The sequence below is a fragment of the Camellia sinensis genome, chromosome 5, assembly GCF_055761805.1.
Source record: "Camellia sinensis isolate YWXY chromosome 5, ASM5576180v1, whole genome shotgun sequence".
NCBI lineage: Eukaryota > Viridiplantae > Streptophyta > Magnoliopsida > Ericales > Theaceae > Camellia > Camellia sinensis.
The window spans coordinates 172,111,478-172,183,566 of record NC_138965.1 but is presented as its reverse complement, the minus strand read 5'-3'; the positions used below and the strand labels follow the sequence as shown (position 1 = coordinate 172,183,566).

General features: G+C 34.9%; 1 protein-coding gene and 1 long non-coding RNA gene across 3 annotated transcripts; one reads left to right on the top strand and one right to left on the bottom strand.

Moving 5' to 3' along the window:
* Positions 1-16,824: 16,824 nt before the first annotated feature.
* Positions 16,825-46,349, bottom strand: LOC114293441 (putative RNA-dependent RNA polymerase 5). 2 transcript variants are annotated; one of them, XM_082870441.1, is made up of 19 exons: positions 45,771-46,349; positions 35,843-35,993; positions 35,616-35,751; positions 34,353-34,427; positions 31,884-32,076; positions 30,836-31,034; positions 30,643-30,730; positions 30,382-30,525; positions 26,261-26,335; positions 26,087-26,158; positions 25,004-25,110; positions 24,322-24,470; positions 23,780-24,005; positions 23,226-23,451; positions 20,306-20,454; positions 19,043-19,205; positions 18,089-18,227; positions 17,279-17,448; positions 16,825-17,203 (listed from the first exon to the last, which is right to left on the bottom strand). In XM_082870441.1, the coding sequence occupies exons 1-19, from the start codon at positions 46,072-46,074 to the stop codon at positions 16,958-16,960; spliced, it is 3,012 nt and encodes a 1,003-aa protein (XP_082726567.1). In that variant the 5' UTR covers positions 46,075-46,349; the 3' UTR covers positions 16,825-16,957. The 2 variants fall into 2 exon arrangements, with proteins under 2 accessions (XP_082726567.1, XP_082726568.1); XM_082870442.1 differs by lacking the exon at positions 45,771-46,349 and adding an exon at positions 36,386-36,610.
* Positions 38,290-44,320, top strand: LOC114260317 (uncharacterized). The gene is made up of 6 exons (XR_014330508.1): positions 38,290-38,712; positions 40,757-40,881; positions 40,989-41,080; positions 41,295-41,427; positions 43,882-43,925; positions 44,094-44,320. It is a non-coding gene; the product is annotated as an uncharacterized LOC114260317 (long non-coding RNA).
* Positions 46,350-72,089: the final 25,740 nt, after the last annotated feature.

The window sequence follows — 72,089 nt, the reverse complement described above, 5'->3', positions numbered from 1 at the left end:
GAAAAATGCATGATCCTAACTATGTTAAAAATGCCTAATGCGACACATGCAATAATGCAACTAAATAGGCTCAGCTACTTAATCATGATATATGGATCGATTTGAACAATGTGTGATTAAACACGTATTCAAAGAAGTATTGAAATTGCAATGCAGTTTGAATGATGCGTCGAGCCTTGGTGTAGGCAATACAAATGAATGGATGCAAACATACAAGTATAAGGTATGCTAATTGAAACATGTTCCTAATCTAACCATCAAAAGCGATTAAATAAAAGGGAGAAAGACGCGGGGTTGGAAGACATGCACACATTATTACAACATTATGCCCTCGCGAAGGAGGGTTCGAATGAATGAGCTAACTAGCTACACTAATTAAGCTAAGTTAGTTAACTGATTATTACAAACCGAATTAAGCTAATTAATTACCATACGAATTAATTAATTAAATAATTACAACACTTGCATGAATGAATTAGCTATAACTAACTAATAAAGCAATTAAACGGCCTCGAGGGATGAGGGATGCATGCATGCTCGAATTCTCTTCCCGAAAATGCCACTGCCTTGCCTTTGCAGCCTTTGTTTGCACTCTTGAACACCAACAGTGCCGCTAACTTTCAGAACACCTCTGCTCCAACTTAGGAACACACTTGTGCAAAATTTCATTTCTAGCTGGTCGGCTACCAATGGTGGCTATCGGCTGATACAGGTGGCCAGTCAGCCACTACTGGTGGCCAATCGGCCACCCCTTCCCTGAATTTCTTTTTTTGCTGAAACAGAGAGCAAACAGAGGCAAAGCAATGCATTCTCAAGGTTTGTGTGTACTGTTACTCTTCTTATCATCACACAAGCTCAAAGGAGAGTAACTCTTGGCCCTCAAAGCATCAACCAAGCATTTCCATGCATGATGGCTAAGGAACCAAGGTTGTACAAGCTTAATGAGTACAAAAACAAGACTCAACAAAACCATAACCCTATCATGTATGATCAAGGGTGATGGTGACCAAGAAAAGTGGCGCGTTTCATTATTTAGAGTATGAAACGTCCCATTTTTCTCGTGTTCGAATTAACGTCCGATCCGAACACATGCAATGCAACACATAAGATGCGTTAAGATGCGTTATCTTGCCTCTTTTACTTGTTCATTTTTATTTGCTCATTTTAGATTACCAATCCATTCTTTAATTGATTAGTTCAAAAGGTGAGTGTCCTCTAATTGAAAGTAGGCTTAAACCACAAGTGTCTTGAGCATGAAAGAGACCTCATGTCGTTGGTAATGAACTCCCGAAGGAATTAAACCATTAAGCATGAATGTCTCCATTTCACACTCAAGCCAACAAGGGGTTCAAAGTCACTTTCAAAATAAATGAAAGAGTGAAGAATAGAGGGAGATTGCAGAGATTTCAGTGCTGAAATGGAGTGCAAAATGACACTAAAGCATGCAAGCAACTCATGCAATTCATGCTAAAAAGCCTAAAACATTAAGCTAGTGAAGCCTCTTTACACTACAACCATACAATACAAGCCTCAAAAGACCAAACCAGCTCAAAACAGAGCTGAAACCAGTCAAAACAGTAGCAAAAACATGCTGAGATTAAGGTACAAAATGCTTGAAAAACATGCTCACATGTTAAGCTATCTAGGCATGCAAATAAGACACGAGAAAGGGAGGCTACCCCCTCCAATTTTGAACTTCAAAAGAAGGTTTTTGCTACTGAAATAACTTTGAATTTTAGTGGTTAAAAGGCCCAAAAAGTTTGATTTGAATATGCCAAAAGATGGTGCAAAAGTCTACACAATTAAGCAACAAGAATGGTAGATCACCCCTCAACACAAAATAGCCTCAAACCATCATGTTAAGCCCAAAAAAAATAGAGTTTTTTGTAGTTGAAAACCAGCTCAAAAACAATACATAAGGATGGCAAAATAAGTAGTCAAAGCAAGTACTCTAAGCAAGTGAACTACCTCTTGAAGCTCAAGCACAAAACAGCTCCAAATTCCAGCTTAAACCTCCTTCAAGAGCTCAAACTGGGCTCCAAAGAACCTCAGCTCAAAGGTGAGAGTGTTTGGTTAAGGCTTTATGTGCAAAGGTGTAGAGAAACAAGACTTTAAGGCACAAAACAAGAAGAGAGAGAGAGAGAGAGAGAGAGAGAGAGAGAGAATTCTAGAGAGAGAAAGAGATTTGATCCAAATTTTCTAGCCCCTCCAAATTTTCTAGCCATCATGCCACACCAAAATTGGAAAAAATTGAAAGTTGGGCTCCAAAAACAAAGTGCAACAGGTATGAGAAAAGGGTCTTCAGGAATGAAAAACCTGGCTAGTCGAAAGGCGTCAAGGAGATAGAGTTCTTGGAGGTCCAGCGTCCTGGCAGGAATAACTCGGTCGTACCATTCCTCCAATTCTGGCCTCAATGTGGGCCAGCAGCGATGGGGATGGTTCATCTTCCAACTTCCCCAATCAAGGCCACCCTCGTAAAATAGGCATTGATCCTTTAAGCGCGAATACAAAGCAGGGAGTTGGGCGAGAGCTTCTCTAAAAATGGGTCCAAGAACAAACCCCTCTTGAGCATGGTGACGGGGAATAAAGATGCACCCATCGATAGCGCACCGTTCACCGACCTTGTATTTGTCACATTCTTCGCTGTGATTTTTCTCAAAGCCACAGATGGGCTTACACGCTCGACAACTGGTATTTTGGAAAAAGAAGCCATTAGCGAGGGATTCAAAGAAGAAAGTGAACAGAAAGGCAAGGAGTTACAGATAGGAGCAACAGGAGTGAAAGGGAAACTTTGGACAAGTGTGTAGATAAAGTGCAAGAAAATGGGGTTTTAAACCTTTCTGTCCAAAGTTACCCATTTAATATAACGGGTTAAATGGACTCAGGTTCTAACCCATGTGTGATTAAGGCTTTCATTTTAAAATCCCAGAGAACACAAGGAAGAAAACTATCTTCGAATCAGTATGTAGATACCTTATGAATGAGGGAAACACATTTCAAACACCCAGCTTGGCTTAGAAGCCAATTTTCAAATACTTAGCTTAGCTTTGAAAATAGATAGTTGGCTTCAATCTTATACCTTAAATTCAAGCATAGTTGAGATTTGTTCACTTCAGGAATCCTCGAGGTATGCTTTTAGACTTTCCAACAAAGGAAGTTTCCTTCGAAGGGATCTTTGTAATGACCTATGATTAGAATATGGTTCTTGTCAATTATTTTAGCATAAATAAGCACTATGGAACCAGTTCTTGGTTAAGTAATACAGAAAGTCCAAAGGCCAAAGGACTTATCTTACACTTTTGCTTATATAAGACCCTTCGAAGGAAAATGTGGCCGTTCTTAAGAGAAATTTCATGCTTCGAAACACCTGAGCCAGGCCTCGAAACAAGATTGGGTAGTTCAAAGCTGTTATTTACACATATTATATTAACCATACAATTAGAATGTGAAAACCTAAGACAAATACTATCACTCCTATGAGGAATTTTATGATTCAAAGCATTTGAAACCAAACATCAAAGCAAGTTGGTCGCTTCGAAGCTGTTATTCACAGATTACGTAGACAGAGTAAGGAATAAAGTCATATTCGCCATGCATTGGATCATTCATGTGTTGACCCCCATTCTCGTCTTAGCCATGTTCACGTGCATCTACATGATTTTGTCTTGTTAAGCTTGCATTTGCAGATTTTGAACTTGTTTTGCCTAAAGTAAAGGTCTCTGTCTTGTTTTGTGTTTATGTGATTTGCCTGAGTATTGCTTGTATGTCTTGTTCCTTGCTTGGTGTGTTAAGCCTAGGTCACACCCTTGAACCTCTTATACCTAGGACCATCTTGGAACCACTTTGGTTGACCTCAACCTTCATCCTGGCATATTGGCCGAGATGTCATCATCTAGGCCGAGGTGTGCATCACCTAGGCCGAGATGTGTATCATCTAGGCCAAGATATTATCAACTAGGCATCCAACATCCTTGATCCTTGCACCTAGTGATCTTGTTCCTGGACTGGTATGACCTAGACCGAGGTGTGGCACATTTAGGCCGAGGTGTGGCACAGCTAGGCCAAGTGTTATCCTTCCTAGCCGAGATCATTGAAACCCTTTTGCCGAAGCCTATGTCTGAATCTGAGATCCTTGCCTTGTCAGAGTGCCCATGTCACCTTACTTGTTATATACGTTTTGTCATATTCTTGTCTTGTCATTCTAGCACCTTTTTGAGGAGATCCAACCTGACGTTGCCACATGTTCCAGCAGAGGGTTAAGTCAGTAAGTTATTGAGAAAACATATCATTTGCTATGTCTTTGCCCTAGAAAAGAGAGACGCTCTAGGAAGAGAAGAAGGAGTTCTTGAGAGAGAAGTAGATTTCCAAGCTTGATCCCTAGAGTTTGAACCATTTTATTCGTGTTTTGAGGTTAGATTCTTGATCTACTCTTGTTGTTCTTTATGTTTATTTGATCACATTGCATGATCTAGCATGATTCATGAGCCATGCATTGATTTAAAGTTTGTTTTAGAAAGAGAAAGTGATGTTCATGTGTTCTTCAAGAAAAGCCTTGTTTTGATCCGAAAGTTTGTAACAAGTTCCATGTTTTTGTGTTTGTTTTCAAGGAATCTTCAACTATGGTAACCCAGGTCCATGTTTTTGAACTCATCTCATGAAATTTCAGATTTTGAATAAAGAAGTTATGATTTGGCATTCATGTTCTTCATATTCATGTTCTTCATGTTCTTCAAGAGAAAACCCAGATTTTGCAGGCTTCATTTCCCTAAGTGTGGTCACCGAGACCCACTCTTGCATAGATCTCACACCTAGGCCAAGCATCATATCTCACCTTGGCCTACCTTGCATGATCACTTGCACCTTAGTCTATCTTATATGTGCACCTAGGCCTAGGAGACCACACCTCGGCCAAGAGGTGTGGGACCTCAGCCAAGATCTGGATGGTACCCAGCATGTTTTCCCGAGATGAAAAACAGTGTTTTAACTCCCAACACATGTTTTGCTTTGTCTTGACTTAGTTTTGAAAGAAATGCCAGGATCATTTACACTCATGTAAAGCTTGTTTTAGGGATGCATTGCATAGCCATTTTTTGAGCATTCCTTCTTGTCTTCTTGAAATACATTCAGTGGACCTTGCCATGTATTTGTAGGTCTTGGATTCTTGCCTTAATCCCTACACCCGAAGAGCTATGTGAGTGGTATTTTTAATAAAGTTACGTTATAATGTTTTCTTAAAACTTTGTTTTGCTTTGTTTTGCTTTGTTTTGGAAAAGTATTTGATCAAGTATGAATGATTATCCCTTAGTTTTTGTATCAAGTATTATGTTTGTTTTGATGACATTCTTGGAAAGTCCTTAGTGCTAGGGGACTATAATGCAACTAGTACCCTTGTTTGAGATATCTCCCTTGCCACCGACGATCTTGTACAGGTGGGTTTGTCTAATCGATTCTGGGTCAATTATTCCCTTGTTTTGTCAGGAATGTCATCCCTTGTATTATATTGATGCTAGTAAGCATCCCTTGAAGCTTTGAAAGGTTTGATAGATGGACTTAGTTCATCCCTTGATTTGAGCAAGCTATGATACGTATTGTTTTGATAAAGATCTCGGATATCATTCATTCAAACCTTTATTACTAATATCATTCACTGAGTATCCAAGCTCACCCTCTCCTTTATATAGATGTAGGTGACGAGCAAGAAGGCGGTGACGTCTAGATGTTATTTGCAAATTGTTTTGGATTCACGTTTGTTAGTATCTTGAAGATTATGCTTTTTAGTTGTAATTCGTGTCTTTTGTATATTTCGGCTTGAGAAGCCTTTTGATCAAGATGTAATATGTACTTCATTTTATTTTGTATCCAAGATGTAAAACCATGTTAAGATGTATGTCATTTCATTTGATCTATGCACAACTCTTATGGACTACTTAGATTTAAATTTATTGCTTCCGCACATGTGAGCCCCATATGTACACTCTGACTGTGTGTGACTTTGTAAGTTGGCCTTTGGTAATCTCGAATTACTGGCCATCATGGCACCATTCTACTAGGGGCGGAATGGGGTCGTGATAATTCAATTAGAATATAAAACCAGATTATGACAAATGAGATTGGAAGAACCCAGTTTTATTGATATGAAATATTTACATTGGGAAAACCTTCTTAGTTACATTCTCAATTTCATAAAAATAAGGATTGGACAAAGTCACAAGATCATGAAACTTTGTCCAGCAAATTTCAATAAATACATACTCTTTTCCTAACTTATCTTCTATTCTATCTAAATTTGGTTTGTCTAACTGATGAGCCCTTAGTTGGAAGAAGAGTTGTTGGGCCTTCATTTCAAATTTTGTTTGTTTAAGAGTCTTCTCTATTTCATCCATTCCTCCTTCCCCATGTGCATCGCTCATAATGGCATCTTCTCCATACTCTGAATCTTGGTTCTTAAAGTCTTCATATTCTTCAAGAAGATTCTCTGCTTCATACTGAATTTGAATATAAGCTGCAGAGGTGTTCTCTAACAACTCACTGGTAATAGAAGCATTTGTATGCCAATTAAGTAGAAGATGAAGTTGATCCAAGAAAGTATGAAGCTCTACCTGCGCTATAGGGTTAAGGATGTGGCTTCAAGAGATAATATCACAGGACCACAAGAAGTTCTTTTGAGGAATATCATCTTGAAGGACCTCAACGGATAAATGGGAGAAAGCAGCAAGCAGAGTCTGGGCTCCATACCGTTGGTAAGCAGTAGAAAGAACTGGAGCTTGGTAGGGAGCAAAATGCTGGCTCTCGAAGAGGGTGAGTTTCAATTCTTCAACCTAGTTAGGATTGGAGGGCAGGAAAGGAGTAGTTGGTCCTCTCCAAATGAAGGTGGGAACTCGAGCTTGTTCATACATTCTAGCCAATCAGAGGAGCAGAGTTTTGCTTTTTTGGCTAAGAGTGTAGGACTGATTCCCAAGGCCTCAACAGAGTGTAGAGTCCTTCGCATTATTCTAGACGGCAAGGTGGAAGTATACCATGCTGAAAGCAAGTGTCTTCAAGCCTGCGAAGACGGTCAAGGGGGACATATGGATATATTACAGAACTGCGCATGGAGGGATGAATTGCAATGGGATCATCAAATTTGGGAAATCAATGGTGGATTCATTCCCTTGTTTAAGGTTGAGTATGTGTGGGCCAAGCATCCCAGCCAATATTTCCAGAGGATAATGAAGCAGCTTCATCCCATGCAGAAAGTTTTGGAGCAGATAGAGAGCTTCCAAGATCCATTTGTGCAAATGCTTGGTCCAAAGGTTCATTTGGTGAAAAAACTTCCATAACTTGTATAAATGGGGGCGGATAAATATGGCCAATAAATGCATGAAGGTTCTTTCGAGGTCAGACATCATTGTCAAATACCTCCTCGTATGCTTGATCAATATAAGAAAATGCGTGATTGGCCATTGGAGATGTATCAGTCTCTTCGTATTCACAGATAATGGAGGGAATGTTCAAAACGTAAGGAAGGATTTAATGAAGTTCAATGCTTCATTTCTAAGAAGACGGTTATACTTCAGCCAAGTCCATGCACGTCCTACGACGTGGATAAAGCACACTCATCCACTAATGTCACCAAGTATTCGGTATATTAGTGTGTGGGGTAATGTTGGCTATATATTTTGTACAGGCTAATTCTAACTTAACACGTGGCTCATGATGAGTGGTTTGGGGAATTAATGCAAGTCTCCAATCAGCAACAGACACGTGGCAGTTCATATTTGTCATGCCCCAAACCCACCCCTATGGATTAAGGTCATAACCAGCCAGTAATCAAGAGATTACCTACAGCCTCAAACAAAATCAGACATAGTTATAGCAATAATAGGGCTAAACGGAAGCAGACTTAGGTAATACGTCCAAGAACTTCAAACGTGTAGTCAACCAAACAAAAGTTTATATACATAGGTGATACAACGTATTCACCGAGATAGCAAAAGAGTAACAGAAGAACAAAAGAACAAGAATAAAGTCTCATGCGTGAGACATTCGGGCTGACTCCTCAAAACTGACTTCCTCTCACATTCTTCACTGAGGCTAGGTTTGAACCTCTCTTTGCCCACTTACATGCACATAAATGAGAGTGAGCGAAAGCCAGTGAATAATATCAAAATAAAGAAATTACATGAATGAAATTCATAACGGAAATATCAAACGGCCTCAGGCCCAATTCATTCTTATCAAACGGCCTCGGGCCCAATTTATTCATGTCAAACGGCCTTTGGCCCAATCATTCATGACAAACGGCCTTTGGCCCAATCATTCATGACAAACAGCCTTTGACCCAATGATTTATGTCAAACGGCCTTTGACCCAATCATTTATGTCAAACGGCCTTTGGCCCAATCATTCATGTCAAACGGCCTTTAGCCTAATTATTCATGTCAAATAGCCTTTGGCCCAATCATTTATGTCAAACGGCCTTTGACCCAATCATTTATGTCAAATAGCCTTTGGCCCAATCATTCATGCCAAACGGCCTTTGGCCCAATCATTTATGTCAAATGAACATTCGTTTACAATTCAAAGTAGCAATTCCATGAAACTTATTCAGAGGTAGGCATTTAGAAAGTAGCATACTTCAAAATATCCTTACTAAGATATTACTCACAGTGTTCTGTCAATGGATTTGCTTTTGCACTTGACCCTACACATTTCATAGCACACTGGGTTACAAGCGATTCAATCCGTTCTTAATTTATTTATTTCTCTTAGACCTCTTTCCTATCCTTTTAGTTCATTTACAATGCTTAATGCATGCCTAAGAGTGCTTAGAAATGAAAGAGAACGGAAAACAAAACATAATGTAACTTATCAAAATTTCTGAAACAAGGCTTTCCGCTCGAACGCAGATTTGGTCAATCAAGCGGACCCCTTTGGTCTGCAAAAGTACTAGTTGCGTGTAATTCATGCTCGAGCGAGATTCTCGACGCTCGAGCGGGGAGTCTTCACAAAACAAGGTTCACTCGAGTGTAAAGTCTGCTGCTCGAGCCACTGTGCAATTTCTGTAAAACTTCTGGGAGCCAAATTTTCACGCTTGAGCGAGACTTTTCTCGTTCAAGTGGACAGGTCGAATTCTGGGTTTTCCAGAATTCTGTTTAAAGCTCAAAATACACTCCGAAAGGCCCAAAGCTTGCATATTTTGTACCAAATTATGGAAAAACAATGCCTAGCATGAAAACATGGGTAATTCGAAGTCAATTGACCAAAAATCATGATCATATTTCAAATCATCACAAACTCTTCTTGTAATTTCAAAACTCATGCAATTAAGCCTTCAATTTTCATGAATCATGTATGCATGTAAAATATTTACTCCAATTCCACTTCAAATGGTAAAATTAATGTTCAAAATCATGAAGCTCATCAAAATTATGCATGCATGTAAACTTTGGTGCACAAATCTTCATGTTTAATATCCCTTATGCTAGATCACACAATCTCATGGAAACTCATGGCAATTCTATACATGCATGAGCATATGGCCCCTCAAATTCTTCGTAATATCTTTGAATTCACTCAACTATAGATTTACACCCATGGTTTTGAGTTCAATTACTCACCTAGGAGTTTCAACTCTTCCAATTATAGCCAATTCTTGAGTTAATCCTCTTAGTTCTTAAATTTCTTTGCGAAATCTTCAAGAATGAGCCCTCTCTCTCTAAATTCAGCTCACTCTCTCTCTAAAGTGTATTTCTCAGATTTTGAGCTCCAAGAATGGTAAGCTTAATTGTAATTAGGCCCATATATATATATATACTTGCCTAATCAACCTTGATTAAGGCTAGTTAATTGTGCCTACTTCAATCCATTTAATCTAATTAATTTGGTTTGAATAAATTTTTAATTAAATTTCACCGTAAGCTCTAAAATTATGTTGATCGCAAAAATGCAGTTAATTTCAGTTTCTGTCGCCTTTACGGCCTTTAATTAAATTTTATAACAGAAATCCAAATAGATCTTTCTATGGTGAACAGATAGAGATCTAAAAACACATATAATCATATAAATGGCATTGAAAATCACATCAAGCACATAATCACAATCGAAAATAAGATTAATTAACAAAACACAAGACAGGGTTATCACAATATTAGTAATGATGGGTCCGCGTTACATGTAAACAGTTAGAAGGTGCAGGGTAACGTGGCCCAACGGTTACTCAAAAGTTCGAATTCAAATACAGGAGGGAAGCCTAACTGAAGGAATGGCATAGTGGAAGTTGATTGTGCGAAGCCATGACCAGAGATCGTGGAAGTGCATTTTGATGGTTGGAAGCCCATTTCGACGGTTACCTTTAGGAAGTATAAATAGAGGAGAAGGCCCTAGAATGTAGGACCCAGACTCAGATCCATACACCAATTTATTTACTTCATTTTTCCTTTCCAGTTTTACATTTCCAGTTCTTTATATTTCCAGCACTTCAATTCCTGTATTGTACTTCATTTCCTAGGAGTAGTTTCAAATAGTCGCTGTTGTAAACCTTTTTCAAGGCTTGGTCATTTCATCGTAAGTTCTTATTTACTCAATGAAATTCAGTTTTTGAACTATTTTGTATCTGTGATCATTTACAAGTTTCTCCTAAAAAGCTACCAATAAAAGTCCTTTTCATGGAGGCTGAAAAAACTGCAACACAATCGTCTGATAATTGGTTGGCAATTAAAATTCTGTAAGGACTTATTGATTCTTGCTAGCACGCTTTAAATTACATAATTAACCTTCAAAAGCCAAAAAAGTCAACACTAATCCATTGATATAAAGATATAAAAATAAATGAAGTAGAATATACATTTCAATATGAATGACATAACAATATCATTTTTGTTTCATTCACATGACTAACAGATTTCTAGTATCATGGGCTTATTTAATTGAGCGGATTATAGAATATGATTGAAATTATTAATTTATGAGACTTACATTTTCATTCTTTAATTACAAATTTTATTATTCGGATAAATCTTTTAATATTACAATTAATAATGCAAAACATACATATAATTGAGATTATATACTTGCATATTTATTGCAAAACAAATGTGGTCAAAAGAGAATTGTGTATATCACTAATTTAACTAAATAAACCAATCATACACTAATCTTATGAATTTTTAGTTCACTCACTATTAATTTTGCTAATCAAACACTCCTAATTAAAATTTAAAAAAGCTTACGCCAAACATCTATAAAATTTGTTTTATTTTTTTGTGAATGGGGAATTACATCCCAATGAAAAAAAAAATTACACAAACATGAACCCCCATCACAAAATCACTTACATCTTACATATTTTTATAAATTTTTTTATCTGTTCCACTATTTTGAAATCCCCTTCTCTTCAAATTTAAAAGATGTCAGTGTACTTTACCCTAGATACAAATAAGGGGATTTTATATGTCAAAGGAAGTCCAAAAAATATTTACAAATTCAAGAGATAGTTTATAATTTCACTTTCTAATATTTTTAAAATTTACCATTAATTTAAAAATATTTTTTCAAACATCAACTGATTTCAAATTAGGTATATTTATTTATAAATCTATTTTCACCTACTTATATTTCACCTAATTCAAATTATTTCTTATGTTTCAATAAGTTTTATAGATGACATAGTTACCAAAATATCCCTAATAATAATAGGTTGAAACGCGTATTAATATTCACATTAACAATGTGAATATTTCATGATGTGAGCATTTACATCGTCAACGGGAACATTCACACTATCAAATTCATTTAATATGAATACTCACATCACTAAGTTGCTAAGGGTTTTGTAAAGGTACAATTTTTAATAAAATATCTTAAATATGAGAATTAAGATTTTATGGATCAAATTTCAAAATAATAAAACTTTAGAATACAATAATATCTTATAAACTAATTAAAATACAACCATTTGAAAAGGAAAAAAAAAATTCTAATAAATTCCCCTTCAAATTACCCCATAAAGTAAAATGGTTTGAGGACCACATGCCACTAGGCCCTTGTTACCCCCCACCAATCCATCACAAACTGCTTTGATCATTTTTATTGAGGTAAATTATAAATGAAATTACAGGTTTCAAAAAATTATTACAAATTCTTGAAAAAATATATATATTTAATTATAATATTTATAAAATTTATCATTTATTCATAATTATATTTTAAAGCCTCTCCTACAGTGAAATTTTCCCTAAATTATACTCATTAAATTTGGTTAAATTTCACCAATTTATTATATGTACACTTTACATAGATCTCTGTGCGTACCGAATACCGCACTAGATGAAAGTGGATCGGAGCTCCACAATTGAATGGACTGTCCAAGAATCGAGGACCTGCAACACAGAACACCGTCAAGGCTGCCCGGCCGAGGTTGGCCGGAAACCCCTCCGGCATGGGAATGAGTGATCGGAGAAGATGAAGGACTCTCTCTAAGTGTGGAGAGAGGAAATGAAAGAGTAAATTCGATTGTGTTCAAGTTAAGATCAAATACTTTCAATGTGAAGAGAGTGAGGCTTATATAGAAAACTTTGCTTGTTGCCCAAGATAGGTTCATGGAGCTTTAGTGCTTCTAGGCTTCCTTTAACATTGCTCAAGGTAGGGACCACAAGGTAGTTGACAATGGATGCATATACTCATTGGAACTATGCATATAGCAGATCACATTTCTTTTGTTAACTGTTTCCGTGATTCTATGGGGGAGGGGACCAGCCGAGGTGAAAGCCTGCACATGCATTCATAGCTTCTACATTTCTCTTAGAGGTTTCCTCAGCTCAGTATCGTTGTGTCTCGGCTCGGACTTTTGTGAGACTGTTTGTAGAGATAAGTTGGCCCATTCAGATATCTTTGTATGGGCTCGACCCACTTTGGTTCTGATGATGGGTTCAACCCATCAATTCGGCCTATAGATTAAGTCCTGCAGCTCAGCTCAGCCCAGCCCAAAATTGCGACTGAATTAGACTTTTCACAGCGAGTTGGGTCCAAGTGCTTGAGGACTTGAGTAGACTGTTGATCATGGAGTTGGGCTTAATTGGCTTGCCCACGTGTTCATCTGACCCACTTGGATTTGAGCTTAGAGGATTGGACCGGTCTAAGGTTTAGATCCGACCTGTTTTATATTCAACCTCTTCAATCCCAATTATGGGGATTTGACCAAAAAAACTAGAATATGTAAGATTAAGAAAATAATTTACCTACTAAAACTAACATTGTTAAACTTTCCATTATTACAAAAGAGATTAATATAATTATGCCAACTTTTATTGTATTTTTTCAAAATTCCAAAAAAACCAGTAATTTATCCATTTTACTTTTAAGCATGTGTTTCTTCGGAGAAACAGATCTTCCATAGATGATGCATCCACATTTATTTTTTTAAACTCATCATGTTTCCGTTTCTGCTCTTCAACATGGTTTTCCAAACAAAAAAAACAAAAAGAACATAATACATAGAAATGAGCTGTCTCTAATGCAAAACCAGGTTCGTTAGGTTTACATTTATTAATGGGCAAATTATAAACACCCCTCTCGAGATTTGGTGAAAATACAGATTCCCCCTGAGGTTTGAGAAATTACATCCCGCCCCCTAAGGTTTATATTTTCATAATAAATTGCCCCCTGAGATTTTTATTTTCCATACAGATTCCCCCCTAATTTGTTATGCAAATTTGACCTTCAGGGGGCAATTTGTAATTTCTCAAACCTCAGGAGAAAATCTGTATTTTCACCAAACCTCGAGGGGGGTGTTTGTAATTTGCCCAATTTTAAAAAGAGAAAATTTGTTTGATTGTGAATTTTGAAAGAGTGCTGCTAATAGCACTTACCAAAATTCTTTGAACCTCCCATTTCTTTAGACCCCAACCCTAAATCCTAAATTTTAATAATATTTTTTTAGACACCCCACGTATTACCAAATCTACCCATATTCATAACATTTTCACAATGAAATGCACACTCACCTAATTTTTCATCCAATTCCTAAAACAACCCTAATGAAAAGAAAAGAAGGAAACAGATGATACTCGGATGTTATTGCATGTTGGGTGGTTCACAGTGACTGAAAGAAAAGAAGACATAATAACCATGGCCATGGCTTGTTCGTCATCATCGTCTACTTGTTCAATTTTCAGTCCAGATATGCAAATTCTTAGTGTGCCATTATTATCAAAACCTATAAAAAAAATTCAATCACATTCATCATCATCATCATCATCATCATCATCATCATCATCAAGATGAGCGTACAGTGGCTGGTGTTGGACGCCCATTGCTTCTGTATCGGCGCTTCCAAAAGAATCCATCATCATCAGAATTCTGAATATGTCGCCATCAGAATTCTGAATGTAGCCCAAAATAATTTGTTCACCACTGTGTAGCCGAAAAAATGTATTTTGTTCAGAATTGTTTTGTCGAACAATAATGATCCTGTCAGCACTGTATGTCCGAACAAAATTTGTTCATCACTATGTAACTTGAATCCATTCCAATTCACAATACATAACTTAAAATCCATTCCAATTTGTTCAAAATACATAACTTAAATCCATTCCAATTCACTCTTTTCCATTCTAAGTTAGTTTAACAAAGAAAATTACATAACTGACTATCTGCATTAATGTTCGGAACCTATGTATTGAACGAAAGGATTATGTTCAGTACTGTATTACCGAACATAATTCTAACAGTCAGCAAACCAGTACCGAACAGCTCGAACGAAACAAGAACGACCAAAAATGACCGAGAATGTTAATACAAGACAGATAAACTTATTAATGGAACGCCGGTCTCACTAGAATTGTTGTCCTCGTCCTCTATTGCTCTACACAGTGAAATAAGTGATGAAGTATACGTTATATTTGAAGCAAAACTTTCAAGTTCAATAGCGTTGATGATGGTGATGATGGTGATGAAGATGACACATTCAGGATTTAAGATGATTATAAAAAATAATAGAAATTCTCTCTATTTACAGTAAAGTTGTATTTTTATGAACAGAACTTGGTGATTGTACATTGATCTAGGAAATTTCTCTGACTTCACAAACCAAAGAAATTCTCATCTCCAATCCAGAGAAATTCACTTAACCCAAAGAAATTCTCCCTCTCCAACCCAAACCAGAGAAATTCTTCCTCTCCAATCTAGAGAAATTCCAATTTCTGTGATTGGGATGCCAGAGATGGAGGCAAATTTCTCTACTTTAACATCATGGGTAACTTTGTATACATCAAGAAGATAAATAACTAACAAAAAACCTCAATTCAATTCAATGGGATTCTTAAATAAGAACCAACCATATATGTACTAACTAACAAAAAGCAGTTTCTCCTTTTCTTTCTGATTTTTCATTTCATTTATTTTCTTCCCCCTACCCTTCATGCTTTGTTTGGAGAATAGATTTATGTAGGGATTTGTTGATGGAAAAAGTGAAGGGAAAAAAAAAATTCTACTTCATTCACTTTTCCATTCATTTTTCTTCTCTCTCCTCAAATCCTTTTACTAATCCAAAGTTCCAAACACAAACACCTCCTTTCTTGGAGAATAGGCAAAATATGTTTTCTATTAACTTGGTAGCTGAGAAAGAGGATGCTGGAAAGGAATTTAAATTGGAGAACCAAAAATTCACAAAACTGTTCGAACCACAGAAACATGCAGTTCTTCCCAGATCAGGTTGATTTTTCTTTTGGATCCTCCTCTCCAACCAGATCGTCGTAAGTAACAGGTACCCTCATTCTATCATGAACAGATGCTCGTTTCCTCTCAGCATCGGACTGCTCAAGTTGGTTTTGCACATGAGCTTTCGGCCCTCACGTCCGCCGCGAAGAACCTCGGCCGCACCGCGCAAGAGACGAGCTCAATGTCGCGGATCTTCAGTCCGGCGTAGGAGATGAAGATGAACGCCTGGATCGCGAGGGCTTCGGAGACGAAGATGTATGCGATTGCGATGAGAGGGAAGGAGAGGAGGAGAACGAAGCCGGGAATCTCCACTGGGTAAACTTTGGGAAGTGTTGGAAGATGAGGAGGACTGAGAGTCGGGTTGTTGGGGGTGGCAGTGGGTCAGATGATGAAGATAGTATAAAGGATTAAAATTTATCTGATGTATGTTTAGAGGCCTTAGACATCAAAAAATAATTTTGTGCATCTCTTCCATTACGAAAAGTGGGAGAATGACCTTAAACCAAATTTCCCTTTAAAATATTAAAAAAATACAACACACAAATATATAAAATACAATGCACATTAAAATAAATAAATAAACATTTAAAATATAAAATATTTATCCTAAAAAAATAAAATTATTTTTTTTAAAATATTTAAAAAAATAAATCTAAAAAATTACAAAATACAACTGAAAGTGTAGGTGCTATAATGGTGGATGGTTTGTCAGTAATGCCTTCTACTCTCTCGGTAGGACAGTCATAACCCATTCTAGAGTCGGCCGTACCTTACCATCTCTCATGAAAAATCAAAATTCAAAATACATCTCAAAACTTTTTTTAAACTCATCACCAAATAAATTTTTCATTTTCAAAACTAATAACTCAAAATACGACTCTACACTCAAATTATGATTTTAAAAAACAAAATAAAAAAAAATATTTTTAATTTTTTTTAAAATAGTTTTAAAAATAATTTAATTTTGAATTTTTTAAAAAAATTAAATTAAATATTGAATCATGTATTTAGTTATGAGTTTTAAAAATAATTTTTGAATTAAATTTTAAGTGATTAATTATAAGTTTTAAAAAGAGTTTAAATTTTTTTTTATTAGAATCATAATTCTAAAAGAAAACCAAACGCACATTTACACGCATTTGAACTTGCTTAGACATTGACATGATCATATTAGTCTGTGACATTCATGCACACTACAAACTTAGACTACATAATACATTTTCATATCATGAAACTCTACGAACACAGCTGGTATAGTCTTCTAATTCAACACCTCACGTAAAACTGATGGCGAACAAACTATGGGATTTTCTGTTTTTTGACTCTGCTTGATGACATGAAGCTTAAAGAGGGCCGAACCTGCAACTTTCCAAGCGAAGCCGCATTTCTTGACATCTCGATTCCTCTTTGCATAATCATAAGTTATGTTATAAATCGCGAGGGCCTCATTGTATATATCCTCACTGTTCCTTGGACTTTCTTCAAATGCGGCAGCTCCATATAGCAACTGAAATTCAAACATGTTAAATCAATAAACTGCTGGATATAAATTGAGTATAAAAAATGATATATTGATCATCACCTGTTTATATCTCTTCGTCACTGCATTTGCAGCATCGTTCTTTAATTCATCGTCTAAGTTCATAGCCTCACTCATCTCACGTCTGTACTCAGAATACCTCTCATGCCACAACTTCATGTAGGGTGTGGGGATTTCAACATCGAAACAAGGCAATTTCCAGACTTCCACATCTAGAGAGCACAATGAACATAGGTGTAATTCTGTGCAAGCTATGTTTTAAATTTCCCACCACATAATGGGCTGTTTGGTGCAGCAGCTTATACGAGCTCCTTCATGCTAGTCATATTTTATTTACTATCTACCTATCCAAACTAATTTATGATTGATATTGTTTTATGGTATGCCACATTAGCGCTAGAGATGGAGGGAAATAAAATAAAGGATTCCTTGTAGTTTCAAGAGCCTTCAATGGCTCTCTAAATATAGAGCTAAAAAAGAGGGAGCTAAATTAACTATGCATTTAGAGAGCCCATTGAAACAGTAAAAAGTTAAATTAACTAGCTATTTTGCCTAACAAGTCTCATTTGAAGAGCCCATTAGAGTTGCTGGACTTTTTCTTTTTTCTTTGGGTTCAACTTCTACTTACAAGATACTAGACAGAAATTGCTTATTAAATAAGCTGAGAAAAAACTGATAATCTGAAAATTGGTGGAGGTGTTTTGGTTTCTACTTTATGATTATTAACTTTCAGTTTACAAAATGCTACACCAAATGGGCCCAATATTTTGAAGAACTCTTGCAAATATAAACAAAAAACAAAAAACAAAAAACAAAAAAAATATGTGCAAGGATGATTGGCAGAATTCTCACCTGTTGCTGAGAGATCTTGAGATTGAAATGACTCAACCCTCTCATAAATAAGTCCTAAAACAGAAGTAGAGTTATACTTATTTGGCTTTTCCAAGTAATGTGGAAATTTTTCTGCCTTAATTTCGTCTGGAATTACAACCTATTTCAAAAGAAAAATAGAAGGTTAAGGGAAAGAATTGCCAACATCAAGATCATAATTAAACCAATCTTCTGAAATTGAAACTTTCTGTAATATACAACGGTCAATTATACCCCAACGCACCACCTCCAATACCAATAAATAATCTCTTTATTAGAATCCTGCTGTTAATTAAGGTCAAACATTATCATACTGATTTGAGATGCCCAGTTAAGATGACTATCGATTCCACTTAATAGAATCCCATCCTCCACATAACGCGCTGCTTTTCATTATTTACCTATGAAACCTCAAAATCATGAGGATCTAATATGCCACTGAGCAGTGGCAAAACCAGATAAGTATCACACTTCCGACAGAGCAGATATTGTGCCTATTCAAGATTTCAACACAGCACTAGTATTATCAGTTCCATAACCAAGATTTCAAGGCACGACCTGTCACTCACATAGATGTTAAAGATAATGACCCTAATTTCAAAGCCCTTTTTGTTTTATTGTTACAACCATAAACAAATGGTCAGGATAATCATTTTCAGCAGTGTTGGTAGCTGGTTGACAGTAACCTGATCTATACCATAAAAGCAGGATCCTTGAAAGTTGAAATCCACATACAGCTCAAGACAAAAGGAAGAGCATTGAAGTGAGTCTGACACAGAAATGTTGGGGGCAAATTGCAAGTAGTATACATAGGAGAATTGCAAAAGTCATAGCCAGGTGCACCATAATTGAAGAAAGTAAAACAGGGACCCCAGACCATTAACACATCTAAAGCTCAAATCTTTATCTAGAAAATATAGAAGTTTCAAAACTAACCTTTTTCCCACTCTTGGGAGCATCTAAAGCATCATAGTATATATCAATCAAATGGTGCATTGTTTCTTTCATGCGGTCCTTCTCATCAGAACTGCTGTCCCCCAATATAAGAAGCCGATCCATAAATGCCAGCCAACTATCAGCAGCCACACTCATATTGTAACTGGAATAGCAAAAAGTACTTTAAAACATTAGCAACATGGATAAAAACTTAGGTCTTTCTCATTATGACAAGTCAACAGCACAACACAGGTTTGTTCAAATAAAGAGGTCGTGTCCTGGAGCAATGATAAGCTCTATGCTAACCACTCCAAGTGCAATGGCACAAGCTCTAGTCACGGGAATCAAACTCTCCACAAAAATGTGAGGGTAGGTCTACCTACCTACTACCTCTCCTAGACCCCACTATAAGCGGGAGCCTTGTGCACTGGGTACAACCTTTCGGTTTGCTTAAAAGAGCCTGCACTAACAACTTTAGTGGACACAGATGGTTTACAAATAAAAAGGAGTCCATAATCTATTTCAACCTCAAACTGCTCTGAAGTAGCATATCTGAGACTAGATTATCCAGTCAAGTCACAAGTAGTTTAATTAAGGGCGACTTGATTCCTGTGCCATTTGGGAACAGGATGACGTTAGCCAATATTATTACAAAGAATATATGGGGTGGAGGTGGGTTTGGGGGATAAAACATCATGTCAGCTTCTTGTGACCATCTCAATGAGTGACTAGGTCACAATAACTAGGTATCATTAGCAAATCAACACAGATTACAGCAGATGTTGATAGCCTGATGGTTACTGCTTCATATACAGGTAAACCTCAAAAGTTCTTATATAATGAATGCAAACTTCATTAAAATCAATCTGTAATAAATAAAAAATAAAAAAAAAAAACAATTCCAAACTTGCAGTTTCTGGAGGTCGTGAGCTATGACACCAACACACAACAAATAACTTCCAGAGTCTTTACCATAAAATTCAAAAACACCCCAGCCCAAAGAAATAACCTTACAAAATGTTGAACCATTAATTCAGTGGTCAACCAGTAACTAGACATGTAGCATGCTCATAACAACATTCAAAAGTTCAATTAATCACAAAATGAAATGATATAATACAAGCAATAGTTCAAACACAGCACAAGGGTAGGCTCAATTCATAGATATACACATTACAGCCACAATAAATGACTTTGGCATTAAACAGAATTTCCACTATGCATAACCAAAATGTTTCAGATTAATGAACTGCATTTGCAAACCTTCGCTGAAACCTTGTTCTTCTGAATAGCTGAAAAAGCTCATGTTCTAATTCCTCAGCCGAAAGCTCACTGGGCTTTTTTGTGTTGCATGCATTTGGTGTTGAATAGATACGGCTCCAAGGATTACTCGGTTTGAAACACCTCAACAGCTGAAGAATGCAACCAAAAACATTCAGTTGTGAACAAATTTCAATTATACCAACCTCGGACAATACTCAAGCTATAAAATAAACTTCTCCGTCAATTTTTGTGCAAACATTATCTGTCATTCAAAATAAAACAACAACAGACCACCTCAAAGACCAATGACAACATATAGGCCACGTTTGGTAGCAAGACAAAAGAGGCGGGATCGGATTTGTTATCCATGGGACCCATGTATACCACATTTGGTTGCACAACTTGACAACGGGGTAGTGTGGCCGGATTGGACACTATATTCCACAAATGGGGGACAACTCAATCCTATTGGGGGAGGGGGGACACAGTGGGATAGGATAAAACTTATAGACAAAATTACCAAGCATACAATGATACAACCAACCATGGCCATAGGAAAAACATCAAAACTATAAAAAGGAAATTAAAGGCCGAAAGAAATGAATTTACAACAGAGAACCTAATGCACGTATGTTGCACCCAGATTTCCTGAACCCAGGGTACATTCAAAGAAAACAAAATCTTGGAATTAAACAAGGACAAAGATTTATGCAGTACTAGTACGCAGCAGACGGATTAAGACTCTAATCTAATGATGAATATGGTTCAAAGTTTAAAGACTAGCATAGAGTTTGTAACATATATGACACAAATAAAATACAAACAAAAAAGAATTTTCAAAGCAGCCACCAAACTGCATAAACAATAAATCAAGCATTGAGTGCACTGGCAATACTAATCAATCTTGCGTGCAGTATCTAAATTATATAGTGGATGTTTGGGAAGTGGATTTTTTGTAAGTTTTTTTAGTTGTAGGATATTATTGAAGAAAAAAAATTGTGTTTGGGAAGATAGTTGGGTTTTTTTGTGATTGGATGTGATGTTTGTGAGATAAAAAGTGAAATGATTATGGGGTTTGATGTGATATTTTGTTTGGATTGGTTTTTTTTTTGTTTTGTAACCAATTTGTCTTTTAGTGAAAAAAAACAAAAAAAAAAACCAAAACCCAAACTTTTCAAACAGCGCCATAGTTGCTGTGAGCATAAAAAATCATAACCTTTCAAAAATGACAGGAGATTGAAGAATCTCCTTAGTCTTCAATCACATAAATGCAATACAAGCTATAATCTAAAAAGTAAGCAACCAGTGAGGGAATGTTTGCCTTGACAATGAGATGAAACGGACAACATACTGATACTGTACATAAAGACAGGAACATGTACACATACAAGCATAGATATACATCACGCGACAAAATGAGTCGGGTAAATGTAACATCAATGTTTATGTTTAATCAGCATGTGCGTTGAAAAAAAGAATAGAATAGACATGTAACGAAGTATATAGTTGTGGTTTTAGACAGTAGAGTGAAGGGAGATCCCATGAGTGTCTATTTTCAAATGTTATATGGTTCATAGCACCAAAGTATGTATTCTACAGAATTATATACCTGCAATTTTTTATACCTGCATATGGTTCATATGCATGTACAAAATCATATAGCAGTAAATTTTTTTATAAGGACACCTCAAATATAATCTAATACTCCAAACGCTTACAAAAAGATATTATTGTTAAGTGCTTTCAGAATTCATGGTCTAAGGCCCTCACTGAGAAGTAAGACCTCCTACAGTCCAAGGTTGATATATTGGGTTCAACTCCCACAATAAACACACTAACATTTGGATGAATTCATAGGAATAAGAAGTCAAAAACCTTTTAGAAAAATCAATCCAAAACTTACCCTTGCCTAATACTTAAATTCATAGGGATTTTGCTCTAAAATATAGAAATCAGGGGATTAAACAGTAATTGGCTTCCTCTTGTGACAGATTAGGTATCCTAGAATTGCTACTGTGACATCCTTTTGGCTGAAGCTAACCTATGTCACATAATAGTGCAAGGTGCAGTACTATTTTACATCCACAAGAGTCCCAGAATATTTCAATGATGAAACTTCATGTCAAACAACATAACAAGGTTTACTATTTGAAGATTCTCATCAAAAAAAGAAAAGATCCATAATATTATTAAAATATTTATCTAAAAAAATAAATAAAGAAGAAGAAGAAGAAGAAGAAGAAGAAGAAGAAGAAGAAGAAGATCAACTGCAATGCTAGTAAAAACACACAATGAATCAGACAAGGCACCACTTCTGGACTCATAGAGTACCTGTGAGATCACCACTAGTCCCAAAAGCTTATGCTGTTAGCGAATAGGCCTAATAATATAAGTCATTCTGAAGTTATCCAACACCTTCCCTCATATGTAATCACATCTTACACATAGAGATGCAAAAGACATACATAGAGAGAAGCATAATGCAAATGGGAAACAAATGCAAACAGAAAAACTAGAACTCAAGACCTCCACCAACATGAGCTCCAACACAATGTCAGAGTCATTAGTCCCAAAATGCTTTTATGAGTCCAACAATGTATATCAAGCTATTCAATATACCAACTAATAACAACCCCCACACATTGCAATTTTTGAGAAACCAAGATAAATAGTTCAAAACCCAATGTACCCAAAATTTAGTCTCCTCTTTTGCCCTCAAGGAACTAACTGTTCCATCTGTCCCTAATGCTTTCTCGAATTATGAATAGACTGCATGCTCATGTGTGCCACCCACTAGTTGATAATTATTAGGTGTCAGCATCCTCAATATAAAAAAATTCAATTAAAAACAAGACATCTAAAGAAAGAAAAAACATACAAGTAATAAGAAGGAAAAAAAGAATGGAGTATAAATGTCAACCTCAGGGTTCCTGGAGACCCAATACATATCCCCATCAAAATCACCATTTGCAATTTCACTGCCTACCGATCTTCGGCCCTTAGTTGAGAAAAATATAGCATACTTGGCATTTCCAACAAAGTCTTCCAAGGCCTTTACATAGACAGCTTTCAAAACATGAATATCCCCAAAGTGAAGACCAGGGTTCCTGTACACTAATACTTGCCCTGAAATTTGACCGTTTTCCCTGCATATCTCAGTAGAATAGAAAAAGATAAAATGATTATCTTCTTCATTTGTTCTGAATTCTTATGTAATTGCATAAATAATCACACAAGTTTCAATTGTAATTACTTACATAAGAAACTAAATTCTTGTATGAATACAATTCATTTATCAACGTGTCTGTCTCCACGGAAATTTTGGTTCAAAATTATTTGATACGTGACAGCCTTTGGAAAGTGGATATCATGACATTCAATTTTTACTTTTTGAGCTTCTTATTACCATCAAATAATTTGCTCAACTAAGTAACAGTTAGATATTATAAACATCTTGGCAATGAATATACATACAGGATAACACAAACTTCATCACTATTTAACTCTTCAGTTGGATCAGCTGTGCCCATTAAGTAAAAGCTTTCACTAATAGGAAGCTTTCCTCCTTTAAGCCCCTTTCTTTCTTCCTTTGCCAACACAGACAAACGATATTGTATGTACGGTTCATTCAAAGGAGTTCCAGATAAAATCATTCGTGCCACAGTAAAATCATCATCCATTTCTCCATGATTAATGGCAACTGCATGAAGAAAGACATTACAAAAATACTACTTAGAAAGAATCAGCCATTATGGGAAAGAGGGAAACCAAAACACAAGAACAAAAGGGGCTAAATTACGGAAAATGGATTGGAGTGGATCACATTCTGGAGATGTAGAAGGGAGACATCAAATAAGAGAAAGAAAAATTAATAAATAAATAAAACAAAAAACCAAAAAATATTATCAACACATTAATAAACAGGAAAATCTCCATACTTGATGTCAACACAAGCAAAGAAATAGGATTAGAATTTACAACAACTTTACAGTAGGAAATAGGATCTTGAAAAGTACCTTTTAATGCAGCACGCTTATTGGAGTAAACACACTGAGCATCTTCCAAAGTATTTGTCAGTATATCCAAAAAGTATTCTTTTGGGACCCCTCCATAGCTAAGAAGTGCAATCAAGTTTCTTGACAGATAATTTTTCTTAGGTTTATTGCTGGAAGATGAAACATGAAACTTGGGAGTGTCAATTTTAACAATAGTATCCAAACCTAAGATAATTTACTTGGTATGTCCTATCTCTATCATGATAAATTATTGTCATCCTAAAGTATTATTACGATACCAATTATGGAATTTGGAACCCCAATCCTAAAGTAAAAATTAGATAGATTTCCTGGTCTAACTCAAGTACAATGACAATTTGAAGTTGTAGAGCATTTATATCAAGTGCCACTACTAGTACATGGCATAGTGATTGTTAAGTCACAAATTTTCCAAAAAGCCTAAGATTCTAAGAAATGAGCCCAACAATGTCTGATTCATTGTGTGTTTTTATGTATTTGTGTATATGCTTTCAAAAAAATTCCACATCCAAGAATCCTTCTTAATTGTAGTGTTCATACATATTTGGTGGTCGTAAAGGAAGACCTCATGGCAATATGTCAACTGAATTAAGAAAATTTAATAAGAGACATTCGAATTATATATGACCACAGTATTAAGTCAATTTTCAAGAAAAATATATACCTAATTCCAACTATCTCCAGTGAGTTAAAAGTTTGCACATTTGAGAGTCTTGAATCCGCCTCAACCTTTATCATTGATGACCTAACCTGAATTGTTTTTTCCGGAAGCTGCAAATATTTAAGAGGAAATTTGTCAACTTAAAAACTTTAAAAAAAAAATAAAAAAAATAGAGGCAAAAAATTAAACCTGTAATTCAAAAGTCAGAATATTGTCAATAGCAACAATACAGTGATTAACAAAATGTTTACAACAAACTCTTCCTTTTTGGAACATAAGGAAACTAATTGATTTTTCCATAACCTATTATCCACAGCTCACGTCTCCACCATCATCAACAACTCTATTGCCACTAAAGCACACTGTCAAATAAATGGTTGGATTTCTATTTCTCAAATTTCTTTCTAAAGATTTTATGACCCTGACATCATGTTTGACAGTCACAATCATTTGATCTCAGTTCGTTTATAATAATCATGTCTATGTGAAGTGGTACAAAATATGAAGGAATAATTTGTGTTGTGAGGGCAACAAAGGTAAGGAAACCTGTGAATAGTTATGGGCCAAAACGGGGTGAGCTCAAACATGGTGGGAGCAGAGCAAGTTTGGGTAAAGAAGGCAGGGGTGGCAGCATCTGGTACCCAATCTTATTGCCATTCCTTATAATTCATTTGATTTGGGCGAAGTAAAAAATAGGAACGGAACCAGGATTTTTGCCTTTGGAGGATGGAGGACGGGGGGAAAACTATAACTATTAAGATAAGCGGAAATGATAATATTTTCATTTCATTTGTTTAAATTCTTCATCCACAAAACTGAATAACAAATAATGAAAAAAAAAATACAGAAAATAGTAACTAAAAATTATCCATATAACGTCCTCAACCACAAAAATAAAATATCAAATTATAACTACATATTTTCAATTTTTCATAGCATCACAATTGCTGCCAGCCAATTTGGATGGCCAAGTAAGTTAGGAACTAAATCAGGTTTGACAAGGCCGGAATATAGCAGCACCACCAGAATTAAAATATGTCCACATGCCAAGATTAAAATACATTCGAAAAAATTGGCAATACATACCTTTCTATTGACAAGAAGGGTGCCCTTGACAGCACGTCCATTGTAAAACAAACGGATTTGCATCAGCAAAGGCTGTGAAAAATGCAAATGACAAGTCCAAAATCTTAATTAGAAAGATTAAAAACATTACGTCATCAATAACATATTAACATACAACAAATATTAAAAACATACCGGCTCCCTGGTATGAGCTTCCGACCCTCTCAATTCCGGTGATTTCTCCTCACAATTGGCATGATCAAGAAATCTCTAAAGTTAAAAAATGTTAGAATCCAGATGATTTAGCAAGAACATACAATAAATGTAACCAGCCATGAAATAGTAACAAACACAACAGGCACAGAATGTCATATCTGCTGCATGAGATGATTTATGTGCACCATACCCATCCACACACACTACCATACATTGAAAATGCAATATATTAACAAACTTTTGATGACCTTTTCATTGGATGTTAGTTTAAAACATATTAACAACCTTCTCCATTGTAACCTTGTATAGCAGTAAACTGATACCTTCTTTCCACATTTGTATCTGTCATTGAGAAAGTCTTAAGAAACTGTAAATGCATTCATGCAAATTTTTTATTTATACAATTATATATTTTATTTTATTTTTATCAATGACAAAGAGAAGATTATCACAAAAGAAAAGAAAGAGATACACAAAAGGTGCAAGGATGACAAGAAGTCCACCAAATGGGAAAGGGAAAAAACCAAAAAAATTAAAATCACACATGGTTCTCCAATCTCTACTAGTTAAAAATAAATGAATCCCCTTAAAACTAGAAGGCACTGAAGCTGAAAAAGTAGCCAAACAAAAAAATTATTCCATAAGCGCCCAATCTTTTCTAATTTATCTCAAAGACTCTGAAAGTTCCTTTCCAACCCAATAACATATTTCCAAAGGATCCAAGGCTTTGTCATAGGACGGAAGCCCCTAACAACAAGCACTCTCCACCATAGGGCCAATATTAGTAGGCAATGCAAAAATAGGTCATCAATACTCTCTACATCCCTCTTACACATGACGCCATTGCGGATATAATAGCAATTTGGTCTCCTTTTCATAAAAATAATCATTGGTATTAAGTATCTTCTGAGCCACGATCCATGCAAAAAGAACTTTCAAGATTCATTTGCACTCCAAATCATTTTATGACGATCAAAGACCAGCGCATTTGGGTCATCAATTTTCTTATCAGAAAAGGACTTACATGAAAAACTCTCAATGAATGAGAATCCATAACTTGTTGGGATTTATATCATGTCTCGCCAACGCGAACGGAAGCACACCCACGCACACACCAAAGAGAAAAATAGTCACATAGATTTACGTGGTTCGGCCCAAATTGCATACATCCACCGGAGTGAGAGCTTCCATTATATGAACAAAATAGAGAATACATGTGAGACGACCAAAACACTCAAAACCTACACCACTACCTGAACTTATGCTCAAGAGTAGTTAAGTCATTGCTCACCTTGGTGCCCACCGTATTTTTTGTCTCATGCCTTGCATCTTTATTTTTTCCCTCACCTCAACCTCTCAATCTCTCTTAAAGAAACCCTATAATCCACATGACTATTTATAATAATCTACCCATGAGAATCCTAGTTCTATATAATTAAGTAACCAAATCCTATATATATTAGGTTTCCTAGTAGATTCCAGACTCTACTATCCCAACTCAAATACATGTATAAACCAACCTAATAATTGTATAGGGCCCACATTTATCACATGGGTGGAGTAATCCTACCACAACTTCTTGTCATTTGGTTGAATTGTTCAAAGAAACACTTCAAGGATAGATAACAAAGAAGCAAATTCATTAACTTCAAGATCATTAAGATTTCTGAAAAAGGGAAAACAATAGTGCACCAATTATGTTACAAGCAAACAATATACACATAAAATTGGCCTACAAAGCTTAACAGAACCTTTCCAACTAAATCATGGGTATCAAGGGGGAAACGAATTTGTGACTTTGCCATTCAAAAAGGAAGGGGGGAAGGAAGGGAATGCATCTTAGCTTGTCCAAGAATGTGATTCTAACAAGCATCCATCTAAAATGGTCCCTCTTTTTGACTAAATTATAACATATTAACATAAATAATTACATTCCCATATGACAATTAAACAAGATAATTATTATTGTATATTTATATAATCGGGGACAATGTTAGCAAATAAATTGACCTCTTATCAAACCACCAGAACCTACTCTTTCAATATACACCCTTTTCCTAGCTAGGAGAAATAATGGGGATTTCTCAATCTAAAATTAGAGGGTAGAAATTAGAGATCGAATCCATTTTTAATATAGACTTTCTTGCCTCCCTAACCCATCAAGGACAAATCTCAACCTTGCTTGGATACTTCAAGAGTCCACAATTATTCACCAACAAAATTGACAGATGATGATGTTGAGGGTTTCATTAAGAAACTTGCTATACAATTAGAGTTTCCCATCAAAGCTTTTCTCTTTGTGCCTCATGCGTACATATACAACTTAGACATAAGCACACAAGTATAACTGTCGTCCAATCTAGACGTTGGAGACTTCCCATATCTTCATATCAAAAGTAAACTCTCTCTCCCATAACAAAAAATAGTAGGTATTGTCTCTAAAATCATTTCTAAAACAAACAGCCAACTGATACTAAGGTTCATAACCAAGTCAAACATCATGTTCATCCAACCTTCTAAGGGGTTATTAAAAATTAGGTGATAAAAACACGTTAAAATTGTTGGAATATGTCCACATCGCCTAGAGTTGCCCCATCTGTGCTTGTTATAAAGTTCTACTTTCTCTCTCCTTAAGTGTGGCCTGAGCTTTTCAATTTAATATCAGAGCTTGGTTGGGCCTTTGACTAGTGTGCCGTTTGTCCGGCTACTGTATGTTCTCCAGTTTCCCTCTCTTTAATACCTGGGTTTTAAGGAGAAGTGTGGGCTGGGCTTTTCAATTTGGTATCAGAACTTGGTTGGGCCTGTAATTGGTGTGCCTTTTGTCCGACTAGTGTATTTTATGGTCCAAGGTGTGTTGGAATATGTGCCCCATCTGTGTTGGTTATAAAGCTCCCATTTCCCTCTCCTTAATACCTGGGTTTTAAGAAGTGTGAACTGGGTTTTTTAATTAAAATTGTAAAAACTCCCATACAATGAGATGAGAGACAACTAAGATCTAATCTCAACTGAACAGTCCTGGCAATTCATGAAACCGGGGCCAAATATGTCCCTACATCCATTGATCTACCCCTGGAAACCACGGCCAATCTAAACGAAAGTAATGCAAGCAACTTGTGTCTACCCCTATAAACCACGGCTAATCTAAATGAAAGTAATGCAAGCAACTTGCTAAAAACAAATTCAAATTCTCTTTTCATTTTAAGTGACGATAACATATGCATTGAGACATAGACCAAGGAAAAAGGGGAAAAAGGCATCTTTAACAATTTGGAGAGAGAGTAGTTTTCCAAAAGATTCGCAAGTTGAGGACAGGTATACTTCTGGTCCTGGGCTTCATAAAGTAAAACTTGAAGATCGAACATTCAAAACATGTAGATTTAAGTTTTTTGCACAAGTTCTATGTGGTTTTTTCTTTTGTTTGATTTTAACAGTTAGAAAAAAGAAAAATGAGGAAAATGATCTTATAAACGAATCTATAAAATAAAATAAAAAATTTGTCTTATGACCGTTGCGGCCTTTACTTAACAACGGCGGCCATTATGGCTATGAATTTCAGTCACACCACTATAGCAGCCGTAATAGGTGGTGTTACGTAACAATTGTGGCCGCTTTTTAAAACCATGATCATAATTTGATAAAATCTTAATGCTGTAAAATTACATCAAATTCACTATGAGAAAGATGCACTCCAAGTTTTCACTCAGCATCTTCTTGCTGCAGTAACTCATTAAAAAAAGGGAAGAAAGAAAGGGAGAAGATGAATTCTTTTTCCACATATAGCAAAAATGTATGTATAATGACCAACTAAATGCAATCGATGCATTATTCAAACTAGTAATAAAACAAATGGTCAAAATGGTAGAAAAGTTTACTTGTCAAACATTAATGCAATACTGAGTACTTAACTGAGAGAGGCACCAAAGAGGGGGAGTCACTAGATCTATTTTGGTCAAATACAAGGCTAAAAGGCTTTATGAATGAAAAGGTAGAAGCAAATGATATATGCAAAATAAGATAAAGTCAAAAAAAAGTAATTCTCTATTAAACATTCATATGGACTAGAAAATATGCACTCAGAGAAACCAGTCAAAATCATTAACCTCAAAATTTTCATCATTTATAAACTTTGCTCTGGAAAAATCTTTGGGAGTCTTCAATGCAATATCTTCTGAAATATAGCCAGTTCCGTCAGTATGTATAAGAGGTTCTCCATCTTCATCATAGACAACACACCCATTTTCATCCTGTAATTTAAGGAAACACCAGTTATTTGGCTTGACAAACGGATTAAAGAAGAAAAGCGTAGATCTACATGGTGGTGCAAGTGAATATTAATGGAGAAATGAGACGAAAGATTATACTCGGCAAGAAATATCTTCAATTTCTTCAATAGTGATGGAAGCAAGATCGACTTGAAGTTTTATCGTCTTTGATAAAATAAGGGAAAACCTGCATTAATGTATAGAAACCCCATATTTCAAAATAGAGAAACTCCATATTTCATAAAATGGCACTCATATATGGATAACAAACAGGAACGTCTAGGCAGTATACCTAGCCATATATTTTGCAAGGCTGGAGACCATTTGTACATGCATGAAGAGACACCTTGCTTCATGGACTGTTTTCTTAGACAAAATGTAAGATTCTGTCTCATCGCAAGGAGCAAGAGACTCCATTCTTACAAAGTAGCATTTTACAGCTGATGAAGTTGGGCTTTTCTTCTTCTCCTCTTTGCCTCCATCTTTGAACACTGATCAATAACAAGAGTGAGACACATAAATCACCATGTTGGGACACTTGATAAACTACCAAGAAAATGCGTGGAAAAAATTATGTGTTTCCAAAGTTATTCCAGTTTCCTCAGTAGAATCGCTTTGTTAATGTCTCTGGCAACATACCAATTGAGAAAAAAGACAGCATTTAGTTTCAAGATTGGACACTAGTGACCTGACCAAAGATATTGGTTCTGGCTTAAGAAATGCACAAAGAACAATCGGGCTGCCAAAGGCCCAGTGTTGGGGGCAGTAAATTAATAACATGGCTATTAACAACTCAAAATCTGCAATCCTACAAGTTTAATGGAGGACCATGGACAAGGATCCGTTGAACCACAAGATCTTCAAAATAAATGAGACAATAACTCCTTCCTGTAAAATCCACTTCCATATTTTTACTAAGAAGACCCATATAATGATTTAAATTTAAAAAAATAAACAAATAACAAATAAAAAGAAGGAAGGAAAGAAAAGAAAAAAGAAACCTGGATAAATCACTATTAGGCCCTTCTGTGAAGAGCTCTAGATGGTTGGTTGGATTATATGAATCAGAAAACAGTACTCTAAACGTATGATTATATGAATCAGAAATTTAGACAAACACTCACACCTAACACTCGTGCCCAAGTCCATGTAACATAGAAGGAAAAAAAACAAAGAAACAACAAAGAATGTGTTAGCTTGAATCCATAACAAATACAGTGAGTACAAATTAAACTATGGTCATCATAGCTTGAATCAATGTGTCCCAACTAATTTAGCATAGAAAATCAAGACTGCAGTTTTGAGATGCTTCACATCAAGAGCATGAAAAGAAAAATCACCAAAAAATCGAAAGCGCCTCAGACCAACAAGAATTCCTTCTTCAGCAATCTTGTTGAATGCAACATCATGATTACTAGAACCAGTCACCCAATTATTACAGCTAGTGGCCTCTTCGACAAACTTCACAATCAGCACATTCTGATCTCCTAATTCCCTTTGTAGGTGAGTTCTGGTGCTGTTCAAATACGGTCCCTGAGTTATAAAGGCAATGGACGTCACAATTGAAATATTTAATAGAATAAACACTAAGATTTTGTATGAGAAATCTCAAACAATAGTCTACAAATACACCACAGATAAAACACACTAAGTTGCCAGCCATTATTAGAAAGTAAGAAAAGTAACGCAAGTCTATCTTGTCAAAGGAAGAACAAGCAAGGATATAAACACCAACCAAGGTGGAAGAGTCAAGAGTTAAAGTGACTAAAGAGCATTTTTTTTGTTTTTGTTTAATGACAAATGAAGAAAACTTAAGTTCCAGTTTATGTTGAATATAGAAATTAGAATACATAAAATCTTTTTATTTTTAATATTATGTATATAATGTGTAATTGTGTCAATTACTGATTTAGTATTGTTTCCTTATTTATATTGTTTCCTAAATTGTATCATGAATCTATTACATATACATAGCCTCTACAACATTCATGGATAAGCCAAATAATTCTTTTCATTCTTTTTAGTATCAGAGCTAGGTTAAGTACTTAGTAATTTTGCTTCACCCGCGGCCAACAGCCTTACCTTGACCGTCCACCAGACCTCAATCCATTCCATTGCCATATTTTTTTTCAGTATCACTTCGTGGTGATTTCTTCCTCTATCCCCATCTAGCGCACAACGCAAGTCGCCCCCTTGGCGCACCACCTAAGCCGCCTCTTTGACGCATTTTCTAATAAGCCACCCCTTGGCGCACTTAGTCATCTGTTGCCATCTATGAAGCACGGACACGGGCACGGGCACTAACACCGACACTGACACTGACACGGGACACGACAATTTCCAAAAAATGGGAACACGAACACAGCAGGAGACACGCCGAATTTTTTTTTATTTTTTATTATATAGTGTTATGTAGATTCATATTATATTCATCCTACATCAAAATTAACAAACACTAACATAGTAACATTAATTCAATAAATATAACTACTACATTTAAACAAATTAATAGGTCATCCATTCACAAAAAAGTCATAATAAATGATAATAAGAACTAAGACGAAAAGGGGAAAACATTCAACATTCAACAATATTTTTCACAAAAACACTAAATAAGAGAGGCAAAAGAAGGGAACAAAAAAACAAAAAGGCGAGTCCCGCCGTGTCCCATGCCGTGTCCCGACATGGACACGCGTGTCCTCGCCGTGTCCCTATAAAAAAATCATTAAATTAAAGGGGCATGCCATCTGGTGTGTCCCTAGCGTGTCCACATGTCAAACACCACCACGGCACCGATTTTGGAGTGTCCATGCTTCATAGGTTGCCATCATCGTTTAACACTACGTCATAAGTTATGTGTGTGCCACACTTGCTAATTCAACAACCAGTTAGTCTTTATAATGGTCCAACATGACCCCTTAAATTATCCCAACATTGATTCCGGTTAGTTCCTATAACGGTCGGGCATGACCCCGTAAATTGTCCCAACATTAATTTCGGTTAGTTCCTACAACGATCCGGCATGACCCCTTTAAACTGTCTCGACATTGATTTCGGTCAATTTCTTCTAGGGCAATTCAGTCCTTTTTTTCCCCTTTCTACAGAGTGGTGATGATGTATTGAGCAGTTTTTTGGCCTTTTTTATTTAGTGGACTATCAAATTTGTTCGATAACATTTATTTAGACTAGCCGTTGAGTTTTTTCCGACTTCTTTCAATCATCTATTGGCAAACTGCGATTGTAGAATATCTTCACACCAACTTGAGGGGAACTGTTGAATATAGAAAGTAGAATATATAGAATCTTTTTATTTTTAATATTATGTATATAATCTGTGATTGTGTCAATCACTGATTTAGTATTGTTTCTTTATTTATATCGGTTCCTAAATTGTATCATGAATCTATTATATATACATGACATCTACAACATTCATGGATAAGCCAAATAATTCTTTTCATTCTTTTGTTTATGGTAATGGGTAGAGGTGGGAATTTTTTGACAAGACACAAACCGTATCCATATCGTAACGTATCTGTATCCGCGCTTCCCAGCATTTTAGTGCATACATTATGGAGGTGATCACTAAGGTGCTTACATAGCTTAGAGAAACAAGAAAAACCTCAATGACAGATTCAAAAGAATGACAAAAAAGAACACAACAATATAAGTAACGAAAACAATCACAATAACAACTCAAGTTAAATAGAATGAAGGGGCAAAGGGAACATAAATCTCTGTTTAAATTAAAAATGAAGCAAATGAACATAAATCTCTATCTGAATTGACAATGAAGCAATCTTACAAACCTTGAAAGTATAACTTCCATCTTGAAAAACATGACAGTAATACAGATGTGTCTTTCCACAATCCCAATCTAGATACTGTGAGACAAAAACATAAACAAAAGAGAGTTACTATCAGGATACAGACCAGGTGATGCTCTACTACAAAAGCTCATGATTTCCCTTTCGTTTGTTTTGAGAATATATCAATCTATAATCTTCTTTCTCTTCTCTTTAGTCTTACACTATTGGAAACTCAAATTTAAGTACATAACTTTGGGCACTAAAAGGAACTAGATTTAAAAACTACAACATAGTTAAAACCATTGTGTGTGTGTGTTTTCTTTTTTTTTTTTTTTTTGGGTAAGTGAGAAATTTTTATTTTAGAGGTTGTTTGGGGTGTCCTAAATAAGTGCATTTTTTTGTCTTTTTGGACTAAAAAATTGAGAAAAAAAAAAATGGATGTTTGGGTTAACTTTTTGACTTTTTATGGAAAAATGTGTATTAAAAAATTGTATAAATTAGTGTGTAGGGGAAAATTAGAATTGGGAGCTGTGCAGCCGTAATTTTTTACTTTTGGTGAATAGTGATAACTTTTTAACTTTCTGAGCAATTTTTTGACTTTTTGATTTTTTGACAACTTGCCAAACTTGGCCTTAGTACTTTGTACAGAGAATGCTGTTAATTTATGCAATATAATATTAAACCCTTGCAATATGCCAGTCAATGCATGGAAAATTTTCTTGCAACACCAAAAAGAATCTCAAGATAAAATAACATGATAGTATTTACTCTACAAAACTATATATAAAAAATAAAAATAAAAAGCCCAAATCTACAAAACTATATACAACACTATATTATGTGTCAATGAAAACGTTATTCAACTCAATCATCACTATCAGTAATTGCAATTTGGCCAATATACAAACAAGGTTCCCTTACTGCTTACAAACCAACCCAAAATCCTATTAAGGGAAACTTGCTAAATAGTAATAGGAAAAAAAAAAAATCTAGGAACATACTAAGCAGAATCAATGTAGAAATTATCAACTCAATTAATGGGAACACAGTAATACTCACATTTTAAGCAGTAAACCGTGAGAATTTAATATACCGCAACTTATCGAGAGAGAGAGAGAGAGAGAGAGAGAGTCAGTCTAATGGACTGAGAATTCTTGACTGACTGTTTGCTGGACAAAATAAGGATATATCTAGGTAGCTTATCAACTTGAAGGCATCAAATTGAGAAATAAAACCATCAGGCGAGAACAAACGAAGAGTCACCTTAGGCCGGTCTTTATCGCTGCAGTGTTTAATCTGCTCACCATAATCATCCCAAACTTTTGCCTCAAAACTCCTCATTGGAAGATTTTTGAGATTTGAAATGTCATGGGCTGACATGAAGTCCTCCAACTTGTTACTGCAGATAACAAACAGCTGCTCAATTTTCCCAACCTGGTATATAACAATACACTGCAATTAACAGTGAAATGAAAGACAAAAAATATCACCTCCCAATGTAACTTAGTATCAAGAATCCTTTCCTGAACTCTAGTTCACTCAGGGCTAACAACTGAGGACTCAATTTCTGAGTGCTTGCCCCCTCGGAACTCGGTGAGAATACCGGCCGCTTTGAGACTTGTGAATGAGAACCAACACCATCTGCGCCCACATAAAAATGTGAAGAGAAACTTGACACAAATCTCATCTCTACAGACTGGAATTTAAAACTCATCTTCAAAAAAAACAAAAGACCCATCATAGTTGAGTTGAGTGCATTTAATGCAAAAAAAAAAAAAAATACAACAAAATAATTTGTAGGTGTGATATAAAATACTTGACTCAAACCTACATCAAATTTAAATTTTGGTAAAAAAATCACTCAAAACACCCTCCACTCCCTGACCCAAACTAATACCAAATTGTGTTTTACTCAAATTTTATCCAAATCAAGGGAGACTCATTACAGTTGAGTGCATTCAATGCAAAGAAAAAATGAAAATTAGAACACATGATCTAGATGTGTGCATATAAGCTTAACAGGCTTTTGAAACCTCCGTCTCGTGTCCCTGATGTCATTCTCTAGAGCACGAATGTCTATACAAATGCATATGTGTCCACAAACTTGCAAAGAAAAACCAGAAACCATGGGAAATTTTTGGCAACAAATGGTCAAAACACTGAGATGCCTCCATCAACAAACTTAGGCCCCGTTTGGAATGGCCAAAATTACCCAATCACAACAGTCTACACATTCTTTTTTTAAAAATTAAAAAATTAATTAAAATAACTACTATTTTCTTTTTCTTTTTTTTGATACAACGGAAAATAAAAATAACTACTTTTCAAACACCATCTTATATACTATATATATATATATATATATATGCTGCGTGCATATATGTATCACAGCATAAGATGCTAAAATATACCCAATTTCCCAATTTCTCAACATATATATATATATATATATATATATATAATAAATAAAGTAATATATATATATATATATATACATTCCTATGCGAATTTAATGAGAATAAAAATTTTGCAGAAAAAGATCAGAAAAATCTATATAATAAGGGAAGAAGCTTTTTGAAAATGTGTGAAAATGTATGAGAGATACATTTTCATCCAACGGTTTAAATTGTCCCATCTAAATTTCAATGGTCAGGATATCTTCATTTCCTCTCTCTCTCTAATGGTATCTTTGAGCATCAACGGCATCAAAATCTAATGGTAAGAAAATCTCTCTCTCTCTCCTCTCCATCACAGGTACTCATCTCCTCTCTCTCTCTGATTTCAATTTTTGAAAACTCTCTCTCTCTCTACCTGCATCGAGCCCATCCCGTGCGACGACCACCGACCATCGCGACGCCGACGACCACCGACCACCTCTCCTCTGTGTGTCATCCTCTCTCGACGACATCACCGACCACCTCCTCTCCTCTCACCCTCCTCTTTCGTCTCTCTCCCCTTGCAAGGTAAACTAGAACTTCCAACTTTAATTCATGATATTTTTTGCTTGAATCTGAATTTTTTGTGGGTTTGGTTGTAAAGTTGCATTTCATAATATTTTTTTGCTTGAATCTGAATTTTTTGTGGGTTTGTAAAGTTGAATCTGGATATTTTTGACATGTGGGTGTTTGGTTAGATTGATTTTGAAATGAGTTTGAATAGATTTTGACATGTGGGTGTTTGAATAGATTTTGATTTTGAAATGAGTTGAATAGATAAACGTTGGATATGTAAACCCAAAATCTGTTTCATAGATTTTGAAACATTCTTAACTGTTGAATAGATTTTGAATCTGTTTCATAGATATGTAAACCCAAAATCTATGAACCCAAAATCTATGTAAACCCAAAATCTAATTTAACCGTTGGATACACTCTCTGTATAAACCCAGTTGAATATATAAACCCAGATTTTGAATATATAAACCCAGTTGAATATATAAACCCAGTTTATACACTCTGTTTTCATAGATTTTGAAATAGATTTTGAATCTGGATTTTTCATTTTTAAAAAATTTTGGGTTTGAAATGGGTTTCACTTGATAGATGTTTGAAATGGGTTTCAAATGGGTTTCACTTGATAGATATATATAAAAAATCTGGATATTCCAGTGTATAAAATTGATATTCTCCATGTTCTCATAGTCCAGTGTATAAAGTTGTGGGTCTGAAATAGATGTAAAGTCCAGTGTATAAAATTGATGAAGGGTTGAAGATGTTCTTAGTAAAATGTTTAAGATCCTAAAATGTGGTAAAAAATGATTGAAATCTATCACATTCTTAACCTAACTCCCTAAAAGAAGTTCATGAAATGTACCTTGGTTTTGATGATCTCAATGTGCACCTTGACTAAATTAGATGATAGTATGGTCTAATTTGATGTTAACTTTAGCTTATTTTGGGAACCGATTTTTTTTTTTTTTAAAATTTATTATGAAAAAAAAAATATATCTATATAATAAGGGAAGAAGCTTTTTGAAAATGTGTGAAAATGTATGAGAGATACATTTTCATCCAACGGTTTAAATTGTCCCATCTAAATTTCAATGGTCAGGATATCTTCATTTCCTCTCTCTCTCTAATGGTATCTTTGAGCATCAACGGCATCAAAATCTAATGGTAAGAAAATCTCTCTCTCTCTCCTCTCCATCACAGGTACTCATCTCCTCTCTCTCTCTGATTTCAATTTTTGAAAACTCTCTCTCTCTCTACCTGCATCGAGCCCATCCCGTGCGACGACCACCGACCATCGCGACGCCGACGACCACCGACCACCTCTCCTCTGTGTGTCATCCTCTCTCGACGACATCACCGACCACCTCCTCTCCTCTCACCCTCCTCTTTCGTCTCTCTCCCCTTGCAAGGTAAACTAGAACTTCCAACTTTAATTCATGATATTTTTTGCTTGAATCTGAATTTTTTGTGGGTTTGGTTGTAAAGTTGCATTTCATAATATTTTTTTGCTTGAATCTGAATTTTTTGTGGGTTTGTAAAGTTGAATCTGGATATTTTTGACATGTGGGTGTTTGGTTAGATTGATTTTGAAATGAGTTTGAATAGATTTTGACATGTGGGTGTTTGAATAGATTTTGATTTTGAAATGAGTTGAATAGATAAACGTTGGATATGTAAACCCAAAATCTGTTTCATAGATTTTGAAACATTCTTAACTGTTGAATAGATTTTGAATCTGTTTCATAGATATGTAAACCCAAAATCTATGAACCCAAAATCTATGTAAACCCAAAATCTAATTTAACCGTTGGATACACTCTCTATATAAACCCAGTTGAATATATAAACCCAGATTTTGAATATATAAACCCAGTTGAATATATAAACCCAGTTTATACACTCTGTTTTCATAGATTTTGAAATAGATTTTGAATCTGGATTTTTCATTTTTAAAAAATTTTGGGTTTGAAATGGGTTTCACTTGATAGATGTTTGAAATGGGTTTCAAATGGGTTTCACTTGATAGATATATATAAAAAATCTGGATATTCCAGTGTATAAAATTGATATTCTCCATGTTCTCATAGTCCAGTGTATAAAGTTGTGGGTCTGAAATAGATGTAAAGTCCAGTGTATAAAATTGATGAAGGGTTGAAGATGTTCTTAGTAAAATGTTTAAGATCCTAAAATGTGGTAAAAAATGATTGAAATCTATCACATTCTTAACCTAACTCCCTAAAAGAAGTTCATGAAATGTACCTTGGTTTTGATGATCTCAATGTGCACCTTGACTAAATTAGATGATAGTATGGTCTAATTTGATGTTAACTTTAGCTTATTTTGGGAACCGATTTTTTTTTTTTTTAAAATTTATTATGAAAAAAAAAATATATATATATATATAATATGATTTAAATCTATATAATAAGGGAAGAGGTTTTTTGAAAATGTATAAAGAAACATGAGAAAAGTTAAATCCGATAATTTTTGCCTGACCAGATAATTTTTTTAATTGATTTAATTTTATTAAATCCGATAATGAACTAATTAATAAAGAAACATGAGAAAAGTTAGATGAATGTATATAATGCTCTTAGACATTTCAAAGTTTCCTTCTTATATTAACTTCGTGAAATATCAATCATTCACTTTCAACAAATCTCATAGGCTGGCTATATTTACCAAGAGATTTTGTGTTTTTCTTTTTTAATTGTAAAGATAGGTTGTTTAATCAACAGTTAGAACTCAAAAAATTCATTTTGGTTATGGCTCACACCATACACTCCATTTTATGAATGCATTTTTTTGATCTATAGTTTTTTATTAGAGTGTTACATTCAGAATAAAAGAATACTGTGAGTGGGTTCTAAGTTAGGTAAAGTTTGGAGTAGGTGAGTTGGGTATTCAAAATTTGTGAAATAAATATTCAAAATATGTGAATTTATGGCACTGATTTCTTTCTATGTGCTTTTTTGCCTTCTACATACATATGTTACTAAAAATCCTACTTGCATCAGCTCATCATTTGGTCGTCATCAGCCTTATTTTACCAAGTCACAGCTATTTTGATCTGGGTTCAACCCCTTTTTTTTTCTTCCCTCTAAAGGATCATTCAACGTTGAACAACAATTTAATCAATCCATTGTGTTATGTACTTTTTATACAGCGTTTACAGACACTTATTGCCTGACTGGATAATTTTTTTAATTGATTTAATTTTATTAAATCCGATAATGAACTAATTAATAAAGAAACATGAGAAAAGTTGTATATAATGCTCTTAGACATTTGAAAGTTTCCTTCTTAAATTAACTTCGTGAAACATTTCTACAAACCAAATTGCTCTCATACAAAGCATTTTTTATAAAATATTGTAAGTTTATATACTTTTATTAAATTTTTTGTGTTAAAATTTATATAATTATACGTATAAATTATGGAATTGAGATGCAGAATATTGGAATTGAGCAAAGGTGCAAAGGTGCAGAAATTGAGGATTTGGTGGTGGCTTTACTTGGCCTCTGCAATCTTCTAATGAAGGAAGAAAAAGTTATGGATGCTGAAAATCCCTTTATTAGGTAATTTGGTTGTCTGTATATTGTTTTGGGTGTAGATTTCAATATTTTTGTCTTTTATTTATTAATTTCTTTTTTGTTTTATATTCCATTCTGTGATGAATCTGCAGATTTCTTGACATATATGCAAAGTTATACGGGGAGAATAATGGAAGAGTTTTTGAATGGCTGTGTTTGTTGGCCCATGTGAAATGTGCATAAGGTGAACTTCGTATTCTTCATTGTATGCAAGTAGTTTTCTTCCTGATTTCATTTAAATTAGTAGGATCATGTTAACACCAGTACTTGTGTGGGGTCAAAAAGTTGCTCATTCTACTATGAGTGGATTGCGGTGAACTTTAAATTTAAAAGTTCATTCATAGATGGAGATCTATTTCAAGTTTTTGAGTGTGGGGTCATGTGCCATTTTCATACAGGGAATGCTGATAAAGGCAGTCAATTATATAGAAATGCTCTTCAGGTCCTTACAGATTCAAAATGTATGCCTTTGGATGACAACGTAATGGAAAAAATGATAGATTTACCAGAATTGCTGCATTTAGTGGGAAGGTATGCCTTTGTTTCAGTTCTGCCACTTTTCTAATTAAGAAACCTCTTTGTGCTCAGACTACAATAATTTAACTAGCTATGTTTGCATTTAACAAAATAAATTGATAGGTTGAGAAGTTTTGTGGATGTTCTATTATCATGTGCACATAATATCTTTTAATATCTTTTGATAGATTTGAGTTGACATGTTGATTTAGATGTTCTTAAGGCCTGTGATTGCTCTTCTACTGATTATGGAGTGCCTTTCTTTTTTTTTATTGGTTCCTTAGAGTTGTCTCTACTTACAGATCTGGGTTAATAACATTAAGTATTAAAATTCATTTGTGAGGATAGTTTGTAGTTTGTATATTTGAAGGTGTGATAATCTTGAACATGCTATTAGGTTATGAATTTGTTTGTTATTGGCTTAATAAGATGGATTGAAATTTGCAATCCATGCAGCACATGAATTTTTGGGAGATGGTTCATAGATTGAAATTACCATAAATAAGATGGTCGATAGATTGAAATTTGCAATCCATGCAGCACGTGAATCCATGCAACACGTGAATAATTGGCTTAATAAGATGGATTGTAACTTGAAATTACCATAATCAATCCTAACTTGATTACCATAATTACCATAAATAATTACCAGAATTCAGAAGAATACCATTTGTTTTGTGTGTTTCAATATGTATCATAGAAATGAATGGTTAGAATTAAATTGTGTGTTTACAATATGCTATAAGTTTTGAATTTGATATGCTTAATTGTTACCTAGATGATATTCTTTCGTATTGGTTTTAAAAGGTGCTTCCAATCTAACTTATTTTAGGTTACCTGGAGAGCTGCACAGGGGTAGTCCAACGAGGCTATCTTCCATATATTTGTACCATATTATAGTAGGCTATTTCAAATATTCAGTTAAATTTTGTGTGCTTCCAGGTATTTTTTTTTAATGTGGGGGGGGGGGGGGCTTTGATTTACTTTTACTGAACAATTGAAGGTATTTATTAAATGTGTCTATATATATGTGTGTGAATTCATACATAGCTGTATATTTCTGCAAATGAAACTTACTGACTTATTGATAGCTTCAGCTCTAGATTAATTGGTCACTAAATTGTTCAACTTCAGCTTAATTAAACTTGGTCTGAACTGAATCCAAGCCCATCTAGGCTGAGCTTGGTTTTCACATGCTTGGTCAACCTTGCTCATGTACCTAATGGATTTGGTTTTTAAAGTCCCATGTTTATTTCAAATCTATGTGAAGCCATATTGAATGCTTTATTATGTTGTTTTGTAATCCTGATAGGTTGCAATTAATTCATCTTTACAATATGTTATAAGTTTTGAATTTGATATGCTTAATTGTTACCTAGATTTCGTATTGGTTCTAAATAGTATTGGGATTATATTTATAATAAATTTAAATAGTATTGGGATTAAATAGTGTTGGGATTAAATTTAATTTTATCAAATTAAAAAATAAATTTAAATAGTGTGGGATTAAATAGTGTTCGGATTAAAAAAATAAATTTAAATAGTGTTGGGATTAAATTTTATATTAAATTTGTAATTTTATCAAATTAAAAAATAAATTTAAGTAGTGTTGGGATTGCTTGAAGAATCGACTTGATCAGCATAATACATGGGGGCGGTTTCAATGACTCGGCTGTGGTTGAGATTGATGAATTTAATTCTTATTTCGGATAGATATTGAATTTAATATATAAAAAACCATATAATCGACCCAATCAACTTATTCATATGCATACAACTTGAAACATGTGTGTTTATTTTCTTAATTAATAACTTGAATTCAACTTTAAACAATTGTCGCTAAAGGACTCCAAAGAAGCACTTTGAACCTATTTTTGAGGTTTGAGATCCTTGAGTTTCATTACTTTGGGTTCAAGGTCTGAAAGAATTTAATTGGGTGTATGAATATTATATAGATATGGTTTGCGTGAACTCCTCATTATGGTCTTGCTTTGTAAGTTATTCATATGTAGGTAAGGTTTGGCTGATGGTTGTTCATTATATAAATAGTTATTCATGTGTAGGTATGGTTTGGCTGATGGTTGTTCATTATATATATAGGTATGGCTGATGTCTGATGCTTCTTTTCTTTTTCTTTTTTTTTTTTTCCATTACCAAGTGTCTCATTTGTCTAATAACAAATATCAAGTTTTTTTCTTTCATTACCAACTGTTTAAATTGCTGATTAAACAGTTTTTTTTTTGGGTCATAAAATTATGTTTGGACTTTTTAAATGATAATTATAAATTTAATTTGAAGACTATAAAATTGAAGTTAGTTGGGGAAGAGAAGAGTTTAAATTTGGACAATTGTTGTGCTCCTATTTTAATACCTTTTATGTTGGTAGGGTTGATTTTAATTTTATCATGTTAATGTAATTGTTAAAATACATCATTCAACTGTCATAATTATATAACCAAATATTTTCAGGTTGAAGTACAACAGTTATGGACAATATCACCATTTTCGAACAAGTAAGGTTTTTTTTTTTTCCCCCCTCCATATAAATTTAAATACCTCTCTTATAATGTAAGGTCTATTTATTTAAAATAAAGCTTATTTATTTATTTATTTATTTATTTATTTTAAACTTATCATATCTAATTTTCTTCTAATAAATGCTTTAAACAACTACTTTATAGGTGGATGAAGACTTACACCGAATGGTAATATCAAGAAAGAAATGATTTTTTTTTTCTTATTTATCTGTACAAAGTTTTATTTATCACTCTAAAGTTTTTGTATATATAGATTCAATTTCTTCAACAAAGAAATGTTAATGTTGTTCACGATGAACGTGACCTTAATACTATTTGTATTCATGAGGTAAGCCTAAAAGTAACTAATATACGAATGCATTTTCTTATCATTTTGTATATTATTTATAAATAGATTCTACTTATTTTTTTATAAGCAAAGGCAAAAAAAGCTATCCCTTCTGGCAAAGGAAAGGAACATACAAATCCCGTGGTATGGTTTCTTAACATTTTTATAAAGTTTGTTTACCAAATATTTATTAAATTTTTGTTTTTATATAGATTTTTTTTTAAAGAATTGCATAGTGTCATATACTATTTTTTATGTACATTTTTATGAGTTATTGTTTTAAAATATTTATTCAATTGTTTTGACTGATTTTGAAATATTTTTCTAAACTATGTTAAAGTAAGCATTTATACATGTTAACGCATTTGTCTGAACATTAATTTGAAATAGATTTTTAAAATTAATTAAATGAATTTTTTAATTATATAAAATAGGTTTTTTAAAATTTTTATTTTACTTATAAGTTCTTAAGGAAAGAAGAAAAGGACAACAAACAATTTGCAGGTTGCAGTTTGCAGCTTTGTGTGTGTAATGTGTTTTCAAATTATTTTTTTCCTCCCTTTTTAAATTTCATCAATGCACAAATTGGTTTTGATGTGATTAACAACTCAACCGAGCGAATAAGAAAAGTTAGTTAAACTTTTAAGAACAAATACATGATAAAAGGAAAGCAAGAGAGGATAATCTTCACATTTTATGCACCTAATTATATAATATTCTCATTTTAGGCACACAATGATAATGTGTTATTAAAAATTGCATTGACTCAACGTGCACGGCGAGAACGTGAAAAAAAACAAAACCCATGTTCTGCATACCAATTAGGACAGCGCCTGTGACGAGAACGAGAGAAATCAAAGAAATGTATCAATCCAGGACAACCTTCTTTAACACTCAATTGATAAGCAACTCTGTTAAATATATTTTTATAACTGTATTTTAATTTTAATATTATTTATACCGTGCCTTTAGGCACGGGCATACGCTAGTTCTATAACAAATAACCTTTCTTTTTATTTTTATATTTTTTGCAATAAACTAAAAATTTGATTATCAAACTATCAAGAGTTGACTGTCCAAAAAAACTATCAAGAGTTGTACAAAAACATAACTTTCTCGTGACTTCCACACCACAGCTTCGCGGCCGCGGGGGGGAGTATATATATACTTCCATTTCCTTTTCCATCATTTTCATCCTAATCTCCTAACCAAACTTTAGACAAGAAATTCCAGGCGGAACCACGTCAAATTCATTTTCCGAGAAAACAAACAGAGCTAAACTGTATAAAAACCAGTTCAGAAAACCCAAAAGTAAGCAAAACTCCTATCATAACAACAAAGAAATTCCGGGCGGGACCACATCAAATCAAACTCATTTTCCGAGAAAGCAAACAGAGCTAAACTGTATAAAAACGAGTTCAGAAAACCCAAAGTAAGCAAAACTCCAATTTTCACAACAGACAGTATTTAAAAATTAAAAAAATAAATTTTACTTGGTGAATTCACTGGACTATAGCAATCATCTGAGCTCCGTTTATGAGGTGATTGATAAATGCCTTGCTGAGTAGGAGCTCTAGCGTAGTTCTTGGCTAAATGCATTATGAAACCGCTCAACGTTTTGTAAATTTTTTGTGTGGAGATTTTTCCGAGGATCTCAAGAGACACTTCTTCGCCGAGCAATTCAAGCTGTTTTCGGACCGAAGTATCCGGAGGCGATTGACATTGTTCGATACAGATTTTCTGGAGCATCGATTCGACGGATGGGGGGAGAAGGACTTCAGAGAAAGGTTCAGCCATAGTTGGTTACTGTTTGTTTCCAGGGAAAAAATAAAACAAGGAGTTGCGATTTCAGAGGATTTGGAACCAGATTCGAAACTCTGGCTAGAGAGATGAGGGGGAGGGCCGATTGGGAGAGCTAGTTTTTCAACGACAGAGAAAAGTGGTGAACAGGATTAATGATTGTTTCGCGAGAAAATTTTGGAGTTGAGACTCGGTTTCTGTTTGGATTCTGGAATTAAAATTCCCGCTCTTAGAATGGGTGATTGTGAGATGAAGAAGTGATGTGTATTTATAGTCCTCGATTGAGCCTTGAGGGTTTTAAATTCGAATGATTAAAATTATTTTTGTTTTATTTTTCTATTAAAATTAATGATCTAAACGTCCGTTTGGACAGAAAATATTTTTAAATATAAATATTTTTAACAAAAAAAAACAAGTGGAGGGAATGGTGGTGGTGTTGTGGTAATATTTGTAAAAATTTAGATCATCTCCAACCCTCCACCAAACCTAGCATTAAATTTGAAATTTGGAGAAAAAAAACACTGTTTGCAGCTCTAACGGTTTTACCAAATTGATATCAAATCGAGAATTCACCAAACGTTTCACCAAAAGGAGGACAGGCTCCGCATTTCACCAAAATACTGCGCATGACCGTTGGGAGAAACCAACCGGTTGACCGGCCGGTTGACCACCAAAAGGTTTAAACAGTTCCAAAAAAAGTTCAAACAGTTGAAAAAAAAAAAATTGTCTTACCGATCGACCATCCAGTTGACCGGCCGATCGACCACTAAAAGGTTCAAACAGTTCAAAAAAAATTGGCTTAACCGGTCAACCAACTGGTTATCCCGGCACAAATTTGATGAAAATCAACCGTTGAAGCACTCGGTATCAAATTGAGAAAAAAGTCATTTTTTTATTCAGATTTAATGAAAACTTTGGTTCGAGGTTGGAAATGCTTTTAGTAAAGCAAGTTCCCAAATTTTTTTCTCATTTTTTTCACTAAAAGACAAAAATTTTGCAAAACCAAAAAAAACACATTCAAACAAAATATCACATCCAACTCCATAATCATTTCACTTTTTCTCTCACAAACATCACATCCAACCATATAAAAACCCAACTATCTTCCCAAACACCAAAAATTTTTTATCTCATAAAAACTTACATCTACTAAAATCTATATAAAAACTCACTTCCCAAACACCATTATCTATTTCTTGCCTAGGTTTGTTTCTATTACCTATAAAAAGATATTTTAAATTGACTTTTGTTTTGCATTATATCAAACATAAAAATATATGAAAAATATTTTTTGTAAAATGTTTTTTTTGTCTCAACAGACGAAATGTAAAAAAAAAAAATTGTGGGATAATCACCGAGAGGTCCAATTGCTGGATAGCCTTGAATAATTTTTTTTCTTACGTCCTTGCCTCTCCTTAGAGAATGACCAACTTTTAAGGCTTTTTATATTTGTTGTGTGTTTGTAAAATGATCAGTTGCTATTGATAGATAGGATAAAGGGTTATTTGTGATGACTTAAATAAGTGTAATTTTTATCTTTTTATGAAAAAATATGCAGAAAAGTAGATAAATAATGTGATAGAAAAAAGATAAAAAGTGTGTACTTATTTAGGATAGTCAAACTTGGCCTAAGTTTGGCACCCTTTAAAAAAGTTAAAAAAGTTAAAAAGTCATTATTCTATTTAAGTCATATCATTTATTTAAGTCATATCACATCTCTGCCACGTCACTTCAAACTCAATCTATATTTCATAAAAAGTTAAAAAATATACTTATTTAGAATATCCCAAATATTCCTTTAGTCTAATTCTGAAATAGTCATTTGGTATTAATAATAATATAAAAAAAAATTATTAAAAAGTGGTAGGACATTTTTACTTTATGTAAATTTTGATTATTTTTAATTTATTTGTATTACTTTATATTTAAATATGATATGAATAATGTAAATAGTCTAATTGCATTTTTTATTTTTTATTTTTTATTTTATAACACCAGTTCATAAGATAGGCTGGTAAGTATTTCAAGAACTATTCAAACCGTCATTACTCTTATACTCAATTTTCATAGCAAATTAGCTTATTTTTTATTTATTAAATAATATTTTAAGGCCTTGTTTGGTTTATGAAATTTTTTTAAAATCCCAATATATTGATTTGTGATTATGATTCAATTTTGTGTATGTCAATTTCCGACCACACTACCAATCAAGCACTCAGCTGGAGAACACTAGCAGAATAGATTAAGGCCGAACGACCTGCAACAGAAATAAGAGATTCTGACAGTGATTCGTCCACCCAGGGGCACTCCGACGATCAAGTCAGTTATCTCTCAAAGATAAAAATGTTTAACTCACTATTCAGAATATAAATTCCGTACCTTAAACCCATGGGGTGTCTCTTTTTTATACCCAGCTCAATCCTAGTCCCAATAGAAGTCTAGCTTCAATAGACTTCAGCTCAGTGCTTATCTTGAACTCTCCAATAGATAAAGATAAACTTCCTAAGAGTTTTATCTTTATCCAGGCTGAAATCCTTCCTCATTATAGGATTCTTATCCCTTATCCGTTTATTCCGGACTTCGGTACCTTCGGAGATAACCTCGGCCTAACTGAGATCGCCTCGGCGTTATGATCGGGACACGTGGCACCTCGGCTGACACTTCGGCACCACCTTGGCCACATGTCGTCATTCAAAATTCATGTCTCCACAACTGCCCCCTAGGTTTTATTATCTCGGCATCCTGAGGTGATGGAACATATATCGTCATATCGTATAGCATGTCGGCTATCTTGCTCTATCTCCATTTACCGAGGTCATCATACGTCGGCTTCACACAACCAGGTCTTGTAGTCTGTCTCATCAACGCTTTTAGAACCAATAACCTAGTTTATTCGAGTTATTTAGCCGAGATCTTCCTACCAGCCGAGGTCATTGCTTCATTAAACCAAGAACTCCAAGAGTTTTATCACGTGTATGAGCTGTCACGCACAATATTTCAACCGTTTCTACCACGCGTTTGACCCCTACTGGACCATGTCCGATACGCGCCATTTAGTCGCCTTGCACCTGCATACGCTGTCTGACAAATACGTTGTTCTAGGCTCATCAATTTCATTTTGCCGCCTTTTCGCATTTTTGACAAAACTAGCACCCTCTCTCTTCGTCTTTTCACTTTACATCATTGTCTTCGTGCAAAAACTATATCTCCCTTTACTCTCCTAAATCCTCCATTGCTGCTTTCGCGAAGCTTTCTGCAACCAGTCTCACTTTCTCCTCCGACGAGGCTTCTGCTGCACTTCCTTGCTTCCGGCTACTGTCTGATACCGGCAAACTTTACTTCGGCTTCAATTTTCTTGGGTGAGCCGTTGTTCTTTTTTATTTGAATTCCTTATTTCTCTTCAAAAAGCTTTACTTTATTACTCGTTGCCATTGTTGTTTTGCTCAAGTTATTGATTTATGAATCACGTATTTGAGCACGTTTATTTTACGATTTTGCTTTTGCCCAATTCGTGTCTTGAATACACACACACTGCTCACAAATTTGTTTACTTTTGCCACTGTTCTTGGCCTCACACCCTTGTGCACACTTTGTCACAGTGTTCTTGATAGTTCATCACTGTTCTTGATTCTGAAACACGTTCTTGTTTTCTGTATTCTGTGTCTTTTTCAGATTCGTGCCTTCAATCTTCGTTTCCATAGATCTAGGTTTGGGATTTGCTTGTAGAACCCACAAATTTTAGGAAAAACTGAAACGAATTCCCCTTAAAATCCCCCCAAATTCTTACCCCAGCTCACATTTAGGTTTTAGCCGAGGTCCTTCAAAAACCGTCACAAAACACTTCCTTCTGAAATCCTATACCTTCCCTTCAAGCCGACATCATGGGTATGTAGAAACATAGGGTAGACACCCCGACAAAGCTAGAATACTTTAGGCTGGAGTTTTCCATTCCAGCCGATGTTCACCTTAGGTTGGCTGGGGAGGATGACTCCATTATGCCCACAGTCAACTCCATGCCCTTCCCGGTCGTCGCCTTCATTGAGTGTGGACTCAGGCTTCCACTAGACATTTTTTTTTCCGAGAAGTCCTTAATTATTACAAGCTTAACCCAATGTAGTTAACCATTAACTCATACAGAGTCATTAATGGTATCATAGCCTTAGCACGCCAAGAAAATGTTAGGGTGACCTTAGCTGACATCCAATACTGCTACACCATATGTGGCCTCAAATTAGAAAAAGGCTATGTTTACTACCTCAAATCGAGATCTACTGAATACAAACTTGTTGCCGACCTCCCAGACTCCAACAACGGAGTCGGGGATGATTACTTCATTGTCTCGGGCAACTGGGAGTTTGCTCTAGATGACGACCTCCACTTCTACCCTCTCAGCCGAACAGTATTCGTAGAGGGTAATGGTAAGAGCCAAGTGCTACATTTTTTCAAGCTTTTAATACTTTGTTCTTTTTATATGTTTTAACATCTGTTTTTCTTACAGTTCTTCCACAACCACCAAAAGACTTCCGCAAGTCCTTTTTTCCCAGCAAGGATCTTAAGAAGTTGCTGGACCTGCCAGTCCACAAGCGAAGAGCTCCTTTACTGCTCAACTTCATCCCGACCTACAAGTCGGTACTTCCCAACGTCCCAAGGAAGCAGAAAAGCAAGTCTCCTCCTTCTGCCACAACTCCACCAATAACTTCATCATCTCGGCCAGATCAGGGGTCAACCTCAGATCCAGCAGAACAACTATCTACCTCGGCTCCACCGCTGATCCCACCATCCCAACGCTGATGCCGAACTACAATTCCTGCCGAGATGGGTCGCAAGAAGGCAGTCGCAAAAGATCTTCTAGCCGACATCCCCAACATCGTCAACGCTCAACCAGCACAATCCCAACCTCAACAAACACCAAAGCCCAAAAGAATGAAGAAGGCCCAACCTAAGGCAACGGTGACTCAAATTGACACTGAAGACACCTTGCCAATTTCAAAATTGGCTGAGAGCGAGAAGACCCCCTCTGTCTCAGAGAAGAGGCCCGCCGAGGCCGAACCATCCCAATCAACTCGATCGAAGAGGCCGAGGTCCGAATCGGTAACAGCTTCGGGCTCCATGAAGTCTGACTCCCCCTAGGCCCCCTCAATCACACTGGAGGACAAGCCGGTTAGAGCTGGCGATAGTGCCGATGACGTTAACGTCGGTGTTGCCCTTACTACAGCTTTGCTCCTTCTTGGAGATCTTGATCATAACGCCGAAATGAGCCAGTATGAAAACTTCACCTTGATGCTGCAACACTTCGTTCAAGTAAGTCCCTTCACTTGGTAATTTCCTTTTTCTATTTTTCCATACTTAGAGAATTTTTATTAACTTTTGTTCTACCAATTTTTTTTCAGGCGATCCAGCACGCCCACTTCTTCTCTATGTAATCTTTTGAAATAAGGAAGGAGTTGGCCGACAAGATCAAGGAGGTTGGTGGTTTACAGAAGGCCATCAAAAGGGCCGAGGCAAAAATGAAGACCTTGTCAGATCAGGCTGTGGCAGCCATTAAAGCCAAAGACGTGGCCGAAGAAAAAGCAGATACTGCAGAGGCCATTAAGAAGGTTCTTTAGGCCGAAAAGAAAGAGGCCGAAGAAAAGACGGCCGAGGCCCAAAAAGAACTCCAAGATTCCTTAGCCACAAAGGAGACCGAGATCAAGGCCGCCGATGAAAAGGCATACATAGAGGGGGTCACCGACGTCAAGGAGGACTACAAAAAACAAGTGAAGCAGGCATGCAACAAGGGTTTCACCCTTGGTTGGATGGCTGCCCTCAAGAAGTTGGACGTCCCCGAGGACTCCCCCCTCAAGAATGCCGACAACCTCCCCCTGTCATTCCCGCCTACTCCAAGCCAATCCGAAGACGGTTCTGAGTCTGAAGAGGAAGCTTTGGTTAGGAAGACGAAGGATGTTGTTGGGGCTAAGCCCCCTACTCTGAATGAGCAAGTCTTAGACTTGACTCAGGATAAGGAATGTGAGGTCCCCAAAGACGCTCCTCCTGAGAAGGCAACATCGGACGCGCCTATTGCCGACAAGAGCCTCGACCAAACTCTTCAAGAAATTGATGCCGAGCTCGCAGCTAAGAGGGCCGCTGAGATGGATGTCTTCTGAACTCCAGACCCAACCAGCCATAGACGCCGAAGAGTCTTAGTTTGACGTTCTTCTCTTTTTTTTCCTGTACCTTGTACTTTCTTCTTTCTTTTTAAAACAGTGTAAGCTTTAATTTGGCCGACATGCCATCTTTTGAATGTTAATACAACTTCCTCTCCTGAATGCTTGTAATGTTGTCTTCCTTTTACTGTCTTGTATGATTTTATACTTAGAATAATTTGGATGTCTTCAAAATACACCGTATCTGTGCGATCTTCTCGAGGTAAAATACCTCAGTTATACCCACCAACGGTTTATCTCGGCCTGGACTTAACACTTTAAACCAACATCCTTCAACATGACCTCGGTTTAACTTCAACTTGTAAATTTTTCTTAAAATTTCAACAAGTGTTAAACGTGATCTCGGTTTAACTTCAACTTGTAATTTTTCTCAAATTTCAACAAGTGTTAAACATGACCTCGGTTTAACTTCATCTTGTAAATTTTTCTCAAATTTCAACAAGTGTCAAACATGACATCGGTTTAACTTCAACTTATGAATTTTTTTCAAATTTCAACAAGTGTCAAACATGACATCGGTTTAACTTCAACTTGTAAATTTTTCTCAAATTTCAACAAGTGTTAAACATGGCCTCGGTTTAACTTCAACTTGTAAATTTTTCTCAAATTTCAACAAGTGTTAAACATGGCCTTGGTTTAACTTCAACTTGTAAATTTTTTTCATATTTCAACAAGTGTTAAACATGACCTTGGTTTAACTTCAACATGTAAATTTTTCTTAAAAATTTCAACAAGTGTTAAACATAACCTTGGTTTAACTTCAACTTGTAAATTCTTAAAATTTCAAAAAGTGTTAAACCAATCTTAGCTTGTAAATTTTTCTTAAGCATCATTCTCCAGCCCTTTGCCCCTTAATGTGAACTTAAGTTCCACTTGGGTTCTCATTATGCATGTATTCCAGAAACATCGTCAAGTATCTTATCAATCACAAGTGTAAAAAAATAAAGCTAAAACTTTATTTATTACTTCAGCTAATAACAAAGAACAAGAAAGTCTAATGATAGAAAAATTTCAGATTGCAAGTATTCCAGGGCCTTGGCAACTCTTTGCCTTCATTATCTTCAAGCCAATATGCCCCATTGCCCAGTACCGAGATGATTCTATAGGGTCCTTCCTAATTTGGGCCAAGCTTGCCTTCTCTGAGATCCTTCTTGTTTGCCGACGACATTTCTCAGGACGAGGTCACCAACTTGGAACTCTCGTGGGTTCACCTTTTTATTATAAAACCCTGGCAAGCTACTGTTGGTATGCCGCCAACTGAATTGCAGCTTTCTCCCTTCTTTCTTCTAGCAGATCCAGATCTCGGGTTAATAATACATCATTAGTCTCATTCTCTACTCCCTGAGTTTTGATTCCTAGGATGCCGACCTTTAGTGGAATTACTGCTTCTGTGCCATAAGCCATGGTAAATAGGGATTCCCCCATTGATCTTCTCCGCGTAGTTCGATATGCCCAGAGTACACTGGGCAACTCATCCACCCATTTTCCCTTTGCTGCTTGTAGCCTCTTCTTAATCCCATCTAAGATAACTTTGTTGGACACTTTTGCTTGTCTATTGCTTTGAGGAAAACTTGGGGTCGAAAAATAATTCTTGATTTTGAATTTTGCACAGAAGCTCTTGATTAGCTTATTGTCAAATTGTGTTCCATTGTCTGCAACTATTGCTTTTAGGATCCCAAACCTGGTGATGATATTCTTCCATATGAAGCTCTTCACATCTACGTCTCGAATCTTGGCAAGGGGTTCAGCTTCTATCCACTTGGTGAAGTAATCTGTTGCTACCAGTAGGTATTTCCTTTGCCCAATTGCTTGGGGCAGTTTTCCAACAAGATCCATGCCCCATTGGGCAAATGGCCAAGGACTGGATACTAAGTTTAGGTCTACTGCTGGTTGGTGTATCAGTGGTGCAAACCTTTGGCACTTTCACACTTCTTGACATAGGCTTCTGTGTCTTTTTGCATGTAGGGCCACCAATACCCCTGGGTAATGGCCCCATGAGCAAGTGATCTACCCCCAGCGTGGCTTCCATATACTCCTTCATGTATTTCATACAAAAAATATTCAACTTGTGAAGGATGTACACACCTCAAAAGAGGTCTAGTGAAGGATCTTTTGTAGAGATGCCCCTCTACTGTCAGACTGAATCTTGCCGACTTTAATCTGATCTTGTGTGCCTTTTTGTGATCATCTGGCAGTTTTCCTTCTTTTAGGAATGCTATTATTGCATCCATCTAGCTTGGTCCCACGTTCACACACATTGCTTCACGCTCTGTGGTCAGTGGTTCGATGCCGGGGCCGACAAGTAGTCAACTATTATCATCCTTGCCTTTCCAGGTTGTATTGCACTAGCCAGGTTGGCCAGGGCATTAGCGTGACTGTTATCATCTCGGCTAATCTGCTGTAGTCGGCAATTTTGAAACAGGGCCACCAATCTGTCGACCTCCTTTACATAGGCCAACATCCTTTCGTCTCGGGCTGCGAACTCACCTGTTGTCTGGTTGACTATAAGCTAAGAGTCACAGAAGACTATCACCTCATCTGCTTCTACTGCTACTGCCAGTTTCAGTCCTGTAATCAGTGCTTCATACTCTGCTTCATTGTTTGATGCCATGAACCCCAAACGAATGGATTGTTCTAGTATCTGTCCATCTGGAGATACCAGTGCTACTCCTGTCCCCGTTCCTTGTCGGTTGAACTCCCATCAAAAAACAATCGAAAAGAGTTACCGATGTAAATGTTGTAGGGTCTGAGTTTTTCTTCCTTCCTTTGTTCCGTTGCCTTCGGTTGGGCTCCCCTTTGCTCGCTTAGACATCGTTCACCTCGACTCAACAGAGCCCGATATACGATGGATCCTGGCATGAACTCGGCCACGAAGTCGGCCAAAACTTGGCTTTGATTACTGTTCTGGGTCTGTATTCTAGGTCATACTAGCCCAAGGCCACTGCCCACCTGGCTATTCTGCCTGTCAGATCTCTCTGCTGCAATAGGGACTTCAAAGGATGTTCAGTTAGCACCACAATTTTGTGGGCTTGAAAGTAATGGTTCAGTTTCTTTGAAGCCATTATTAAAGCCAATGTTAACTTCTCCAAGGGTAAATACCTGGTTTCTGCATCAGCTAGGGTTTTGCTTACATAGTAAATAGCCCTTTGTTCCCCTTTTTCTTCTCGGGTTACCACTGCATTTACCGCATGTTCCGAAACTGCTAAGTATATAAACAACTCCTCTCCAGGTTCTGGATTTGAGAGAACTAGAGCCGTGGTCAAATACTGCTTCAAGTCGGCCAAGGCGACTTCGCACTCTTCTGTCCATAAGAAGTCTGTGGCTTTTTTCACCAAGCTGAAGAAGGGTTTGCATTTGTCTGAGCTTCTGCTTATGAACCTATTCAGGGCTGCAACCCTTCCAGTCAATATCTGTACTTGCTTCGCCGATGTTGGGCTTTTCAGTTCTAGGATGGCCTTGATTTGATCTGGACTGGCCTCAATGCCCCTTCTGGTCACCAAGTATCCTAAGAACTTGCCAGATCCAACTCCAAATGCACACTTCGATGCATTGAGTCAGAGCCGATATATTTTTAGGATGTCAAAGGTTGCCTTTACATCTTCCAGATGGTCCTTAGGTTCCCTGGTCTTCACGACCGTGTCATCGATGTATACCTCCACTGTTCGGCCAATTAGGTGTCTGAACATCTTGATTACCAATCCCTGGTAAGTTGCTCCTGCATTTTTCAACCCAAAAGGCATCACTCTGTAGCAATACAGCCCTTTTGGGATGATAAACGCAGTCTTCTCTTCGTCTAGGGGTACATGGCTATCTGATGGTACCCCTTGTAGGCATCTAGGAAGCTCATCCTTCCATGCCCTGAAGTGGCATCCACTAGTTGGTCAATCTTGGGTAAAGAAAAACTGTCTTTGGGACATGCCTTGTTTAAGCTGGTAAAATCCACACAGACCCTCCATTTACCATTCTTTTTCTTCACCACCACTGTATTCAATAGCCATGTCGGGTAATTTACCTCTCGAATGGTTCTGGCTTCTAGAAGTCTGTCTACTTCCTCTTCCACTGCCTCAACATGCATCAACGTCGGTCTTCTTGCCCGTTGGATTATAGGTTTGGCCGACCTGTCTACGTTTAGTTTATGGCAAGTAACCTCGGGGTCAATGCCTAACATTTCGTAAGGCGGTCAGGCAAACATTTCAATGTTTGCTCTCAAGAAAGCCTCCAGTTCTTTTTCCTCTTCTTTGGCTAAACCCGAGTTGAGAAGGAAGAAGCGTTCTTCATCTCCTTACTGGACGAGGATTTTTTTAGGGCTTCTTCACTCTTCTCAGCTAGCTTCTTGCCGACGTCCTCTAGGACTTCCACATCCTCATCTTCGATCTCTACCCTTTCTGGTTCTCGTTTGTTACAGGTGGATTTCATTTGCTGCCATGGAGCAGTTCTTTGCCTACAGCTGATCCCCTCTGACCTCCTCTATCCCATGTTCTGTTGGGAACCGCAATAGCTGATGTAATGTTGAGGGAACAGCCCCCATTGCATGCAACCATGGCCTTCCCAGGATAACATTGAAAGGGGAGGGTGTGTCGATTATGGTGAACTCTGTCTTTATCTTCTTGGTGCCAGCCTACACCTCCAAGCTTGCTGCTCCCAGTGGCCACACCGGCGTTCCATTGAACCCGACCATTGGGCCATTGGATTGCTTCATATCGTCTGGGTGAAGGCCAAACTCCTTGTAACACCTGACATACATGATGTCACAAGAGCTGCCTTAGTCAATTAGAATGCACTTCACTTAGCACTCACCAACCTGGAGGGATACTACCAAGGCATCGTTGTGCGGATGTTGTACCATCTCCAGGTCGGCTTTAGTAAAGGACACTACTGGTCCCTGGCATTTCTCGGTCCGAGGTCTTTTCTGCTGGACCTGGTACACATGCTGTAAGTGCTTTACCTTCTGGGTCTTCCCCCGTATTTCATTTTCGTTGACCTTCAAGTGAATTACATTAATTACCCGAGGTCCGCTTGCCTGCGGTTATTGTGTTGGGGAAGGTGGAGCCACTGGTGCCTGGGGCAGTCTTGCCTGCTCTTCCCTTTTCCTGACCTCATCTACAAGGTCCCTAAAATGGCCTTGCCTTACCAGGTCTTCCAGGTGTGCCTTCAGGGCTCTACAACCCTGAGTCAAATGCCCATCTTCATTGTAGTAAATACAATGCTTACCAAGACTTCTTCCCATAAACTCTCCTGGTACCCTTGCTGGTGCTCTTAAATAAGACTGGGTTCAGATTTTATCTAGGACTTTGTGAATTGGGATTCAGAATACAGTTGTGGCTGCCTGTGTAGCCCTTAGTCCTGTCTCTGGTTTATTGTGTCCACCATCACCTTGGCCTCACATCGGCGAGCTATTTTTTTTCTCTGGTTTCCGCGCCTTTGTCCTTGGCGTGTCTTCTTCGGCTTTGGCATATTTCTCAATTCTGGCCATGAGTTCCTCCATGCTTTTTGGCAATGTCTTTGCCAATGACTTTCGTAATGGACAATCATCTTTTAGGCCGTTCTTGAAAGACACGACCACCACCTCTAGGTTGCACTCGGGTATTCGGTTGAACACCTCATAATACCTTTTAGTGTAGGCCCTGAGGCCTTCATCCTCACTGATTCTCAGAGCCATCAAGGCGTCTACCCTTAATGGCTATAGTTTGTTTGTCACGAACCTAGCCACAAACATCTCGGCCAGGCCTTCCCAGGTTTTCACAGTTCCTTTTGGCAATTTGTGAAACCAATCCGATAAAATTTCCCCGAAGGATGAGGGGAACACCTTGCAAAGCAACGGCTCGTTCCCAGTGTACAATGCCATTGAGTTCAGGTATAAACCGATGTGAAAGTCGGGGTCTGACTTACTATCGTATATCTGAAACCTCGGTATACTAAATCTTTTCCAGGCCTCAAATTTGTCCAACTCCACCGAGAATGGTGTTATCGACTTAACAGGGGAAGTTACCTCGGCATTTTGTTGCTTCCTCTTGAGGTAATCTCTCAAGTCCTCTTTGGTTCGCCCAGGAGCTCGGCTATCTCCCGATTTCAGTCTTTTCGGTGCACTACTGCCTGTGTCATTGTGAGTCCTCTTGGTCCTTTCTCCATTGGTTGCGTCGAAGCACAACTCTTACCCTTGGGCATGTCGATGCTGTTTGGGGTCGGCTTCCTTGGTGCAATGCGTCCTCCTTGATTCTTTCCTTCTTGACTCCCCTCGCCCGACCTCATTTGAAGGCCGGTGAGAGTGTTTCTCAGCCCTGGTGTTCTGGGGACTGTAGGGACTGTTTTCTGCCCCTCTCTTTGGGCATCTCTCTTTGTCGCTGGAATCGGCGTATCTTGTAGTGGGTATGGCGGCTGCATGACGTTATTCTGCATCATGAAATTGACCACTGTTTGTAGGTCCGCTAATTTGTTCGCCATGACCTTTACCTCATCGTCCCTCCGCAGGCATCTTTCTTTCCATACCTGGAGGTCGTCCTCATTGTAGTACCCGCTTTGGTCCGTTTTCTTTGGTACGTCGCCTTCCTGGCCGACGTCCTTTCCTTCGTGATTCTTATCGTGAGTTTCTCTGTTGTAGTTGTCTTCTTCGACGTCAAGGTCTACAGGTTTCCCACTCCCAGTAGGGGTGTCGTTCCCAACCTTCTCTTTGTGTCTGCTGCTGGCCATCTATTCTTCTTTCTTTCCCACAAATGGTGTCAAATTGTGTGTGTCAATTTCCAACCACACTGCCAATCAAACACTCAGCTGGAGAACACTGGCAAAATAAATTAAGCCTGAATGACCTGCAACAGAAATAAGAGATTTTGGCGGTAGTTCGTCCACCCGGGGGCACTCCGACGATCAAGTCAGTTACCTCTCAAAGATAAAAATGCTTAACTCACTATTTAGAATATAAATTCTGTACCTTAGACCCATGAGGGTGCCTTTCTTTTATAACCAACTCAATCCTAGTCCCAATAAAAGCCTAGCTTCAATGGACTTTAGCTCTTATCTTGGACTCTCCAATAGATAAAGATAAACTCCCTAAGAGCTTTATCTTTATCCAGGCTGAGGTCCTTCCTTATTCTAAGACTCTTGTCCCTTATTCGCTTATTTCGGACTCTGGTATCTTCGGAGATAACCTCGGCCTAACCGAGATCACCTCGGCGTTATGATCGGGACACGTGGCACCTCGGCTGACACTTCGGTGCCACCTTGGCCACGTGTCGTCACTCAAAATTCATGTCTCCACAAATTTTAAATAATTAATAGCAATCTTAATCAAACAATCAATAACAAATCAGTATAACAATTTAATGTGAAAAAAAAAATCACAATTAGACTCTTCTACTTGTGATAAAAAAATTACAAGCCAAAACCACAAAATAATCCATTAAGAAGACAAAAAGGAATTACACATGATAACCCTCAATTACCTATTGAATCCACGACTGAATTGAACCAAACTCGATGTGCCTCTTACACTACCGTCTTCACCTCAGAATTGCTTTGTCCAACATTAAATCCACAACGCCGATATTGAATCCACAACGATGAGCTACTCTAAAATCTACCAAAGTTTTAGGCCAAAGTTCCTCGGAATTCACCTATGAACACCATTCTCCTTTTGTGAATAAAATAAGAAAAACAACTTTTGATATTTGTCACTATGTAGTTCGTTAATCAATCGATCAGTTTTTATACATCAGGAAAACTCATAGTATAAACATTCTCAAATATATAACACTTTGTATTTTACTCATCTCTAAAAATCTGGACAAGTTAAACTTTACAAATCACAAAAATACACTTTTATATTAAATAGAGCCATAAAGACCGCTCAAACAGTGTGACTAAAGACGGTGCTCACTTATAGGCCAACCGCTCGAGAGTAAAACTTGTCTCCCTAAAATTCAAAACACAAGCAGAGATACTCGATGAATCACTTCATCGCTAAAACGTACAAAAAACCGCTCGAGCGGTTAATCAACTTTGACTTATTTCTTAGTTTTAGTCCCTGTACTTAGTTAGCGAAGTGTCAAACAAGGAATACTCAAGTCAAGATATGGAATATTAACACAAACTGCTCTGTATAGGCATAACTTGGATTAGATTCGCATCTAAACTATCATAACTCACAGAGCAAATATACAACTGAAAGGAGTTTTGTCCAATAAAATTGCTAATAATAGAGACCCAATAGTTTAGTTTTAAAAATAATTTTTAAGAGCTCAAAACTTAAAATTTGTTTAGTTTACAATTTTTTTAAAATTGCTTTCAATCACCTTTTTTTTAAAAAAAAATTATCTTAGTTTTTTTTATTTATTAATATAGCTAATAAAGACAAAATATATTAAAATAGATAATAAGATAAAATATTACATTTAATTCATAATCATTTTTATTTTTTCTCGCATAACCATCAAATCAATTAAAAAAAATATATTTCCAAATACAACTATTTTATTTAGCCTAAACTAGTCAAATATCCAATTTACCAAACAATGCCAAAATTTCTAGCTACAAAATTATTTTAAAATATACAATCAAATAAATTTTTAAAATTTGAAAATACTTTTAAAAAACTCAGCTGGTATAGCATGTGGCTTGTTCCAAGAAAGGGTTATAAATAGGCTATAGTATACCTTTTTTCATTATAACATTGAACAAAACCAAGCTAACGTTGTATGTGACATGTTCCATGACAGAAAAGGGTTTTAAAAATACTATAGTATATTTTTTTTCTACCGTAACATTCACTTTTTTTAAAGGTAATACCCATCGAACAAAAAGTTAAGAGAGTGCTGATATCCACCCAAAAAGAGAGTGCTGATGCATGATCCATTACAAAGAAAATTTTAAAAAAGCTACAATATATAGGAGTGTTTTAAAAAATTAATAAAAGTTAATTTTTTGATTTTTTTAATAATTTTTTAATAAAAAATTGAATTCTTTTAGAAAAAAAAACTAATTTTTTTAGTTAAAAAAATTAAAAAGCCAAAAAATTGACTTTTTTTAGCTTGTTGCCAAAATGGCTCATAGTATCTTTTTTCATTATGATACCCATTTCTTCCCACTATAACATCTAACGAAGACTTGTTTTTAGGAAGTTGACTTTTAGTCACTTTTTTTTGGTTTGTAGCAAAAGCCAAAAGTGATTTTTTTGATTTTTTTTTCATTTAGGAAGTTGGTTTTTAGCCAATAGTTAAATTACAATTCTACTCCTCATGGGTCAAAATGTATTATATGGGTGAAGTTGTAAATATTTTAAATTAAATGGGAGTAGTTTTGTCATTTTATTATGATTTGACATCATAAACAAATATTAATCAAAAAAATCAAAAGCCACTTTTTACCAACTTCCCAAATCATTTGTCTAAAAAAGCCAAAAATTTTGTTAAAAATAAAAAAATCACTTTTTACCATATTCTCAAAATAGGCCAAAATATTAAATTTATCATTATACATTTAATACGACCAAACAAAACATAAGAAATATCTTTAAAAGGCCAACATTGTCTCTAATCCAAGATTAGATTGGAGCGTGACGTTAGGCTTTTGGGGATCTATCATAAGTATTGTTTTGATAACCTGAATCGTTAATATATAGAAATCATCGAGTATGTTATCTCTATAAAAAATTACGTTAGTCGGATATCGATTGTTATTTGATCAGATTTAATTTCTGCCAACAATACATATAATTTTCAAAATAAATTGACAAAAATCTGATCCAATCAAATAACTATCGATATCCGATTAACGTATTTTTTTATAAAGATAAAATACTCGATAAACTCTACACATTGAACGTTCCAAATTATCAAAAAATGATCTATAGTAAATCGTACAGACCCAATCAGTGTGTTTGGTTTGAGTTTTTTGAAAATGTTTTTTGGTTTTCATATTTTTATGTTTTTAGTGAATATTTTTAACATTTATTTTTTTACATGCACCTTACTTAAATGTATCTAAAAAATAAAAAAAATTGTAAAAAAATATTTTAAAAAATTAATAAATACATAAAAATATAAAAAATATATTGAATTCTTGTATTTTTTTTTAATATATTTTTGGTATTTAAGGATTGTTTGAGGCTTTGGCAACCCAAAAATAATACATTTTTTTTTATCTTTTTATCTTTTTTCATCATATCACCTTTCTACTTTTCTGCACATCTTTTCGTAAAAAGATAAAAAATACACTTATTTAGGTCATACCAAACAACCCTTGAGATGATCTAAATAAGTGCACTTTTTATCTTTTTATGAAAAGATGTGCAAAAAATTAGAGAGGTGATGTGATGAAAAAAAGATAAAAAGATAGATTATTTAAGGAATGCCAAACCACTCCTTAGCAAAATTTTGAAAGGTTTTTTTAACAAATTTTTTTATTTTTTAAATATATTTATGTTAGGTATGTCAAAAAATTAAAAAAATTACTTAAAATATTAAAAAAATTAAAATTTTTAAAAAATATTTTAAAAAAATTCTAACCAATCAAAGTGAATGATATCGTCAAATCTACAAAATCAACTTTAAAAAACCTGTCCCATCTTGAAACTATTTCAGTCACAATTTCAAAAGTAGGAGGGATTTGTGCTTTGTTGTTTCTTTGAATCCGTAAATCGAAGCCGTTAATGCAGTACTTAAACCATAAGGACCCTGCAACCACCGTCGGATCTTTTATTACTTTTTGCCTGCAATCATTTCAAACAAAGACTTCCCCGATGACTTTACTTTCACGGGAAATGATTCAACTTTTTGTTTGGCAGTATTTGATTTTGATTTAGATATAAATTTAAAAATAAGAAGTAAAAAAAATAAAGTAAAATATAAATAAAAAATAAGTATTTTTATTTTTATTTAAATCTTTATTCGAATTTATAAACTACACCTAACATAAAAATAAATTTCGAAAGTCAGGTTAATTAGAAAGTTAAAAAAGTAACCATGAGGAAGTTAAGGATCCGTTTGGGAAGAACTAAAGTGAGTTTTTTTGGCTATTTTAATCACAAAAGACAAAATAAACTATTTTAGCCACAAAAAATAAAGCAGCACATCCAACCCATAATCATTACACTCTTCTCTCACAAAAAAAGACAAAAAATTCAAAAAGTCCTTCCCAAATTAAGTTTTTTAGCCCAGGCTAAAATAGCAAAAAAAACCAAAAAGCTAAAAAGTCAACCCACTTCTAAAAGATATTTTTTAGGGAGTATTTTGAAACTTTGCTAAAAAGTCAACTTTTTGATTTTTTAGGAGTTGTTTGGGAAATAATAAATTAGTATATTTTTTACTTTTTATAAAAAAAACGTAAAATATGGGTTAATTTGAAATGATGTAATAAAGAGGTGATGTGACTTAAATAAGATAATTGTGATCTAAATAAAATAATATGTTATATAGCATATGTCAAACAACCACTTAGGGGTTGATTGGGGCGTCTTAAATAAGTGTAATTTTTATTTTTTTAGACTAAAAATTTGAGAAAAAAAATATAAATGTTTGGGTTGACTTTTTGATATTTTATGAAAATATGTATATTAAAAAATTGTATAAATAAGTGTGTAAGAGAAGATAGTATAGTAGGCCGTACGGATTGGCAGTGCAGTCGGCTGGGTGAATACATGGGAAAATATTGCCTCCTTTTCGGCTTTTATTGGAAGGTGTTGTTCGGCTCGTAGGGCCCCACCACGGGTCCTGTTTTTCTAATCGGAACCGTTCAATGTGTAGAGCTCATCGAGTACTATATGTTTGTAAAAAATCACGTTGATTGGATATCGATAGCTATCTGACCGTGTTAGTTTTTTTTTGTCAATTGTTAACTATAACACTATCAATTTTCTATACAAAACTGATTTGATTATGTAGTTAGCGATATCCGATAAACGTGATTTTTTATAGGTATATAGTACTAAACAAGTTCTACATATTGAACAGTTCGAATTATCAAAATAGGATCCATGGTAGGCCCCCACGGGCCCAACTTTACCATCCAACTTAGTAAATGTATACATGTAATTTTTTTTTTTCTTTCACTGCAATGGATGTGACGTCAGTACGTTGATGGGCAAAAAGTTGATTTGGAAGATAATATTTATATATTATATTTTTTATATTTTTTTTTGTGAATAGTGATAATTTTTTAACTTTTTTAATAACTTTTTGATTTTTTGATTTTTTTTAAACTTGCCAAACCAACCTTTAGTTTTTTTACATAACAAAGTCATAAAAAAATCAAAAAGTCGCAAAAAAATTTAAAAACTAATTTTTTACCAACTTTCTAAAATATCACTATGGGTTTTGATAAAAAAAATTAAAAAATATTATACATCTTTTATTACATTCATATTTATACATCTATATAAACAAAGCATATCAATATATATTCTAAAAACACATGTTATCAAAACCCTTCTATAATTTCTTTACATTTTGTATTTTTTTAATAAAAAATTTAAACATATTATCAAATAATTTTTTACTTTATATTTTATCCTAGAGAAATGCTAACTTACAGATTGTTTGGGGTGTCTTAAATAAGTGTATTTTTTATCTTTTTGGACTAAAAAATTGAGAAAAAAAATATGGATATTTGGGTTAACTTTTTGACTTTTTATGGAAAAATGTGTATTAAAAAATTGTATAAATTAGTGTGTAGAGAAAAATTAGAATTGGGAGTTGTGCAGCCGTAATTTTTGTCTTTTGGTGAATAGTGATAACTTTTTAACTTTTTGACTTTTTAAATTTTTCATGGGTTCCCAAACTTGGCCTTACTATTGTTGTTAGTGTTGAAAATGTATAAAAGTGTATTAAAATACGAGAAAAAAATTAAAATATATAAAAAATTGTAATTAATGTTGAAAATGTATATAAAATATATATTGACATATGTAAAAAAAAATTAAAATATAAAAAAAATATTAAGAATATAATTTTTTTAAAATTATATGTTTTATTGACAATATTTAAGATTGTCACATTAATTGGATATCGATAGCTATCTGACCATGTTAGTTTTTTTTGTCAACTGTTAACTATAACACCATCCATTTTTTATACAAAACTAATTTGATCATGTAGTTAGCGATATTCGATAGACGTGATTTTTTACAAACATATAGTATTAAACGAGTTCTACATATTGAACGATTCAGATTATTAAAACAGGACCCATGGTAGGCCCCCACAAGCCCAAGTTTACCATCCAACTTAGTGAATGTACACCTGTAAATTTTTATTATTTTTTCCTTTCACTGCAATGGGTGTGACACTAGTACACGTTGATGGGCAAAAAGTTGATTCGGAAGCTAATATAAACGTCAGTATGTTGATGCGCAAAAAGTTGATTTGGAAGCTAATATTTGTATATTATATTTTTTATATTTTTTTTTGTGAATAGTGATAATTTTTTAACTTTTTTGATAACTTTTTAATTTTTTAATTTTTTTTAAACTTGCCAAACCAGTCTTTAGTTTTTTACATAAAAAAGTCACCAAAAAAATCAAAAAGTCACAAAAAATTTTAAAAACTAATTTTTTTACCAACTTTCTAAAATATCACTATGGGTTTTGATAAAAAAAATTAAAAAATATTATTCATCTTTTATTACATTCATATTTATACATCTATATAAACAAAGCATATCAATATATATTCTAAAAACACATGTTATCAAAACCCTTCTATAATTTCTTTACATTTTGTATTTTTTTAATAAAAAATTTAAACATATTATCAAATAATTTTTTACTTTATATTTTATCCTAGAGAAATGCTAACTTACTATTGTTGTTAGTGTTGAAAATGTATAAAAGTGTATTAAAATATGAGAAAAAATAAAATATATGAAAAATTATAATTAATGTTGAAAATGTATATAAAATATATATTGACATATGTAAAAAAAATTAAAATATAAAAAAAAATATTAAGAATATAATTTTTTTTAAATTTAATATGTTTTGTTGACAATATTTAAAATTGTCACGTTGATTGGATATTGATAGCTATCTAGCTGTGTTAGTTTTTTTTGTCAACTATTAACTATAACACCATCCATTTTTTATACAAAACTAATTTCATTATGTAGTTAGCGATATTCGATAGACGTGATTTTTTACAAGCATATAGTATTAAACGAGTTTTACATATTGAAGGGTTCGGATTATTAAAACAGGACCCATGGTAGGCCCCCACAAGCCCAACTTTACCATCTAACTTAATGAATGTACACATGTAAATTTTTAGTGTTTTTTCCTTTCACTGCAATGGGTGTGACACCAGTACACGTTGATGGGCAAAAAGTTGATTTGGAAGCTAATATAAACGTCAGTACGTTGATGGGCAAAAAGTTGATTTGGAAGCTAATATTTGCATTTTTTTTTTCTATATTTTTTCTTGTGAATAGTGATAATTTTTTAATTTTTTTAGTAACTTTTTGACTTTTTGACTTTTTTTAAACTTGTCAAACCAGCCCTTAGTTTTTTTACATAGCAAAGCCACAAAAAAGTCAAAAAGACGCAAAAAAATTTTAAAACTAATTTTTTTACCAATTTTCTAAAATATCACTATGGATCTTGATAAAAAAATTTAAAAATATTATACATCTTTTATTACATTTATATTTATACATCTATATAAACAAAGCATATCAATATATATTCTAAAACACATGTTATCAAAACCCTTCTATAATTTCTTTATATTTTGTATTTTTTTTAATAAAAAATTTAAACATATTATCAAATAATTTTTTACTTTATATTTTATCCTAGAGAAATGCTAACTATTGTTGTTAGTGTTGAAAATGTATAAAAGTGTATTAAAATATGGAAAAAAAATTAAAATATATAAAAAATTGTAATTAATGTTGAAAATGTATATAAAAATATATTGACATATGTAAAAAAAAGTTAAAATATAAAAAAAATAAAAATATTAAGAATATAATTTTTTAAAAATTTAATGTGTTTATTTGTGATTATTCACCCCGCAAAAAAAGAATGTCTGTGATTATTCACCTCGCAACCCCGAGTCCGGATCCTCGGCCGCCCTTCTCGGTGGCCGTCCCAGCAGCCCCCCAAAACGACGTCGTTTTGGGGGTTTTTTTGGATTTTTTTTTCTTTCTTCTTTCTCGTTCGAACAGAACCAGAGGGGAGGGGAGGGGAGGGGAGGGGAGGGGAGGGGAAGAAGAGAGAGAGGAAGGGAGAAGAAGAGGGAGCCGCCGGTGGGCCGGACTGGAGGGGGCCATAATCACCGGGGGAGGAGGAGGAGGAGGAGGCGGAGGCGGGCCGGAGGCGGAGGCGACGGCGGTGCAGCTGCTGCGACGAGCTGGATCGGGCGACGATCGGACGGCTGGCGAGCTCGACGACCTGCGACGGCGAGTCTTCGGCGTATCCGGACCCCCTTCCCCTCCCCTTCCTCTCTCTCTTCTTCCCCTCCCCTTCCCTCCCCTCTGGTTCTGCGAAGAAGGAAGAAGACAGAAAAAAAAAAAAAAACGAAAAAACCCCCAAAACGACGTCGTTTTGGAGGGCTGCTGGGAACGGCCGCCGAGAAGGGCGGCCGCGGATCTGGATTCCCGCAACCCCCCTCCCCCAAACACACACACACACACACACACTTTCACTGTCACTAACCTATAGATTTCGTTTGAAAAATTGGTTATTTAATTAATTATTTTTATTTTTTATTATTTTAATAGATTAAAATATTTGAATTTGAAAAAATGATTAGATTCTTCTATAATTAAATATAATGTTTGTAGAAAAAAAAAAAATTATACATTTAATATAATATTTTATCTTATTAACAATTTTAATCTATTTTATCTTTTAAAAATTTTACCTAAAAAAAAAAAAACTTCACCAAACAAGGCGATATTACAACTGAACGCACACTCTCTCTCATTCATTGTCACTGCACTCACTAACACATATTGGTGATGTTTGGTATAACTGTTAAAACAGATTATACATTATACCTTAACAGATTATAGATTATTACTTTAATCAGAAATTGTTAATCTGTTTGGTATAACTGTTGGATTATAGGTTTAAGTTGCTGAGTAATACTTGTTAAATAAGTTGTGAAATGCTTTTTCAATTAATTTTTATTTTTTATTATTCATTATTTGTCTACATTTCTCATAAAAAATAATAAGAATATTTTATAGTCCATTTGGGTCTTTTTCTATTTTTAAAAAAATAAAAAATAAAAAAATTTAAGAGTATAACCGTAAATTAACATGTCCACAGCAGAAGCTGATAATCAGAAGTAACGAGTGAGCAGCTTCTCAGAATCAGTTTTTTTGACTTAAAATAAGTTGTTAGAATCAGAAACTGTTTAAAATAAGTTTAACCAAACAGTCCAAAATAACTTTTTAAAAATCAGAAGTCATAAGTTGGCTCAAAAAAATACCACCAGCCCATTATTAAGCACTCCTTTGGAAAGAGGATTAGGTTCGGTTTGGAACTATTTTAATTACAAAAAGATAAAATAAATTTTTTAGTTTAATAAAGTAAAATATCATATCTTACTTATAATTATTTCATTTTTTCTCTCATAAAATTCAAAAATCTCATACTAAAATAATTAAAAAATCAACCCACTATCCAAACCAACTCAAAAGCTGTTTCTCCAAAAAAAAAATAAAAAAATCACATATTAAAACTGAACATTCAGAGTCTCACACTCACACTCACACTCACACTCACGGCACTGACAACTGAACAAACACTCCGCTCGCAACCCAATCCCGCTTTATTATAGGTAACAAATAGATAATGGACATCTTTATCCATGAATATGAGAAATAGAATTTTGCTATTCATATATTTAAAAGTTAAACTTATTTTTTAAATTTAATAATGTGTAAAAAAATTTAATTAATAATTAAATATTTTTAAATTATTAATTAATTATTTTCTCGACACATCACTAAATTTAGAAACTAAGGCCTCGTTTGACAAGTTAACATTTTAGTCAAAAAGTCAAAAAGTTACTAAAAATTCAAAAAGCCTAAAACTTATACCAAAAATTCAAAGATTCTTTTTTCTTTAATTTTTGTAAATATAAACTGAAAATGGAATGGTTACCAAACAGACTCAAAATATTTCAAATATATTGGGTCTGTTTGGTTTATTTTTCAAAAAAAAAATTGAAAAAAATTCTCTACAAATAAATTTTTAAGAGTAATCAAATCAAATCAATTTTTTTTAAAAAAAATCTCAAAATTTCGTTTGGTTACCTATTTTCTAAAATCATTTTTTCTTTCATACATATCAAATCAATCACTTTTTTAAAACTCTCTCTCCAAAATAATTTTTTCAAAATCATTTATGGAAGGTAAACCAAACAAGTTTTTGTACTATTTATCTCTAAAACTACTCTACAAACACAAACCAAACACACCTATTATTTCTACGAATTTATGTATGAACATTTAAAAAATATATAAATATATAAAATTGCATATAAAGTAATATAAATTAATAGACAAATAAAATATATGTTATCAAATTAAATGTGCTATATTTATATACCAATTAGTGCACTCAACAAAATTTTAATGTGACATGTGACATATTCTGTCACAAAGAAGATTTCTAAAAAAGCTATAGCGTATTTTTTCACACAATGGGGGTGTTTGTTTCAGCTTTTTAGAGTCAACTTATGACTTTTAGCTTTGAAAAAGTTATTTTGGACTGTTTGGTTAAACTTATTTCAAACAGCTTCTGATTCTAACAGCTTATTTTACCTCAAAAAGTTGATTCTGAGAAACTGCTCACCCCTTGCTTCTGATTATCAACTTCTACTGTGGACATGTTAATTTATAGTTATACTCTTAAATTTTTTATTTTTTATTTTTTTAAAAATAGAAAAAGACTCAAATGGACTATAGATTATTATTATTATTTTTTTATAAGAAATGTAGACAAACAAAAAATAAAAATTAATTGAAAAAACTATTTCACAGCTTATTTAACAAACACTACTCAGCAACTTAAATCTATAATCCAATAGCTACACCAAACAGATTAACAACTTCTGATTAAAGTCATAATATATAATCTGTTAAATTATAATCTATAAGCTGTTTTAACAGTTACACCAAACGGGGCCAATAACATCCACTTTTTTTTCTACTATAACATCCGATAAAAACCCAACAAAAAATGGAGTCATTTTTTGATGTACCAAAAAAAATAAAAAATTAAAAGAATGCTGATGTGACATTTACTTCTTCTTTTTTTTTAAAAAAAAAAAAAAAAAAAAACTGTAATACCCACTACTTGCTATAACATTTAACGAAATATTGAATTTATTATAACGGGTCTAATAAGACTTAAGAAAAATCTTGCGACTATTTAAATTACAATTTCAACATTCAATATTGGGTGAATCTTCTTATTTTCTTTTTAAAACTCCAAAATCAAAAGTAGGAGGGAATCGTGCTTTGTTGTTTCTTTGAATTCGTAAATCAAAGTCGTTGATGCATTTCTTTAAACGGTTTCGCTACGTAGCTCGAAACTTTCGAGCTCGAAATTGGCCCGAATTCAAAATAACGTCGTTTTGATTTCTTTTCTTTTTTTTCATAACTGGCAAAAGAAAGAAAAAGAAAGAAGAGAAAAGACAGAGAGAGAGAGAATCATCCATCATCAACAAAAAATCAAACCCACATCAACAATAACCACAACAACACATATTTATCACTAAACACAGATTTTCAAAATCAAAAAAAAAAAAAAAAAAACCAAACACAGATCTACCACAACAACACACAACATCATCATCATTAAACACAGATTTTCAAAATCAAAAAAAAAAAAAAAAAACCAAACACAGATCTACACCGTCGCCCATCACCATTGTTCATCGTTCGTCGTCGTTTATTGTCCTCCGTTGTCGTTCGTCCACCGTCTCGTCGTCGTTTGTACTCCTTCAAGAGACAGATCAGAAGTTCTTGAGAGATATATTGAATGAGAGTGATGAGGTGAGAGAGGCGAGAGTGAATGAGAGGGATGGGGTGAGTGAGGTGAGAGAGGCAAGAGTGAGAGAGAGGAGAGAGGTGAGAGTGAGAAAGAGGTGAGAGTGCTGAAAAAGGACTTTCGAGCAAGTCGAGCCCAATATATTCGAGCTACGGATCATTTTCCTTCTTTAAAGCATAAGAACCCTGCCACCACCGTTGGATCTTTTATTACTTTTTACCTTCAATCATTTCTAAAGGATCGCCAACAATAATCAAATAAATTATCAAATTTAAATTTGATAAAATAGTTTATTTTTTTGCTGCTTTTACTGTTCATCAAATAAATCTTTAAATCTAAAATTTCTCCAACTTTTATTAAACTAAGAATGGATGTGCTTTTTATTAAATTAATGTTCATTGTAGTTAGATTTTCACTACCAAATATCTCTCCAAATATCCCTTCGGATGACTATTTCAAGATAAAAATTATACTGACCGATTGACTGACCGAACATCTGCCTGATCATTTGTCCAATTGATCGATAATTTGATGAAACTCCTATTAAAAAATAAATAAATAAATAAACAGATGTCCTAATAAAGACTTCCCATTGACAATTGACGTGATGACTTACTTTTCTTTGGACTATTTTGGGAAGTGGGTTAAAAGTCAGTTCTCAGCTTTTAACCCACTTTCCTCTTACAAAAAAAAGTCAAAAAATAGTTTTGAGTGATTCTACTTACACCACCATTTTACCTCTTTGCACCTTGCATATGAGTTTTTTTTCCTTCCAAATTTATCCATGTGTGAAATTACTTTTAAGGACAAAACACTAAAAT

Coding starts and splice junctions, on each gene's coding strand:
- LOC114293441 (XM_082870441.1), bottom strand. CDS start 46,074: ATGGCTGAACCTTTCTCTGAAGTCCTTCTCCCCCCATCCGTCGAATCG. Junction 35,994..45,770: donor TAGTCCAGTGAATTCACCAA/GTAAAATTTATT, acceptor ATGTGGGCGCAG/ATGGTGTTGGTTCTCATTCA. Junction 24,471..25,003: donor CTGGAGATAGTTGGAATTAG/GTATATATTTTT, acceptor TTCATCTTCCAG/CAATAAACCTAAGAAAAATT.